Source organism: Trachinotus anak, unplaced genomic scaffold (genome assembly GCF_046630095.1).
Source record: "Trachinotus anak isolate AG129_WGS33_773 ecotype Australia unplaced genomic scaffold, CSIRO_AGI_Tana_v1 ptg000001l, whole genome shotgun sequence".
Taxonomy (NCBI): Eukaryota; Metazoa; Chordata; class Actinopteri; order Carangiformes; family Carangidae; genus Trachinotus; species Trachinotus anak.
This window is the reverse complement of record NW_027273852.1, coordinates 1,478,203-1,550,291: the sequence shown is the minus strand read 5'-3', so window position 1 is coordinate 1,550,291 and position 72,089 is coordinate 1,478,203. Positions and strand designations below refer to the sequence as shown.

General features: G+C 39.2%; 1 long non-coding RNA gene across 2 annotated transcripts; it reads left to right on the top strand.

The window, feature by feature from the left end:
- Positions 1-20,123: 20,123 nt before the first annotated feature.
- On the top strand, positions 20,124-64,941 carry LOC139626709 (uncharacterized). 2 transcript variants are annotated; one of them, XR_011692407.1, is made up of 5 exons: positions 20,124-20,254; positions 37,651-37,824; positions 62,121-62,217; positions 63,608-63,709; positions 63,793-64,941. It is a non-coding gene; the product is annotated as an uncharacterized lncRNA (long non-coding RNA). The 2 variants fall into 2 exon arrangements; XR_011692395.1 differs by having other exon boundaries at positions 62,121-63,709.
- Positions 64,942-72,089: the final 7,148 nt, after the last annotated feature.

Sequence of the window (72,089 nt, the reverse complement as noted above, 5' to 3'; positions counted from 1 at the left end):
AAAACACATCAACTGTATTAGAAAAAACATGATCATACATAAATGCCATGGGATAATGGGAGAAAAGGTTTATGATTTGTAGTTTTAGTGAGCAGTTGGTATCGTTTTCACTTTGGGAGAACACATTTTATGTCATATTTCGCATTAAATGTGATCAGTTAAATGTGATCAAGAGTAGTGATCTAGGTAAAAGTCAGCCTGGACTTGCTACAGAAATCTACGTAATATGCAGGGTCCTGAAAACCTGCTGTCTGTACCTGGGAACATTACACCTTTTCAGTGCTGGGTGGCAACTCTCCTCCACAGTTCTACATCATCATTACAATAGAGTGGACGCTCTCCCTGACAGTAATTTTTACTTTAATGGGCAACCAGTGGAAAATTTCAGAGCACTTTTTAAAGAGATACCCTCAGAAAATGAATAGTGGGACAGCTTGGTTAATTATGGGATCTTATGTGTTGTGTTAACACCACATAAGAATGTGACATAAAGAGTCACACTTATGATTCCATCGTGTACTCTGTGCGCTGTGTTACACATTTGCAAACTTAATTCCTAATTATCACTACAACATAAGCTTGTCTTTTTATAATTTGTCATTTAGTATCTTTAAGTCACCCATTTGTTTTACAGGGAATTTAACTGTAACTTATGACACCCACTAAAAATCCAATAAAGTCTGAGCCAGAAGTGCAGAGGAAAATTTCTGTTTCTGTTCACCATAGTGCTAAGAAATGAAGAAACATTGACTTCTCACCAAAATATTCTCCATTTTACCCAGGGTTTACAGTGTATGTGCTTGTGTGTTCACATGTAGAAGGTTACTGTAAATACCTATGTCAATGTGTTTTCCAAAAACAACTCACATGAGCATTTTCTGATCCAAAATTTCTGTGATTTAGGTCTGGTTAAGCTCAAGCAACTATAAGTAGTATAGTATATGTATATTACGAACACGCGAGAGTGTCCTGACAAGTCTAAATGTCCTCTGTGAAGAAAGTTTAGAAAGAAGACAATATTCACTGACAATAGCGACCGCAGTTCATGTCGCACTTTGCTTGTTCAGTCAGTCACCACAGCCTGTTGACTGTATACTTTATGGATGTAGCTTTGGTGATGTCACCCATAGGTTTCTGAGGAGTGGTTTTATTGGTCAGAGTGGGCTGCGCCGCCGTCGTTATCTTGGCAGTGCCTGACTCTGCATAACTCCCGGCTGATCCAAAAATAGGCAAAGAGGTGGGGCGTGTGCATAGCCAAGATATTCGGTTCATGCCAGTTTGTGGCAAGCATACACTCACCCACCTGTCACTCAAAGTGGCAGACCTTCAATTATGCATAACTTTAAGTCATTATAAAATTTAAACAGTAGAGTTATGTGCAGTATCTCTATTGACCAGCTTTCGGAGCCAGCTTCAAGTGGTCATTTGAGGAACTGCAGTTTTTGTCATTTCAGTGTTGGCTTCATTTTTCATTCATTAGATCCACAGCACAACAGTACGAAGAAAAAAAATTGTGGCTAAATACTGCCAGTAATTATCTCATACAAGCAAAAGATCAGAGGTCATATGTTCCACTAGAACTGCTACCACTAGACATATAACTTGCAAGCAGACCTATATTCAACCTATATTCATAATAGAGTGTCTGTATGAGCTCTATACTTCTGTAAAGAGACATTTATTGTATTACTTTTCTTGAAAAAAATCATTACTATATCATCTAACAAATACTTTCCAGTCAAATAATCATCTCCTGCTGCCTCTGGAAAGTTTGTTCCTTTGTGGAAGATGGCAGCTGCAATCAGGTTGAATTATGATTGCAGTTATAATGGATTCCAACGGTGACCCAGAGTCCCAGAAAAAAAAAAAAAAAAAAAAAAAAGCCAAATCAAAACAAAATCTCCACAGAAACTTCTCAAGCAACATTGCCCACTTTTCTACTGCTCATCCCTTAATTTGTTCCAAAAAAAAAAAAAATCCTTGCTTTGACAGTAAATGCACTTCGAACTGTGAGGAGTGACAGGTAGGAGTAGTGTAATTTAATCTATTGTGAGAAAACTGTGAGAGTTTCATTTGCCTCAGCCATGTATGATCGTTCATCTACCATGTCCAAAATTTGAAACATCAGATTGAAAATCAATTATATTGAACATTTGAAAGATACAGTGTGTTCTTTAAACATTTAAGATATAATAATGTTATATTTGTATTTCTATGCCTCAAAACCAATAGAGGGCCATCAAATGGAATTATACATTACAAGGCTACACTTTGTTTGTACCCTTGTACTAGATAATCCAGCAATGGCTGATGCTGAGGATCTGAGTGATGATAACATATTATCTCTCCACACCAGCTGAGTTGAATGAGGTTTCTCCGGCTGAGTCAATGGATAAAGATAGAGACAGAGGAGACATGAAAAAAAAAGACATGGCACATGTCCCTTTTTTATGGTAGACTGTCCTCACCAGGAAAACAACAGCATCAACTGTTCGTTCAAGTACTTAAAATGGGTTTGTCTTTACATTTTCTTCATTGTCCTCTTCCAGTATTGAGGCATTGTTGTACCGCAGAAACACCCACAGGGAGTTGTTTTCTGTGGCCACATGTGACGAGAACAATATCTAAATAAAAGTTAACCATGCTCTCTAAGCCAAAAAAGACACTTTTTTATGTTGTTTATTTTCCATTTGGAGGTGATGTGAGTATTTATGGCGGTTGAATAAACTAAACCACATTTCTAAGAGTAAAGTCAGTCAGATTTGTCAATAACACAGCTGGAGTTTAAGGTTTGTTTGTTTATCCCTCAAAAAGCATGATGTCTTCTCTTGAATAATAAAATAACAAAAAATTGTTCATGGAAACCCACTTTAAACAAAAATCATTTATTCATTTTAGTCTCGTCATCATATAGTGATGCATGAGGTTCAGTGATGTATATTTTTTGTCCGTCCATTCCATTCTCGTGGACACGATATCTCAGTAACGCCTTCAGGGAACTTCTTCAGACACAAACATTCACTTGGACTGGTGGGTGATTGGAATTTGATGGTCAAAGCTGAAAGGTCAAGGTCACTCTTACCCCACAAAACACATTTCTGGTCATAACTCAAACATTTAAAGGATAAAATGATGTAGAAATTTTATATCCAAAGGGTCAAAGGTCAACTTCACTGTGATGTCATAATGTTCTGCAAAAACATGTCTGGCCACTGTTCAATGCTGTAACTCAGGAAGGGGAGATTGTGGCCATATTTCCTGCAACTTGTCCAGTTGACAGAGGCATACAACTACGAGCAGTGCAATTTGCTAAATACAACTGGCATATAGAGTAATGTACATCACAAAGCAACATATAATCATCAAGAGAAAATACATATTATAGTGTATCTGTCTGCCAATGTCTTTCAGCCTGTATGCTATTTTATCACGTGGAATAATAAGCATTTTCGAGTCCAGAAAAACATCAGCAGTCTTTTGTAATGAAAAGAAACTGATTTCTTAAAATGCACTGACATCTTCACAATGGCATTATGCACTGTGTCCAAGGTTTCCACTACTGGCAACTCAGTCATAACCAAATGAAGCAACAATGTAGGAGGTTTCAGCCGTGTGTGATCACTTACAATGGCTGTCTCTACCTGCGAGGCTTCCCTCTGCCAGTAGGAGGTTGCTCCCTTTTTTGAGATAAGGACACCCTTGCACCTGTTGTTTAAGCCTTGTTGCTACAGCTGTAGTATACAGTTCCTTGTTTGTGAACTAGCAAATCCCCTCTGATGCCCCTTGGTGTAGAGATTTTAACATTATGTTATTGCCAGACCTCACTGTGCTCTGTTGTGGGTTTAATGCGAGTGCCTTCATAAGAAACGCAATATCCTTTCTGAGCCCCTGCAGATAATCAACCCCATGTATTCCAAGATCGCATTTTCACTGTATAACAGTAGAGTCCATCATTAGTTATAAAGAAACTATGGGAGCGAGGAATTTATTATGATTAAAAGAAAGTCAGTGGGAGTGCAGATCAGTGTGATGTTCGGAGGCGTTCCCCAGCCTCCGTAAAGTGTTAAAAAGACCATTATGCTATTGGTGTGGACAGTCGTTTAGCTCCTTCATTTATTTGATGGAACAAAGGCAGCAGTCACTGAAATTTATGTTCTTAATGCCAGGTCCGACATGAGGGCAGCTCTGCACAGTGGAGAACACACAAGTCTCTAACACATTCATTCCTAACCTGCTAAACAAAGAAGCTGTCAAAGCTGAGAGATGAAGGGAAGTTTTTTGTGGAAGATAATTCACACCCACTTGAGACAAGACATTTCTTGGCAAAATCATTTACTATTACCAGACTAGTATGTACAGTGATGGTAGGTTTGTAGACGCACTATGTGTTATCAATAAAAAAGTAAAATCATGAGTCACAGTTGAGTTAAACATCACCTTTTTCCAGTGTTACTGATTGATTTACATCTTAGGTTTAAACTCATTTTCTACTCTGTGGATTGGTTATGGAATAAAATTTGATCAGTTAATATTAAAAGATTTTATACTAAAAGACAAAACATTTACTAGATAGGTCACATTAAAAGAAGAATACGAATACAAGTATCTTAGAAATGTGGACAATAAAGAACAAAAATATGAAGACCATTCACATATAACTGCACATAGATCAGAGCTTGCACTGTAAATTAGACCTGATGAGAACTTAAGTGTAACAGAGCCTGTGTGTCACATTACACTCACAAAGCATTTGTTAAAAGTGTCTCAAAAGGTCACGGTCTTAGCAGAGACTTTGCTAAGGGGATTTCTTTATGACCATCATGCCGCTCTGTAAGGCAACAATCTGTTAACATCTGCTTCAGCAACCAAACCTCGTCTCATGTCCAGTAATCCTAAGGTCAGCTGTGTGTGCCCTGTCACCGGTTGATCGCCTCTGGCAAATTAGTTATATGCTAACAATCATCTGCGAGTACACCTCCCCCTCATGTCACGTCCGGGAGATATCGAACACCTAATAAAACACACACTCTGAGGCTCAAATGTCACTGTCCTAAGCAGAGCCTTGTCAATACCGCCCTGACCTTTCTCTGTGTTTACCCTTGTAGGATATCAGGCTTGATGGTTAAGCAGAATGGAAGGCATACAGAGGAGTCATGCTGTGCAAGAAGGTGGAGGGGAGGTGGGGAGCTTTCCTCTGCAGGCATGTTCAGCATTGAAAGCTAGCATGGTCTTGGGGGCTGGATATAAAACCCGAAACAGAGTGTCACTCTCAGACTCCGATCATTCAAATGGGGGCTGTGAGAATCATCAGTGTGGAGCCAGAATAAAATATCAATCAATCAACCATCAATTTTATCTGTCCTCTCTATTTCCACCTACACTGTATAAAGTGAGATTGAGAGTTAATTAATATTTAGTAAATAGATAAAAGTAACCTTTATATGATTTCAACAAATTTGCACCAAATAACATCAATCATCATCTGCCTCACCTTTAAGGGACTGCCATTTTCCCAGAGGTAATTGAGTTAACAAACGATTTATTACTAAGTTGTAGAAGGTGGACATTGTTTTAAGTTAGTTCAAGTTAAAAAGTATGTCAACTTTATCAGCTGTAATTCAAATTAAGCTACATAGTGAGTCGAAGTCTGTATTGTCTTTGATTAAACTTAAATCATGGCCTGAAAAGTTGGTTGGCTCAAAGCCACACAATTTTATGTGACATTCCCAAGTTTAAAGGAGCTATTTGTAAGTTTTCTCAGCTGCCACATGTGGTTTCTTGCCCGAAGCTCATGCTGGTGATTTTCATTCACAAGACGAGACACAACCTCGCTTCTTCTTCAGGGCAGATTGGAGGCTAGACTGAGTTGCCATCAGAAGCTGATGAGATCGGCCAGGGCTAGCTAGTTAGCGTGCTAACTTCAATACAGCGAAGGATGTGATAGAGGTAAGAGGGAAGGAGCCAGAGGGAAGGAGATGGCCAAACCCTGACAAAGGGATCTTCTTTTTATGTAGTGTAGGACGAACCTGTAAAATCCTGTCCTCCTTCATTTCTTCTCAACCAAGTACTAAACATATCTGCCTACTGCAAGCAGAAAAATCTGTGTTTTTAACAAGCTCCAAGATTATAGCAAATCTTTTTATTACTGAAGCAACTAATCAAACCCACTGCTTATGCCTCAATATAATAATCACATTGATGAATGTTTTAAAAAGTTTTCTATTTATTTTTTTTATTAATTTATCTATTTTGGTTTAATAATTGGGTGCCACCTTACCTTTGGAACTACGACTGTGCTCTCACAGTTTGCTGGCTTGTGAATTAGCAGATCTTCCACCCAACCACTGCAACACTGTTAATGAGCTGCTGGGGATTTTTAGGGGGTCTGTAATCCAGTTTTGTGCCACCAAGTCTGTGTCATTTATTGCTAGTAGTTTGTACAAATACCGTTCCTTGGGATTGAGATATAGCTTATCCCGGAGGAGTCTCTTTTCTTTCTCCATCCTCTCCCTTCTCCATCAGATTTGAAACAACTTGTTAGCCACACAACACGATGGGTATGCAGTAACCTCAAGAGCAGGCACAAGTTAAATAAGCATGTTCCTCAAAAGACGGCACCCCTGTCCCAACATGCCACACAGCATGACGTACCTTCACATTCTCTAGAACAAATACAATGCTAATGTTATTGGGTCAGATTTTTCTCTTATATAAAAAAAAACACTGGTTAAAACAGCATTAAGAGCTTCTACAGTACAAATGATAAAAAATGCCTGCTCAGTCTGGAGAAAAGGGAAACCATAGCATTCTCCCCTTCTCCTCCCAGTTAAGTTGATTGTCTGTCCCCAGCCATAGTGTCTCTGTCCTCCGTCAACATTCAGCAAAGACGAAATATTTTTACAAAGCCCAGCAGCCAACAGAGTTGTTAAATATCGCCAGGAGCAGCAGCACGTCTATGAGCGACGAGGGAAACATATTACGTGCCTTCGAATTAGAGTCTTGGTGCAACACTGTGCTCAACAAGATCAGAGAGGCTTTCAAAGGCAAAGTTCCAACAGATGTAAGGTAAGCTGCTCCATCTTTCCTATTATCTCTCAAACAGTGTTCATTAATGTGCCCTGGAAAGCTCCAAACAACAACAACAGCAGCTCAAGTGGTACTTAAAAATGCGTATCTGGGTCATTGTGGAGTAAAGTAAAAAGAAATAAATAAAAGTGTGTGTGTGTGTGTGTGTACATATACATGACTTCTGACCAGTGTACATGTGAAAGCAAGGAAATGGATGGCAACATGGGTCACAAGGTCTATAACTGAGGCCTTCAAAATGACTCATGGGAAGCACTGTTATTGCAAATGAGGTGGAATCCACAAGGAGCAGTCGTGTCTAAGAGTTTCACTGAACAAGAATACGCATATATTAGACAAAGAGCCCTGAACACAGTCAAGCAGTTAATATTTGCAGTCACGTCCTTATCGTCCCTTATCCTTGTGCTGGTACTTCTCAGAAATTGTCAGACCATAAGATTACATGACATGTGGACATTCTCTTACAAAAGCACATTTTTGCCTCTGTATTCTTTATCAGTCATAAGATTAAGCACTTTCTGAGTTCAGAACATCTTCAGATATGAGATCAGTCAAGTTGAAATTGTCCATTACAGGTAATAAATATATGTATCAAGAAGTATTATCACATAAGGAGCTGATTTGTCATTATGTCTATCGGGCTTGTTATGTATAGTGCCTTTTAGCCCATGCAACAGCAGGTGGATATTGAAGTGGCCTGCCTCTGTGCTTCTTCATTGGGTAAGTTATTTCATTAACAAGTCAAACTTCTGTTGCTAAATATTCCTAAGACCATCAAAATGAAAATAGCAGATAGGATTTGGCCTTTAACAAGTAGCAAATACACAAAATGTCCATATATCTGCTAAACCTTCATTAGGTGCAATTATGTGCCAAAAACAAAAGTTGAGATGCAAGTGTTTCTCATCATGTGATGTTTCTCACTTCTTTTTGGGGCATCTTGCATATTGTGCTGATGCAGTCTGTTGAGTACATTTTGCTTCATTTTCTTTTTCCAGCTATTGCTGTTTGCCTGGTTCATGGTGGATCTAAACCAAATTTCCTGTCCAGAATCCTGTCTGACAGCACAGCAGGAGGGCCAGATATGTGCAAACCTGTTTGAAGGATTTTTCGCCTCATGGAAAATTAAAAAAAAATATTAGTTTGACTGTAATGTGTCCTTTTTCGGTTTAAAACACTTTTTTTTTTTTTTTTTATGTTATTGTGATAATAAATTCAGGAACATGGTGAGTTTGAATAATTTCACTTGATTATTTTGCTGCCTTCGTCATGCAGCATAATATTGTTCCCTAAACAGTCTTTGGATGCATATTCATGTTGTTGTTTTTTTTTTTTTTAATTATTCTGATTATTTTAAAATCAAATATCCTGTGAAAAGCCTGTGAAATTTTGAGTGTTTTTAATTTCTCTATCATAGCTGATGGCATCACTAGTGATTATTTGAAAATGATTGCCTGGTGGTGCAGCCACAGCCAAGCATTTGAAAGACCTTATTCACTTAATGCTTTCATAACTTCTTGACTGATTTAGATTTTTGTGCGAACATAGTAGTTAGATGACTAACACAGCAGAATTACTATTGAGTAAATCCCTGGCACCAACATACAGTCGGCACCTACAACTTTTTTATGGAGTGAAAGAGAGAGATCAAAAATTCCTTCCCCTGGAAAGTTATCAGCATCTTCATCCTTGCAACTGCAACAGAACCATTGACCAACTGCCCTGATGATGACAGAGAGCAGCCTATGGAGGCTGCGCTAATATTTCAGGGGGGTCAACAAAGTCTGTGCACCACTTGAAAGGTTTGTTGTAATGTAATATATTATATAGATGAAATTAAATAAGTGTTTTTATCTCCAGTAGGACATATTCTATGATGATGAAAGCAGAGGCTGTATATATATCTCGTTCCTTTCAAGGTGAAATTTAAGCTTTTTGAGATTGTATTGTCCATCACATTACCTTATCCCTTCTGTAAGGGGTCTAACCTTTTGTGGGGAATCATTTTCTAAAATCACTTTGGTGGCATTTCACTATATTTCTCCTCATAGTTACAAGCACTACATGTGTTTTAGGAGTCTGTTCCCTCAGTTCTGTGCAATTGGACATTTTCAAATCTTTTTAAAAAGCCTCGCTATCACCTTGGTGCAATTTATTTGAGGTTGTTGAAGATGTAACATGCAATGGCTGGGAAACACATGGGATATAGGAATAGCTGTATTGTCTGTGTATATCCAGGCAGCAATATATTCAAACTCAATCTAAAGACAATCCCCTTGTTCTCAGTCTCGTGTAGAAAAGGTTTTGTAACAACTTAGCGACAATTATTCCACAGAGCCTTGTGGCTCCATGGAAATGTGATTCCATGCCCCCTTTTCCCCTGACTGTGCTGAGGGGCCGTATCTCAGGTGATGTCAGACAAGTGATGTCGCACCATCAGCAGCTTGTGAATTGCAACACTGCCTAAACATTACTATCACTGCATATCTTCAACATGGCCCTCGGCACAGTCCTGTGAAGGTGGGATACAACATTGTGACAGTGAAAATGCTTGTGTTTTTCCACTCGGCACCTGAACTGAGAAGTTATTCAAATAAGAACCACAAAATGTTTTCAGCCACATAAGAATAGGGTCTTTACACTGTTTTTAACTTTGTTTGGAAACCTATTCATTGAAGCACAATTACCTATTACACAGGTACCGAAGATATAGAAGTATCCATAATCATTTTGTCCTGTGCTCTGTTTTCAACCTGCTCAACTTTTTGGAAGGACTACTTACAGGATGCTTCAGGTAAACATGGAGAAATGCATTTACTGTTGCATTATTCTTACTGTGAAAAATTACAATTACAGTTACGAGCAGTGTCATAACTTGTGAATGGGTGAAGACCACTTCACAAAGGTGAAATCCAGTCTTTATTAATGATATACTTGGAGGCTAACTGAGAATTTAAAGGAAGGACAAAAGAATCTCTCTGAGACATCTTAGCATTTGCCAAAGTCTCAAACAATGTGCCCCCAGTCATATTCTCACCCTCTCCCTCCACTGAGTTTCTACATGGTTTACAATAGCTAATACCTGCATTAACTGCCTCCAACTCTCCATCTACAGCTCCAACAGTGGCTTTAAGACTAACATGGACTTTGTTACTCAAAACACCAGGGATTTCACATGGAGTAGCTGGAATGAACAGAAAATGTTGATTGTAGGCTACTTGATACAGACTTTCAAAAAACACACATGATCAGCTCTTGCCATTATTCTCATTAGAACCATGCAGAATATTATCATTCTATATTCATACCTCAAAGGAGTGGCTGAGAGGGTTTATACTCCTCCACAGTCTTAGTCTGATTAAGAAAAACTTTTATTTGTGACTACAAGTTGGGATTGCATTTGATACAGGGAATGCAAAAAAAACCCCCAAAAAACATTGCTACATGAGACACTTAGCCTCAACTATGCCCACCTGAACTTCAACCACTCATGACTAAGAGTCTTTGAGCCTTTAGTCCCTCCCCGGATTGCCCAGCTCTTGGCAACAAGGGAAGCAAGTTTCCCTGATCAGGTGTATTACTGGCAGTTAAGTGACTTTCTTTGCTCGAGTGGTTTGCACTCTCTAGCAATGTGTCCAACTCCCTTATATTTGAAACAGACAGGCTTTCCATCTTTTGTGAACTTTGGTCTGGGATTCCCACCTTTGTATGACTTTCCTCAAACAGTGACACTTTCCCTTTTAATCTTTTAATCTTGCATTTAAATTAGCTATTATCTGTTCTATAAACGTTTTTATATTGTTTTTGTACTGTTTTATTTTTTTATTATGCTTTTTACCTCTGTTATCATGCTTTTTTATTTTCTGTTAAGCACATTGAATGACATCTTTGCATGATAATGTGTTACACAAATAAATTTGCTTTGCCTACCACATTCTTAACTGCCTACCACATTAACTGTCCTTACCTTGTTGAGAAACCACCTTTTCATCTAGTGTTTCATCTAGGATTTCATCTAGTGCAACAGAGGACCTCTTTGTGCACCACACACCCACAGTATTACATATGTTCCTTATCTATGCAATTGGGACTGTTTCCCAAAGAACCAGACAAAAGCTTCCTGAATCATCAGAAAGTGTGGCTTTCAACATTTTGCGAAACTCCCCTCTGAGAGCGAAATTGCATTAAATAAAATCACAAAATAAAAATTAAACTAATTAAACTTCCTTATTTTGTCTTTATGGATTACTAATTGAATGTTACAATGGCTTTCATTTTCATTTTTCATTTACGTTGTATCTCACTTGCATATTTCTGTTCATTGTATACACTGTCACATTTTATTTGTTTCCTACTTCAAAATGTACATTTAAAGACAGCCGTGAAATATTATGATGCGTAAGCAGGGTGTCACCAAATCCAAATCAGTCCAACATAAAGGGTAGCATGGTAGCAGTTTAAATACTGAATCCACATATAGTCAGAAGACACACAGCAACACAAAAAAGGTAGCAAGTTATAGTTCCTGTTGCCTCTTTGGTGGTGCTAACAAGAGTTGTCTATAAATCCGAGTAATCACAAAGGAAAACGGATAAACTGCAGGGAACAAGTATAGAAGATGTTGCTGAGGCGGTTGACAAGAAATATCCTTGCGTCAAGGAACCCAGCTCTCCCTCAGGTTACAACGGCTGGCAGCAAAGCATCAAATGCAAGATGGCAAATTTTCACACCAAACACTGAGCCCACAGTGTTTCTGAGGTGATCTGCAATGCACTGAAACACATGAGCCCTGTGCACCAGAGGTGTGCAAAGAGCGTTAAAAGGCCTCACCTGGAAGGAGAGGATAAAGGGAGTCAGGAACAGGAGAGGATTCAGTTGCTTACTGCAGTACAGAACAGGACGACAGCGAATTGATAAAAGAAAAATAAGCGGCAAAACATTTGTACACAGAAGAAACAGAATCATCAACCTATCACCGAGCCGAGCAGACATCAAAGCCAGACGGCTCGCTCTATTCGAGGCGTCTCACCTGAGTTATAAGTGCGTGCTAATTAGAAATGTTCTTCATCTGTCGTGATGCACTGCACTAGTGGTTTTGTATATTTAGCTCTGAGAAACAACATGTGTGTTGCATTACTGTCAGCTATTTCCTACATAATATTTTCAGCTCGACTTCCAGAATTATTTTGTTTTCTGTTGCATTATATGGTTGCACGTTTTCCGATGGGAATCATTTTTAATAATCCTTGAAAGTGCATGTGAGGAACTTGAATTGAAGATAATCATATGCTAGTAAAAACATATTATCAACATACTGCAGTCAAATGATTTAACCCAGAGGGGCAACAAAGGAGGTCAGAAAACAATATTAAAATGAGGATCAGAATTAGGTCGTTTCTTGCTTTTAAAAATGTAAGAACAATACTGTATGTAATATTTGAAGCTTTGAAGCTGGTTTCATTATTTATCTGCATAGGAAGTAATTCTAAGTTTTACTATTGCTACATAGTCAATGTTAGCATTAGCAGCTGTTTACTTAGCAGCCTTGAAGAAATGTTGCAAGTTTGGCATCAAACTTCATTCCTTTACTCTTCAACAGCTAATTGTTGTTCAGGTGGTTGTTGAGAAAAATCCAACCATACTCATTTGAAGGGAGTGGCCTTGTGTTTTTAACTTAATATTAGCACAGGCAGCTGTTCTTGGTCCTTGTGATTCCACTGTGTACACCAAGTATGCAGATTTAACATGTTTTAACTGAGGAATTTGACTTTGCATAAATGAATAATGAGATTTTTCAAGTGAATCCCGCTTACATTTTTTAATTCTAATTTTAATTTTGATCTCTTCCTTTCAGTCGATTGAAAAACATATTGGCCATGAGGATTTCAATTGGCCAGTTGGCGCAAGTAATAAATAATAAAAAATTTCAATTCAGTCTGAAAATGTAATTTAAATGCGCAAACGGGACTAAACCTTGACCCACATCCAAAGTCGTCATCTGTGCCTGTAATGCCCACAAAGTTTTAGTAAATTTCCACTGGACCTTTACATCTTTTCAAATGAAAATGACACTACTTCATAAGTGGTCCGATATAGCTGCACTTGTCAGGTAAAAAACAATTGTGGACAGTTTAAGCCAGTGGTGTAGCACAGATTAAACATCATTAAAATATTTAAACCTTTATCAACATGAATGATAAATAGACTGCCCGTATACATTGTATCTTTGTTGTACACATATGCTATTCAATATCATTCGTTGACTCTGAGGAAGCCCCAGGCAAAGCTGTATCATGCCTAAATTGGAGGTTTATAGGGTTGTTGCAATTGCAAAATGTGCCAATATGATGGGCCCCTTTTCCTCTTGAGGAAACATTTGCCCGGTTTGTTTCTCCTGATGGCGCGCTTCTGTCTGTATTTATTATTGTATTTTGGCATTTTGCACACAAAAAAAAGTTGGATAAACATGTTTAGACAAAGTTGGACAAATCAATATTTACCTGCTGTTCTTTTTATCTGGATGGTGATGTGTTGACTCAACATCAGTAAACTGTCCCACCAAGCAGGCATGATATTGTGTGGAATAGAAACAGAAAAGTTACGGCAACAAAGGGACTGAATGGATTTCACTGAACGGATGTCCTGTGATACCAATTAAAACTTGAATTTAAATGATTAATTTAGGTACATATAAATAATAATAGCAGTGTAAATGTGTTGAATGAAGCAAAAATGTGCTAAAATGTGAATTGACGTTATTTAAAAATCTATTTTCTTTATGAAACTGATTTAATAAAAATACGTGGCACTTAGTTGCCACATTTTTTTTAAAGTAACAATTAGTCAAATTGTTTACGGTATAGTGCAACCTAATATGTGACGTCTAGGCCTTGTCATTATCTCTGTAGAAGAAATTTTGCTAAAACAAGTCTTAGTAGAAAACCCATTTCCAGAGAATCCAATTATCTGAAATAAAAATGACTGGCAGCATCCACACATTTCCATGCTGCAGAAATGAAATACAAAATGCAATAAGCTGAACTGAGTAAAAGCTTATCTTTTTCTTTTTGAGAGATGAAGGAGGTCTAACTCTGCTTTTTTTTCTCTGTCTTTTTTCATGGTGTGCTTGGCAAGAGGCTCCTGTCAGTCAGAATAACTTTATTAAAGCACAACAAAAAAAAGACAAGGAACTTGCCCAGGTAGCACAGATCACATTGACAACTAGCTTCAGTATATCCTGACACATTCAGGAGGGTTGCATCAAGTCATAATTTTATTTTATTTTTATAATTGGTTATGTACTGTGCCTTCACAGTGCATGACATTTACACAGCTGTGTTCATTTAATAAAGTCTCAGAATAAAGCTGCATTCAAGGTGAAATAACTGTCTCATTAATGCTCAGTGTGGTTGTGTACCAGTCTCTGGGCAGAAAGTAGTCTGTTTTCAGTTCACAGAGCCCTGGATTCTCAGAATGGCAAATGCTATTTATTTTATTAAGCTACATTAAAAGGTCATGAGAAATGACTGTAACTTTGCAAGAACTAATTACAAACACAAAACGTTTGGCATGTGTAGCTCTCTTACTAGAATTCCTTTAAAAACCGATGAGCACTGAATACCAGACTTTTGTATACAACACATATATATAAGACATAATATATCCTTTGTTAAGGACATTGCTGGCAATTACAGTTACTTAAGAATTATTTCTGAATTTAAGTATATTCCTTTGATTCGTTTTTTTTAATTATTATTATTTCCTTTCTGCCTGTCTATTTGTACACCACCAATAAAAGGACTGGGGCTTATCATTTGGCACTCCTGCATCTCCCTCCCTTACTTCAGTCAGCAAGTCATCTTCCCTGAAAAATAATGTTTGACAGAATAATTTAAACTCAAGGTTCAATCTCTAGTGTTTTCTTGAGCTTTCAACCACATCGACTATTTTGAAAAAGTCACTGGACTTGGTTAAAAGACCAAGACTTCTAACCTTGACAGTTGGTAGGAGATGCGTCGGGAACAAACATCAGTAATAAGCTCAAATGCATTTTTCCTCCAAACATTCAAGCACTTCTCATGTGTGAAAAGCCTTGTGACACTGTGGCTTTTTACATGCTTGCTTGTCAGAGACAGGGGTAATCATTTGCTTAGTAACAAGACTTATTTGATATTTTGATAAATGAATTCCACAATTAATTTTTAACAATATACTCGATTGAAATTCCTTTTATTTTTAAAAACACTTTATTAATCAAACTGATTCTGATGCTTTTTCATTATGTAACCCAACTCTGTGCTATTAATAAACTGTCCCAGACACTTTCCTGTTATGTGTCTATGTGTCTGCTTTCTGTTACCAGCATTATTGAACCGTCACAAAGCCCTTTGAAAGCCTCCAGACAGTGGGAGTCACTGACTTACCTGAGAACATAAAAGCATTGCTTTTCAACCATAGCATTTAAGTTGAAGTTGCAGTTCATCCATTTGAGTCCCTGCTGTTTCACAATGCAGGCTTCCATTACCAATACTTTGATTGGAAGCAATAAGTGAGACATCAAGATGAAGTGTTTCCAAAGGTTCATCGTTGTTTAAGAGAACAAAAACTATTGTCCTCACCCACTCCTCTGTCTTTGTCTTTCCTGGTGGTGTCATTAAGATAGTGGAGATTATAGCATTGTGGGATTAATGGACGCCGTCCACTGTAGAACAAAGCTGGTCCAGGCACACAGGATCCCAGGTAATGAAGAAGCAGCATGAGTTATGACTTCATGTGGAGCCGGGCTGATAAATTTGGAGTGCAGGAGTGGTCGCTGCTGACTTATCACCTCTGAGGAGCAGACTACGTGCTGCTTTAGTACAGTTACATCTCTCTTACCCAAGGGTCTATCAACAGTGCTTGTAATTTTGCATTTAAAGGAATTCTTCAAATGGCAATTATGCTTGTCACACTCTGAGTATTAGATAAGATGTTGTGTGTAAAATATGCAGCTACAACCAGGAAATGGTTAGCTAGCTTAAGGTGCAGGGTAAGCTAGCCTGGCTATTAAAAAAAAATCTTTCCAGCAGCACTTCTAAAGCTCACTAATAACATGTTGAATTTTGTTTCTTTAAACTGTATGAAAACCAAAATGTATAAACCTATTCCTTCACATAGTCTTTATGCTAAGCTAAACTAACTGCTTCCTTGCCGTAGCCACAAATTTAGCACACAAAAATGAAAGGTGTCAACATTGCAACAGGTTATTAGCAAAAAAAAAATAAATAAATAATAATAATAATAATAATAATAATACAATGGAATAAGGATGTTTCCAACAATGTCAAATTAAAATGTGTTCAAATAAAGTGGCATAGATTGCATTTTAGATAATTCATTTCTCTAATTCAGATTGACCTTAATTGCATTTTGCCACCAGGCTACAGAGATCAACACAAAATGTTAATATAATTAATATATATTGTATTAATATATATACACATACAGCTAGATTTATACTGGTACATAGTAACCACATGCTTTGGTTCCCAGTCTATTTTATTCTCAGTTTTGCACTCTTACCCTCCAGCACTCTCTACTGCTGTCTGTGGGCTTTTATCTGTGCGAGTGTATCTGTGTTGGCCCTGTGATGGATGGTGACCTGTTCACACTATCTCCCTGCCGTCCATCTAGTGTATGCTGGGAAAAAGGATGAACTGTAAAGAGAAAATGTATTATTTTGATCTGTCACTTCTCTGAATACCAACGCTGCCGCTCTGGATACTATTTTTTCTTCAGACCACCAAGGATAGCAAAAGTTGTCTTTGTATTACTGTAACCCAGGATGATATGAACCAAAGCTAAACCTAGAAAACTTCACTGACAACTATTGGGGTGTTTCTTAGTTGGATTTAATTACACCTCATTTTCATGTCTGATTCCTTGCAGGTAGAATGTTTTTGGATTACGGATTATGAGGATTACCGCTTGTACTTTGGTGACACCTCCACCCCCTTCTGATAATTTCCATGTCTCATAAGTGATTCATAATTCCAGGGAGGGGGGAGTTCAAATTCTCAGTACTAAATAAAGTCATTCCTCTACCTCTGTTAGTCATTAGTCTGCCTATGTTTTTCATAGCCGTAATAAGATTTAAGGACAATCCAAAAATGACATTACAGTGCTAAATGTGTATCTTAACAGTGCAATTACCAGTGCGTTTCATTCATAACATTATGAGAAATTGGTCGGTATAGGTGTTTTGAACCAACAAAAACGGATTTGTCTATGACAGTAATTCAAAGCCTTTACATATTCCACTCAGGAACACCCACCAGGTAGTCGCTTTAGCAAGAGAGGGCACTGCTATGTCACATAATGTGACACAAATGAATTAATGAACTGCTTAATTAGAATGCACATACTGCTCATTTTGTGGGGGTGTATTCACTGTCTAGCACTGAGACACCTGACAGACTATTTTTACTGATAACAGGCCCAGAGGAGATGGAGCGTGACTGGCTGAGACACTGTAATGTGGTGCGTCATGCCAAAGGTTGTGCCCTCTCTGTCCTTGCCAGCATCAGATGCGTAGACCGAAGGAGCCTTCTCATGTAACGTGTGGAGTGGCACATTACACGGGCCATTGGCTCCGTCTGAGCAGCCCCACAATATGCTGTCCTGTATTTCGCCTTGGTGTCAACAGGCATTCTGATTATTTATTTTCTGCAGGTTTATTTTGGGAAGCTGCATAAATGTGTGTCACATTGATAGAGACTCCCTGTGCCCAACCGGACCCATAACGTCAACAGCAGGATCAGTGCTGTTAAATTGTGGCTGTATCAGTGTCAGTCTGTGCACTTTGTCAAGTGCCAAAGTGTCATTTTGATATTAAAGTTAGTGAGGCTCATTGGTAGAGAAAGCTGTCAGGTCATTTTACTTCATTAGTTTGCAATGCCTTGTAAAAATATTCTGTTACAAGTGGAGGTCCTGCATCAAAAGTGATGAAAGTACATCAATATTTTTAATAATAGTAAATGTACTTAAAGTATCAAAAGTAAAAAAAAAAAACTCACTTCAGCAATATGACCCATATGGTTGTTTTAATGATATATAGTTGCCATGCAGAAGAAGATATTTCGGGCACCACTGGTAACACAAGTAAAAGTCCCATTCATTCTTCTCATAGACAATATTATGTAACAGCTGTAGTGCCTCTAAAGCTCGGGAACTCTGTCCAGGTGATGAACTGTGCATGAAAGTTGAAGGTACGACCTGTACATAAAGTTTTCTGAGGATGTGCATTTAGAGGAGAAACATCCAGTAGCATCAAATTCTGTCACATTAGCAGCTAATAGCAGGAGGGAGCTAACAGGATTATGGTGTTGAGAAAAGTGAAAACACTAGTTTGGAGCCCAAATGAATCTGATTTTTACATTCTGGTCAGTTTTGATAGAATTCACCGGTTATGGTGCCACATTTTTTACACATCTGGCAAAGTGTTTTGAATTCGCAGCTCTTACTGGTGTCTCCTCCACAACAACGGCACTTGAGACACATGGGTATTATTGCATTTGTCAAAATGATGGACAATGGACAATAAACAATGGATTTTTCAGAAACAAACCTGAATTAATTTTAATCATGATATAAACATATAGGGTTGTTACATTATCCAGGGAGTCCCATATTTGTGTAAGTAACATTTCACTTTAAGAAAAAAAAAAAAACTGAATAGGAATACTGAATGAGAAAAAACACTTCCAAAGCCAGCTGCTCAGCAACTCCTATATTATTATACTGTTATTGCAGATGCAATCATGCATTGGGGTTTTACTGTTGTAGTTTGACAGTTTTGTGTGTTTTTGATGTTCACAAGTGATGAGTTTGTTCATCAGTACACAGATTAGTATTAGTTACATTGCATCTTAACAGCAGTTGAGTACTGATCAACACATAACGTCAGCAGATTGTAAACAACAGTCCTAACTCCTCAGCTGCACTTTTTTTTCTTGGCCACGCACAGGACCCTGTTCACATTGTCACATTGTTTTCACATTGTTAGTTGGTACATCGTCATTATAAAAATATTGAAGATAGATTTAAGGTTAATCACATTAATATTTGAATCACCTTCATCAAGATCTACGGACATAGCCAAGAAGCAAGTAGTCCCTTAAATTCTCTGCTACATCTATATCCAAAGTGAGACTCAGAACTTAAATAGATTAAAATAAGATGATAACGTATGAGTTCAATTTTACTTGTCTGACTTAGCAGCAGTTTGTCATTATTACCATAAGTGGAAAACTGTCACAGTCCATTCAGTTGCTCATTCATTCTCCGCCTGCCTTTGCTATGATTCACTGTCTTGTCATTTCAGACCCTGCCACTCCCACCTGCCCTGCAGTAACCCCATCCCTTCCTGCCTCTCCAGTCACCTGAGCCCCCCTCACCTATTGGCTCACCTGTGCCCCAGTCCCTCATTAGCTCCCTAGTTTATAATTTGGTCCATTTCCACATGTATTCAGCCAAATCTTTCCAGGATTTTTGTACCTACCTCTTTGTGCCTGCCTGCTGTTTGACCTCCTGCATGTTTTTTGGACTTACCCCCTGTTTTGTCTATTTGCTTTGTGTTTCCTCTCACCACTGAGTTCACTCCTCGCCTAACTTACCTGCTCTTACCTTTAAATAAACGTGAACTGTTCCATGATCTGAGTCGTAACATGAAACTACAGTCATCACTTACTGTTAAAGTCACTTTTGAATGAGATGATAAGACTAATGAAGCAGCCTCAGTAATGTGACTATCATCACTAAATGAGAACCTCTATAAATTGATAAAGTTTTCTACAGATGAACTTTGAAGTTTAAGTTTCGTACTGTAAATAACTGAGTGACACAGTGTCACAACCTGTGACCTCCTTATTTCCTGTTCTATTTTGAAGGTGTCTGTTATTGGATTTTACTTCCTGCCCCTGTGTTTCCCACCTTTTGTGATTGCCTGCCCCGCCCCAATTAGTTGCACCTGTGTCTCGTTACCAGCTCCCCTTACGGGTATTTAGTCTCTGTGTTCCTCTCAATGTAGTTTTGTCCCAATTAAGGGGGCTGCATCTTTCAGAGGCTGCGTTCGAAGACTGACTGTATCCCAGCTGTCCCATTTCGAAGGCTCCTTCAAATGTACTTTCAGGTAAGAGGAGCTGCGCTTTGCGAGGCAGCAGTAAGTACAGGCACAGCTGGTGATGCTTAGCCAAACTCCTGTAGGCCAGACCGTTTGTTTTTGGTGCAGCCTTTGTGGCGTATGACAGCTGTGAAGGACCACGCCTTTGTAGACGGTGTCCTCCAAAGGGACACAGCATCTTTGTCAGACCTTCTGTGGAAGTTCTCGTGTTGCTCAAGTGGAGAATCATGTTTTTTGTTCCTGCCTGATTCCTGTTCATGTTTCCTACTTTTTTTTTTTTTTTTACCAGTGTATCTTGTCTGATGGTAAGTTTTGGACTTTCTTTGTGATCGTAAAACTAGCTTCACTGCCTTTGAGTTTGTCTGCATTTGGTTCCTGAAAATATTGAACTGTTGACCTTCCTGATGAAAGGAAAATATATTCTCACCTAATTTCTCATCCATGTGATTATATAATTTCCTTAAAGAATATTTCCTTAGTCTAGTTGAAATCCCAGTGTTATTTGAATGCTATTTTGTGGCACTCACTGGCTGTACAATTTTAGCAGTATTTTATTTTTGGAAAACCATGTCAGCCTCTAAATTAATATCCTAATGTGAAACATAGATTTGAACAACTTTTAACATCTGAAAAAGGAAGAACTGGAGGCAGGGATTGTGTTACAGACTATGAGAGGGACAGAGACACAACCTCTCTCAAAACGTCTATAAATAATGTAGGAGAGAATCATTTCTGACTTGAAATGTGTTATGGAGGAAGCAGCTGTGGATACCTAGGTGTATAATATTGATGGAATTCCAGTATTCACCAAACAGTCCCCCAATCTAGCTCTAAGTGGTTATTTAAACTTCAGGAGATGAGACTAAAATTGGATTTGACATTTCTCATGTCCATATATTAGCATTTCACCACCAGCCCAAACTCTGTTGTGAAAGGTCCGTTCTCTCTTCATTCTCTTTGACTAAGCCATCTGCAAATTGCAACTTGTTAAATGAATTAAATGCTGATTAGACCGTCCCACAGATGCAGACACATGATTTGCATACTGCGTGTATATGATAGACTCTTTGAAATGCTCTCTACTTCATTACCCTGTCACATTCTGCTAGGCCAACTTCCCTCATCTTTGCTTCTAAAATTATACATTTCACAAGCATGTGCAAGGGATTAGTTGTTTTTTTTTTGTTTTTTTGGTGTGTATTTATTTTTGCTGGATGGGGGGGGGGGGAAACTTGTTTCCACTTATTTTAAAGTATTTGAGGTGCCCCTAAATGCAAATTAAGGATGACAGATGTGTAGCTTATAATTACTTTCTATTGAATTCTTACCATGATGAACACTTTCCTACAATGGATGTGCTTAGTCGTAGCTCTGACAACTAAACTGATGGTGACAGATGGCTGTCAGTAGTTAGTTACAGGGGCCTTATAGTGTTCACCAGGTCACAGGTTCAATCCCCTTAACTGCAAGCAAGGAAATATTCACATGAGGCATTTTCTTTGTCAAGAATAGATGCACCGTGTCCTACATATGATGCATAAATGGGTCGGAACAGGAATTTGTATTCTAAACTAATTGGATTATTAAATGAACTGATAATGAACGCTAATTATAAAATCCATGTTTGTTTACATTTATTTATGCAACCAAACCAATTTATTTGAAATTGTATCATAGCCCACTCTTTTTTTTTTTTCTGTCTTGTTAGATGGTGATGAATGGACTGCTGTGAATGATGCACAGCAGTCACTAAAAACCTTCACTCAAGAATGAGGACAATTTATTTATTTATTTTTTTTGCTTTCATGGTAGTGCTAAAGGAGCCAGCAAATTGCTCACACTTGGTCCTATTCAGTCCTCAAAATGAGCAGTTAGTCAGCATGTTTTGCGCATGTATGAACACGTATGAGCTCAGACTCTCTGGAGCGAACCAAACTTGGATGACTTCTGACAAGTCCATTGTTGTGGTTCACAACGTGCATTGTGAACACAAAGTGCTTCAGGTTTGCTGTGCCTTTTGCAATTGTATGTTCATACGCTCACTGGGACGCTTGAAAAAACATAGTCTCACAGTAACTGTAACAATATGTAGAACTATAGTTTACTGTGTAATATATTACATAATGTATTACACTACATTTATGATTTTAAATTAGTAATACAATATTACTGAGTACCACAAGAATATGGATAAGTCTGGTATAACAGCAGCCATCTTGTTCCAAGTGAAAGCTACCCATAATCCAAAGCAGTAAGAGGACTGAGGCCCCATCAGAGCTGAAGTGGACCATAAAGGGAACTAAATCCTCTTTCAAAGTAACTTGCAATGTGAAAATAAGGAGTCCCTTTTCTGAGTTTGGTTTGTTTTAAAAGGTTTTAAAAATGCCCTGAAAATTAACTTAGAATTAGCTGTGCCTGCTTTGAATGTGATCCATCAATTTTCTGGTTGTATCAAAAATAGAATTTTTTTACCTTTTCCACTTGGTTGAAATTAGAATTAACTAAAAATTAGTGTAATTTATTGTTGTGATAAATAATGTCTCTTTCCATGGAGAAAAATCTACCAGATCCAGAAGAGTTCAGCCTCACTAATAATGGTGCAGACAAAAAGCAGTGATCATTCTCCAGATAATACAGCCCTGTCTCTGAGTCGCAGCGGTGCTATCAAGTAATAAATCCAGCATGATCATTTCAAACTGTTCACTTCTTTTTTGCCAACTATAAATCCAGCCTCAGAGACTTGAGTTTCAGTTCTCTGGTTCTCAACAGACCACACTGTCTTACAGAAACTCTGCAAATTCTGTATATAATCATTTGCTTCCCCATCTGTGTCGTGGTGAGAAATGTTATCACTGGCTGGATTATGTTCAGAAGGCATTTGTTATATTTTTTATATTTTTGAATGATGGAGTGGGTTGTTTGGGTTGGATGGTGGGCGTACAGCACACAGGGCTCACATATTGACATCCATCCTTACATTCATTGTTTCTCACCAAATGCATTGTGTGTGTGTGTTCTTGAGGCCTGATAAACATGTTCAGTACTTTTCTTCTCCGTTGCCTTTGTTGGCACACTGTGGTAGCTTTTGGCACATGGCAGCAGGGACCCGCTCTTACAAATGTTGCTACATAGCTGTAAAAGCAGTCCACTATTGCCTCTGTTACCAACCAGAATTGAACAGCCACAACACCCATGGGATCATTGTCAGATAAACATTAAGAGGTGATTTTGTTTTTGGACAGTTCAGTTTTCAAGCTGTACCTCTCACCTTGTGAGTATGAAGCCACACACAGTATTCATTCACCGCAGCCTTAAGCTTGTTAAAGGTTAGGGCCAAGTGCACCTCTGGGAATGAGAGGGCCAGTGTCATATCTCATCAGACCCCAAAGCTTAAACTGTCTGGGTAGTTCATTTGGAGAGAGGAGTTTTCATTGTACATTCATCGTCTTTATACTGTCAGATCCTTGTGCCCTTCACGCCTGAGAAGAGAAAATGTACATGTTAAGTCACAGTGATCATGTAGTCGAGTGAAACCGACTCCTCTGAGAGTTCCCTTTCCCTCTATTTTAAATGATGTTAATGCAAATCAAGTGGAAGGTGAGGCCTAAGTGCAGAAAAGTGAGATGAATATCAATTGCTACAGTTTAACATAAAACCCCATTTTGTTTTTTTTTTTTTTCTCTTCACCCACTTTACTGATGGTCATCTACATCCTGTGAACTAGTTCTAGTTCAAACTGATCTGTTTAACCCACAGCACAATATTAAAACGAATCTGTGAATTATGACTAGTTATAAAATTGACTTTAAAGATGATGGGAACATAAATTGTCTGGCATCCTCTCGTGTCGTCTGGATAACTAGTGGTTATTGTTGATTTCTTGTTAGATCTGTTTATTTCTTGTTTTCTGCAGACAGAAGTAGGTTTCATATGACATTTGTTGACACTGTTGCAGGGTTTTAGTGTATTTTGTATTGTGCATTCATGCTGGTTGATATTAGTTTTCATGATTGTTAGTGTTCTGCTGGTCTTTTCCGTTCTGGTTCTGGTTGGGCTCGCTTTCAACAAGGTGTTAGCACTGTCCACTGCCTGGACCAATCTTGGCTCTCTCCCATTATTCACACTTGATGAAAGCTTAGCCACTTGGCATGTGTGTCTGCTGGCTTGGTGTAAGTGGGTCCTTTCCCTCTAACAAGCTAGGCCACAGTGCAGTGCATTTCATCCACTATTCAACTAAGACCACTGGAGAACACTGCCTGGCTAAGCATGTGACCCACAGTAAACCATGTTGCTGGCCACAGTTACTGTAGAACCAGAGCCAACACATCACCCTGAGCTTGTTGCTTGAGCTTAATTGATTGAGTGCAGAGGATGACGCTTCACTGTGAACATATGAACTGTGCAAATGTGCAATGCAGGACTACTCAAGGTGAGGGTCTGTGTATGTCTGTAAATGAAAGTGACCATATGTTGTGATGGTTGTGTGGCTTTGTCCAACCCTTTCTCCTAGAAACTACATTTATATATTACAATGTTTTGTTTTTTGTTTTTTTTTTTTTTTTTTTTTTTTTTTTCCTCAATTATATTGTGCTGACAAACATAATCGCTGACAGGATTGTGTTTAGGGGTTTTTTTTTTTTTTTTTTTTTTTTTTTTTTTTTTTTTTTTTTTTGTAGTTAAGGAGTGGATGACTTTCACACCAGAGCCAAGAGCTTGTATCCAGACTCCGCTCCATGGTTAGATTATTAGTGATAAAAGGACTTTAGTTTTAACGTTAGTGAAACGTTATTACATGTTAATAAACACATTGTGTTAGAAGTTGCTGTGAGTGTAGAAACACAACCATATAACTCTACTGTCATCACAAGTGGATGTAGTGCTGCAAGATCAGAAATCTTGAAAGAAACAGCTCCATTGTCAATGAAGATTTTAATGATACATTCAGTATTGACTTATTTGCAATGTGCGAAATACACAAGTTATTAATCATACTGTTAATAGAAAACATCATCTCGTCACAATAAGATTTCCTACGAAACATAGTTGCTGCTGTAAATCAGTTGTGTATAAAAGTCGTTACTAGGAGACAGGATTGAATAGTCAGGAGTGCTTTCATCATTTGTAAAATATCTTCGTATTAGTCTCACTGAGGTTGTATACCGATACTGTATGAATGGATAGATGGGACAGAAACTGGTTCACACTAGCAGCATAGATTTGCTGTTGGTAGTATTGATGTCGACCCATTTAGCTGTGATTTTGAAGTGTCTTGCACCTAGATAAAATCCAGATGCTTTTTAAATAGACTTCCCTTTATGCTTCGCCACGTTTGCTTCATTGTCGGCCAGATCACAAATCTGATTTCAATCCAAATTGGCTTTTCTGGGCTACATGAAAAACAGGGTCAGTTTTACTCCAGTCTAGAGGATTTACACAAACACACAAGTGAAATTAAAGTTTTCTCTTCTTCATGGGCTCTTATTCAATCCTCTGCCCCAGTCACATAGATTATTCAGTGGTTTAACTGATCAGGGATCTGCTGACAGCTAATTTCTGTGTCGCTTCAACTACTTCTTTCATAGACAACAGACCCTGCAGAGATTACTTCCACAGCCTGCCTACTGACACATTTAGACTTCTTAAAGTGTGTGTTTTGTTCTTGGAGTGATTAATGCATTTACGACGTTTCAACAGAAGTGTAAAGGTCTCCCTCTGATTAGGTAAACCACTTTCAAAGGAAATGGGGGTTGTGGTTTCATTTTTAAACAAACCATGTGTGAAATGGAGAACGCTTTCCAGTCCAATCCATGAAATTGATGTCTGTGTTTAGTGGCTCTTGCAACCTCATGAGCGCTGGTGTACAGTTAACAAGTGAAGTCACTAATTCCACATTATAGTGGATACCAGTGGGAATGTACTGTGCTAAGACTGATCGTTTTATTGTATCGCATTTCTGAGAGCTGGCAGGTTATTTCAAGTATGTGATTGTGTGGTTTTTATTCTCAAAGTTTGGTTTATTTTCTTTTGTGGTGGCTTCACTGAATATCTGAATATAAGAGGATCTACATATTATCAAAGTCAGTATGTATACATAGATAATCACAAAAGGGAAAGGTGCTCAAATCCAACCTATAGAGAGTCACCGCCCTCACCAAACAAACCACATCACTGTGACTTTGGAATCGATAGAGCCTGATAATGAAGACAAAGCCAATTAGTAAAGGGAGCAGCGATAAATGACAGACAACCAAAAACAGAGACTATCTTCAGTCCAATTAGCTGTCACATATTCCAACATGCCCACACGATCAATAGATATAGACAATGAAAACATAGTCAAACAGGACATTGCTGGTCGGGATAATTGAGGTCAGTGAGCCATCGCACATCTCACTGACTTTGGGAGGAATAAAAACAAGCAAGACATGCCCCTCCCATCAGGAAAATGGGAAGGACAAATCGCAGAGGGAAGTGTTTGCAACCAACATATGCCAAAACTGCTCAGGTTGGTGGAATAAACACTTGGTATAGAAATGGTTATGTGCCAAGTATTTACAACCACTTTTTTCCTTTTTAGTAGCTGTCATTGTTAGAAGTGGACTTCCTGTTTAGGATTCAGCCTGGATCTTCATCCATGAGAGATTAATAGGAAATTGTGCATGTGTCATCACGTTACTATAATGGTATCTCATTGATAGGAGGCTGCATTTTGTATTTAAATGACTACTAATGCAAACTGAACATTTCCTATTCGAAAACATTTGCATTTGTTTTTAATGTCTGCTGCTGCTTCACATTCAAAGCATTCAGCTGGCGAACCACAGGGCTTTTAAGCATTCAGAGACTGTGGTGTATGTGGAACTGAAGTTAGTGCTGACTGGTATTGATCATGAAAAATGTAATGACAAAGCAACAGTTGTTTTGGAGCTTTTTGTCAGCAAATCATTTTAACAACTTTTTAATGTTTCTGCTGTGGAAAACTACAATTAAGGACAATTATGTAATGAATCCACTTCATCCAGTTTCTTTGGCTCCAGTATAAAGTTAACGTAAATTACATAACCAGCTAATAGGAAACTCCCTTTACAAGTTTCACAAACCATCAGTCATGTCAGTGTGATGTTTTTTGTGTAATTTGCTTGGATGGACAGACACTGACTGGTAACGAGCAAAGTCCTTTGATGACTTGAATAACGAACACTTGCCTCTTAGTCCGATGAGCTCTGGTAGAAATCAATGCATTTTCAGGATCAATAGATAATTATACAGTACCTGATCTTGAATAGCTACTTGGTGAAAGGGTAGTGGTTTAAGTGACATCAGAAATCTGAAAACACACTGAAGTAACAGCAATTAAGCATAAACGAAGAAGCTTGTGATGAAATACAAAATATTTACAGAGATTTATTTAATCAGGATGCGGCTGAATGCATGAATGTATTTTTGTATTTTTATTTATTTATTTATTTTTTTACCCCTGCAACATTTGAAGCACTTCCTGTCTTACTTTAAATGTGCTTCTACACATTTTGTTTGTCAACTGAAGCTGTTAAGGCCTCTGCACAGCTTATGTGACTTGAAAAAGTCCATCCATCTCCCTGTCTTGTCTGAAGACAAACATTCTTCTGAAAACAAAGACAAAATCTTTCCACCACTTTAGCACTTGTCGTCACCGGTTCATTTGGTCCTGTACTTAATTCTATTTTAAATATGAATTGAAGTTTTGTTACAAGTACAACATTTCTCTGGGGTTGTAAAGGAAAAATAAGAGGAGAAAGCCAGAGAGAGAGAGATGTCCCCTGCTCTGCCTCCTAAGTGCCTCCAGACAGAACTGTCCTGGCAAGCTGTAGGTTGGACACAGAGAGATACATTTTCAGCCTGAGAGCCTGAGGGCTCTTCCGGGACCAAAGTGTCAGTAAAACAGAGAGGCTCAGTATCGCAACACTTTCAAAATGGCTCAGGGTGACAGAGCATTGACATCACTCACAATGAAAACAAAACCTCTCTGACCTTTGTGTGTGTGTGTGTGTGCACGCGCATTTGTGGTATTATTCTGACAGAGCATATAGATGAGTCACATGAACAGAAATGTGTGAAGAGTAGAAAAACATTTGCCATTTTCCATTCAAGACTTATGGATTGGTCAAAAGTTAACAATGTCTGTGTAGTGTTTTTTGCATTTCCAATGCATCTAATGAACAAATTGGTGAAAAAGACCAAGAGATTTGAAAAAAGCACAACAATGAGTGTAATGAATGGATACAAAGGGGATGGGCAGAGATGGATGGTGGTCTCTTTATCTTTATGTCGTTCTGTCTGACTGGTAGAAAAGCTAACAAAGTCTTGTATGTAGGAGGTGGCAGCTCAAGAGGTTTGTGTCGGTGACTCTCACCACTGCTAACTTCAGACCGACATTAATGCCAGAGCAGGGTCTTTCACTGCACCAGAGACAAACCTGGTTCTGCTCAAAATGCAGGCAAGGTTCCTAAGTTTTAAAACAGTTTCCGGGCCATTGGAGAAGTTCCTGTGGTGGAAACAAGCTAATTGTGGAACGTGGTTAACGAGCTGTAAAAATAACTCCCAGGAGTTGGTGCAGAGTGGAACAGGTTAAAGCAGTTATTAGTGAATGTTGCTGTGCACTGCCAGGTGGCCAGAAACATGCCTTCAAATGAATCCTTGTGTCTGCTGGATGTGTGGGCAACACATTTGCCACAACATTTCAAGATTAATATATCTGTGTTGTGTTTTTCAGCTTGCCTTGCTGGGGAAGAAAAAAAAAAAAAAAAAAAAAAAAAATCAATGAACATACCTTTTTAAAACAAGAAACATTGATTGTTGTAAAACTGATTTTGCAAACTCTCTAATTTAGCAGTGTACCATCTATGACAGAGAAACACAAGCCATTAAAATCTGCCATATGTGAGGTATCCTCTCTTGTGGTCTAGCTGCCTGTTTGACGTGGAGAACAGCTTTCACACACACATGTATGGGCACGTTTGCTCCAGTGATGCAATACATGTCCAGCGCCTGCTCCTCATTAGCCAGCTTGCAGGTCAATTGTGTGTGTGTGTGTGTGTGTGTGTGTGTGTGTGTGTGTGTGTGTGTGTTCTCCCTTCAGGGCATGGCTGAAGAGTGGGCGAAAGGATGTCATTTGAACCCGTCACTTGTCCAGCAGCAGGCGCAGGCAGCAGATAAGGCTGATGTTTTAGATGTAAATCGCTGCCATCTGCTGCGCTGGAGGAACGTTTATCCTGAGATGGGAGCTATTATATTTAGCCAGGATTATTTGGGACTTTGCAGAGAAAGTTTGAAGAGTGCGTGTGTGTGTGTTCTGGCACTGGAAAGCCATCCTTATTTTTAGAAATCAGCATTTGGCAGGTATGGCTTAGCATCCCGGCAACTGGCGAACATATGCATAGCTTTCGTGTTTTGTTGAGTGGGAGGTTTGGAAGTGTAATTATGTGATGTCTCAATTTTTTTCTCCACTTTAAATTTTTTTTATTGACATCGTATTCTGAAGGCATTGCTAATACACAGCCGGTGTGGCTCGAACTGTTTAATAGAGGATAAATTGATTCAAAGTTATTAATATGTGATTGATTATCACTAGCATGTATTCCTAAATGCATCTCGTGCTCAAGGGACCTGCACGGTTTAGCTAGTTCTGTCAAGTGGGATGAAAAGGTGTTGCAGAATGATAATGCTCCGACACATTTTAGTACACAAATAAACTTGTAAACAAAATGGCCTGGATTCTCGCAAGTATACACACACGCATGCAAATGCACGTAGACCTTTTGAAAACGAGCTAAAACACCAAGATGGGGGTGTTTTCAGAACACGTTGTTACGCATTGAATCCCAAATCTGTTTGCTTGGTGTTTGTGTTTACTGATCGCACTCCCTCCAGCAGCCAATTCTTTATCTCCAGTGCAAAGTGTTGCCAAAAAGCTTCAGGCATAAATCTTCCAGAGGAATGAATAGCCCACTGTTGGTATGGTGTGACTGTCCAACCGTCTCTCTCTCTCTCTCTCTCTCTCTCTCTCTCTCTCTCTCTCTCTCTCTCTCTCTCTCTCTCTCTCTCTCTCTCTCTCTCTCTCTCTCTCTCTCTCTCTCTCTCTCTCTCTCTCTCTCTCTCTCTCTCTAGGGGCTAGATGATGTGCTTAGTGGAAGTTAATTAAATAAATGTCTGAACAGTCTTTGACATGGGATGCTAATTTTTTATTTTTTTTTTTTCTTCCCACCCAAGATTTAAATGCACCTAATGTTGATGTTTATAAAGAGGTGTGTGTGACTAATGCTACAATTATGGGTCTCTGAAAATACATGTAAATATGTCTGCGGGTCCAGATGGCATTATGGGTAATTTTAGTTATGCAGAACCTCGCATTGCAGCAGATATGCACACCTTGAAAATCTCTGCATCAAGCAGCCTGATTGGTTGACTAGTTGCCTCCATGATCCTTTGGCACAAACATGAAAAACTGTATTGAATCAATATCATATGTCAGCCATTGAGTGTATCTCTTTTCATATTGCACAACAAAAACATACACATGCTCACACATATGTCTGGACCCGACTTATTTTTCCAGTCACTGGGAAAACACCCCCCACCTCCAAGCGGAATTGCAACCTCATTAAAAGAACATGATGCAATTTGGATCAAATGTTGATAAGAAGCCACATTAGCTCGCCCATAAGGGACCCATCTATAGTGATACCATGTGCATTGTGCCAGCCACGTTGTGTACTCCCCGCCTGTGTAACCACATCAATTGAGGGGCAATTCAGCCTTTCCTGCAGGACGATTTAATCCTTATTTTTCAGGAGGACTAGAGTGCTTCCTCCTGCAAAATCTAATAAGCTGTGTACTGCTCCGAGAACTACCACACCACAGCAACGAGCTTAGATATAAGATCAAGTAATGATCAAAGGCCAAACTAGCTAAAGCTTCCAGGGAAAAGAGAGGAGAGTGCACTGGAGCTTAACCTGTGGCTGTCTGCATCACTATCCATGTTTTCTAACACTGGCGCCATCATTTGTCTTCAGTGCTGTTAAAATATGTTTAATTAGCTGGAGACTGAATCAGAAAAGCAACAGATATTCACAGATGATGATGTTAGAAGGTAAAAATGTTACTGCCCCACACTTGTGTCTTCATCTGCTCTCTGAGGCTTTTCACACTGGGCTGTAGCTCTGATTATGTCACACATCTCCAGGGAAAATATTTAAATCAGTTGAAAACAATTAAACTGCCACATACTGAATCTTCAGTGTTGCGGCGTAGAGGCGGAGCCCTTGCCAAAAGCCTATATTTTTATCCCCCCCCCTTTCTGTCTCCCCTTCTCTTCTAGTCTTTAATCTCTCTTTCTCTCTCCCTCCCTCTCCCCATTTCACCTGCCTGCTCCCTCTTTCCTCCCTCTCACCGCCGATCTTTCGCTTCCTCTTCTCGCCTCTCTCATTATCGCTCTCTTGTGTCTTGGCCTGGACTTGTTCTCACTGTTTTAGTATCGATTAGAGGCTCCCTCTAGGGTGTGGGCCTGCCTGCATCTGATCTGACGGAACTGAGATTTGTTCACATTTCTCCCTGCACCCCTGACGGGATTTTCTAGCACCTGATGTTGAGATTTCCTTTATGAGAGCTCACAACCATCTGCTTACTTTCAATTAGCTGCAGAACACATGCCATTTCCTTCAAATGATTAAGCTCCGGCTTGTGTGTGTGTGTGTGGGGGGTGGGGGTGGGGCTGCTGTAAAGTGTGTGAAAATGTGTTACGTTTCCTCTGGCTATGAAAGAGCTTGAAGTGGAATTTCTGTGACTATTATCCTCCACCTGTGTGCATAGTTCAACACCTGCATAACAACCATTCAAATGCACTCATGTGTGTTGTTACCATATCATCCACACAGGCACTGTGGCAAGACTTTGCTTTAATTTTGCCTCTTACCTTTTGTCTTTTACAACTCGTGTACAAATGAGTATCTCAAATAGAGCAACTTTTCTATTTGGTTCCATGTTAACGTGCGTTCATACGCAGATTAAAACACAGCATCTCAACCGCAGCTCCTCTCCACACAGTCTCCAGGAGAAAAATTAAAGGCTGGCTGAGAGAAAATGCTCAACAGCGGGAGCAGGATGTGCAGCATTAAAAATGTAAAGCATTTGTGGGATGATTGCATTTGCTCACAACAAGGAAAGATGATGACACATGTTTCGCATTAAAGAGAGGCCATTGCAAAGCTATTTTGGAGAGATGCACTCTCATTGGGCAATGCTCTTTAAAAACAGCAGCAGCCCTTTTTAAATTAAAAGGTATGAGTTGTTGGGGAACAGGGTTATGGAGAGAAAGTAGAGGAATTTGAAGTAGAATTACTTTAACAATATCAAAGTTATTATCAGACAGATCAATACTTTTCTTTGTTACTTGTGCAAGTTCTTTCATACACAAGATGAGCGATTTATTCAACTTTCTATGTCGGCTCTTGTGCTGTTGTTTCTATACTAAGCATAATAGAGCATGGAAACGGCTGCCTTATACACTATTCTCCAGGGCAGCCATGTCCTGCTGCTTTTCTCTTGTGCTTGACAGGACTAAGACACTTGAAACTACAAGTAATGTTTCATGTGTTTTGATATATGTGAAGTAAGTCACACTGGTATGTTCAAGAAAATAAATAAAAAAATAAACTAGCTTGTTAGAGTCAAGATATATCCATGGAGAGGAGTAATACCGCTTATCACAGCAATAAAGGGAGGTGAGTGAGACAAACCTGAGGCTAGTGATAATAAATGGTCTGAATAGTCATACAGTAGTTCAGTAACAATCGGTTCAAATGTTAACTTTTTTTTTTTTTTTTAAAGCTGAACTTTCCATTGTTGAATCTTCCATGAACCAGCTCAAAATTCAAGGCAAAACAAGGGAGACCACAAAAATAAGGTTTAAAGTCAAATAAAAGTTACTATAACTAAGAACAAGCAAAACCCAAATTTAAGGTAGGACATGTATATCAGTGAGATCAGTGGTGAGGTGAGTGAGAGGCAGTGTGAAATATGTAGTCAATAAAGTGACAAAATCAAGCTAACCCCAAACCCTCTATTCTGCTTCGTTCATAATTTCTCCATCCGGCATCTCTCTCCTTGGAATCAGCTGACTTCAGGTCTTTGGCAACCTGCAGATCTTGACACAATCTCAACCGGCCAATCACGTTGTCCCCCCCGCGGTCAGCTGTCATTTCAGTGTGATTTGCTGCGACCCTCCTCTACGCCATTCACCTCCTGATAGCCAGTGCAGGCCGAGCTCATCGTCACTCATCACATCCACATCTCCAGCTCCTCTTCTTCCCATCAACAGGATCACGTCCAGCATCCGGTTACCGGTTACCTTCGCACAGCCTCACCCCCTTTTCACATATGACATCACGATGGGGTCTAATCACCAAAGACTTTTTTTTTTTTTTTTTTTTTTTTTTTTTTTTTGGTTAAATAAAAGCTCATGCTTTTTAAGAACATTACTGTGCTTACAAAGGTCAAAACTCCAGCAACACTTGCTTTACACATAACAGCTCTATTGTAAGACCGACTAGTTTCAGCTTTAGCCCTTCATCAGCGTCATCACAGAAAGTATAAGTCTCCAAATTATAACTCAAACAGCAAATGATTGCCAATGACACCCAACCCATCCAGATGACTGGAATTTTGGGAATAGTTCATACTTTCTGTGGTCAATTCTTTTTTTTTTTTTTTTTTTTTTTTTTTTTTCTTTTCCTCCATGGCTTTAGGTGACAGGCTGTAGAAAAGTGCACTGTGGACTCTGGACTCTCTTTAAAAATGTAGCTTTAGATCTGAAACACTGAGGATGAAAATACAGACAACTGCTTGACATTTCCCTCTAGAATCCAAAGCTTTGATTTAGAATAGACACTAACTTTTTGCAGCAATCCAATTGCCCTCAATATTTCAATCAATGCAAAAGCACAAACGCTGCAGAAAAAGGCCGAATTTTCGCAATCACCAACTTAGCGCTCTATTTGCCACAAATAATAAATTTTCTGTCCGAGTGACGGGTAACAGTTATTTGACATTTAATTAGACAGCAGCCAAGTGTTGCAAGGAAGTAGGACATATTGTCCATCAAAGTGAAAGGGGGCTTGGAGTCTCGGAGAGGGAGAGAGGATAAATTGGAGCAAGCTTAGCCACAAAGACGAGCTGTCAGTCACTGGCCTCATTTGTGGTCCACAGCTCACACCTGCCACCCCTCGTGATCCACCACCTCTCTCTCTCCCTCCCCCTCTCTCTGTCACATGTTTCAGCTACTGTATACAGGCGCGCGTGCACACACACACACATGCTGGCATACATACATCTGTAGACAGTCGGCTTACACAGACACACGCTCAAAGAAAAAATGTGCTCATGTCCAGGCACACAGATGCAGAAGCTCCTCTCTGAACACCAGCTGATTGGCCGTGCTGCACTTTGTTGAACTCCCATGATACTAGAAGTCAGCTGCCGGGCATCTCCTCTCCTGCAACCCCCCCTTCAGCTCATCCTCTATCCACTCCCCTCCATCTCCCTTTCTTCTCTGTTTTCTGCCTGTCAGTGAAACAGATGTGCACTCAGAACCAGACAAGCACCGATGCGCTCATCATTTGAAGTTACTGGAGATATCCTAATTCACCAAAGACGCTGAGACAATGAGGCATGTATGTGTTCATGTGTTATCTGTCATTTACCAACCAACCGTCACAGAGACAGTTAATAGCCTCTTGTGACGTCCATACCTGATCGGAGGCTTTAACACACCAGTTGCAATCGTACAAAGCCATTAGTGTTCACATCGAAGCTGCAGACCAATAAGAAAGGGGGACATTTACATTTCTTCCCACCAAAATAACCTGTTTTGCCAAGCAGGCTGTGGCATTCAGTTTTCCCCCTTGTGCTGCTTAAGGCAGGAAGAACCCGTGGAATGCATGATTTGTTATTCTGTTTTGCAGTGATTCACTGCATCCATTGACATTCATGCATAATTGACATGAATGTGAAATCAGTACCTGGGAGGGAAGTGAAGCAGTCTGCTATTGTTGGTTGGGTTTTTTTTTTTTTTTTTGTTTTTGTGTGGAGGGACTGAGAAAGGCCTTTAAAGCAAACCGTGCAAAGCCCCAGGGCTGGGCCTGCAGGGGTTTCAGTGGTGCTGGGATTTCATGGAAGTTTCCATGACAAACAACAGCAGGATCCATCACCTTGAAATGATTGCTGCAGTGAATATACTGTGCCAGTACTGTGCATTTATAGAGGTAACCCTTTTTTTACTTCACCTGTTTTCGAGTGTGTTGTATTGTTTAAAAAAAAAAAAAAAAGACATTAACTGTATTGTGTGAGCTGAATACGTGGTGTGTTTTGCCCTAGAGGTGATAACATCACGCTGTGCCATATCCACATAATCGCTTATTGATTCCCCTGTTGTCAGCAGAGCCATAAATTTCCCCCCCATCATGGAGTGTTCTTCTGGCAGCGGCCACTGTGGACTCCATCCATGCAAAGTGCCACTGTGGTGATGTGGACAGGACCCACAGTTTAACTTTATGTACATCTGCTTTGCATCTGCCTTATGTAAACCCCTGCAGCCTCTCACAGTCAATAGATCAGCAGTTTTATTTTTGTTTCGATTTCCATGAAAGCGTACATAGTGCAGCTGTAGTTATTTAAATTTTGCCAAAACACGAAGATGCAAACAGTGTGTTTGAACAAACTGCTGCATATTTACCAGTAAACAGTTTCCAACAGACAGGTTCTGGGTTCAGTTGCAATGAGGCAGTGAAGTTGTCGTCTACCTTTATTTCCTTTCTGAAGTTTGCTGCTCTGATTCTCAGGTTTATTGTCGACGTTCAAACTGAGGCTGCCTCGCAGTTACTTCGGTGCTACTTTGGCTCTTATTTGCTTTGACCACAGATGCAGCTGGAAAATGTATAGTATATGCTTTTTTTTTTTTTTTTTTTGGCCAAGTTGCAGGACAGTAAAGTCAAAGTAAACAGTTAAAGAACCTAAAATTTATTGTCGATAAATGTTTTTATTTAAAATCAGGCTATAAATTCAGTCTGCTAGTCTTCTCCTGAGACCAGGTTTTATGAACGTGCACTGGCAACGTGCCAACAAAACCTTGTACACACACACACACACACACACACACACACACACACACACACACACACACACACACACACACACACACACACACGCACAGTGTGAGTGTAGATATTTAGTTTTATATGAGGCGATACTGTGATAATATTTGCTATTTCTGTTGGCTCATGACTCGGATTGGATTGGACCTGGATTTTTGAGCTGGACAATGTATCAAATTAATTTGATTAGTTTAAATTTTTACTTTTGCACAGTTTGTAAAATGTCTACATCAAACCCAATCCTATAAGCTATTGATCCCCATAAACTTTCCTTCATTCCACGCTGTGTAGCCTTCCTTTGTAGCATAACTACACTGTCAGAGGTGGGGAAAAAAATCTGCTGTCCTAGTTCTGTGCAAAAATAACAGTCTCAAGTTCAGCTCAAGCTCCTATGAGGCAAGCAGGGGCCAGATGTACAGAACTCTTTATAGATTCATGACCTAAACTATGTGTATGCACAAAATCTGTAATATTCTTCCGTATTCTTTTCATCAGAATTATAAAGGCGTGTGTACGTATGATTCTGTTTTATAAATCTCACTAATAGAGCTTCATTTCACTCCCATAATTAGCCATGAATGGATGAAGACACTCCCTCAATCAGTCTGCAAACAAAAACACTGTCTGTGCCACAAGTTGTCAGGCATGGCACGGAAAAGACTGACAAAAAAGAAGCACAGTTTTGCTGATTATGAAACGGGAGGCAAACAGGAGCTCATCAGTAAACTCCAGCACAGTAACTCCAAATGTAAAGTCCTGTTTTACTCTTAACTTCATTTGTCGGGACTAGAGCCATCTTAATTAGGCACCAGACAGGTCCAAAAATGGGATTAGTAAATATTAAAATAGTCCAGAAACAGTTTACAGAAAGCTTCACAATAAATAATGAGAACAGAATATTAAACAATGCTAAAGGAGACATTGGGCACACAGATGCAATTATTTGTGTTTATGAATTATCAAATTGTTTTGCTGTTTTATGTTAAATTCTGTTTCTCCTTATTTTGCATTTTCACTTCACTGTATCTAACTTGGTTTGCTCTAAAAGACCATGTGTGCGAATGGTGAGAAATGTGTGAGATGTGAACACTCGCACGTTCTGTGTTTATAAATACCAGTTCATGTGCGGTAAATGGCGTACGTGTGGCTATTGTGTGTACACATCATTTATGCATCTGGCCCCAGTTCTTCTAAATCAAAGTTCCCTCCTTGTATTTCCAGGGCCTGTGTTTCCCTGCCGAGCCACATTGGAAGGATACAACCTCATGACTCAAACTCAGGCCGACATCAGCTTCGGCTGAACATGAGAAAGTCATTTCATATTGAAACCGGTCTGTGAAGGAATCGCGTCACGGCCAGTGAGAAGAGGACTGATGATCATGACCAATGACTCGTGTGAGTATTAGAATAAACCACCACGACCTGGGTTCACCTGCAGGGCAGTGGAGGCTCAGTTAACAGTCCAACAGTACAGCTACACTGAGCACATCATGACTCCTACAGCAGGTACAGACAGACACACTGACAGCCCTTGAAGCTACAGGTGTAAGAGTGGAAAAAGAACAAAATCAATATCATCAAGTCAAACTTTTGTGTGAAGCATTTTAAGATTTCAGCACTTAGAGCAAATTTTCAACTATAGGAGCCATAATTGTGTAACAGCTTTAAATCTGTACATTAGACCCCTGGCTCTTATCTATAGGTATTACAGACACCACAAAAGCCAATTTAAACCTTTTCTGTCCTCAATTTGTAAGGAACTCTGACATTCAGCAGTTAACACGTCTACAGTGTCTGTCAGCGTTCCTCACATAAGGGCTGTGGAAAGCCAGAGAGGATTATGAGGTGGGTAGAGGAGGGAACAATATGTACTGAACATATGCAGAGTCGTAAAGACAACCTGGGAACAGGATTGCACGCAGGACCCTCGCAGCGACAAGGATGAGGAAAGTACATGTCGCCAGTGGATGTCACTTATCTTGATAAATTTAGTGACTGTAAATTATTTGGCTGACACAATCCTGGAGACTGATCCACTCCTACTGACAAACACCTAAAATGATGATGACAAACAGATGGGCGTATGGGCTCATGGGCAGTGACTACGTTAGCGAGTTGTATTAATAATAGCTGGTGGGTAGGCAGGTTCAGAAGACGGGCTATGTTCTAGAAATGGCACACTTGGTGCTTTTTTTATTAATTATTTTATTTAACTTTAATTCAAGCAGGTGAGTCTCATTGAGATTATTCTTTTTTCGAGGGAGTCCTCTATACAGTGTAATATGACCTTTGTCAAGAGTGAAGTTGCCATATATATCTAACATAAGTACTATCACATATGTACGTCCTCTGGGTATTTCATATGTTATAAACTTATATCTTATATCATCCAAAGTAAAATTTGTACATGTAAATATATTAAAAATATATATATGAATTTAATGTGGCGCAACACGTTTCAAACATTTGTTAACAATAGCCTATTTATTTTAGTTTATTAAATCAATTAATTTTTTTCTTATAAATGTCTTATAACATATTGACAGGCTTCGAACACACATTTGTGTGGGTCAATGTGTGTATACACACACACACACACTTTTGATTAAAATTACAGTAAATTGCTTGGGAATGGTGATAAGATTGATAAAATTTGAAGTCTGAATATATTTTGATTACCACCAAATACACAAGGCTTTTATTTTTGTTGTTTTATTATAATCACATTCATAATGTTTTTTTTTATGGTAAATACAGTAACATGTGTTCATTATGTGAATTCTCTGCTACAACAGTCACACAGATGCAAATATTAGAAGATATATCTATTAGAAGATATAAGAAGATTGTTCACTAACACTGAGCGATCTACCATGTGATGGATCTGTTTCTTTTGTTATCAATCTGATTTATTGATACACAAAGCAAGACTTCATATGTGTAGTATTGATCCTTTTGGGATTGATTCGCGCACAGCAACTGACTAGTGTGAGAAAAGAGTTAACAAACCAAATGGTCAGTGACTGTGAATCTTTGAACTGAACTGAACAGAATGATTCAAACCAGCAAAGGGTGCATCATCTGCAATAGAATATGGTATAAATAAAACAACTTAGTTATCACAGCAGTGAAGCAAGTCACAAAGTATGCACCTGAAAGAGCCAACATTTCATTTGTCTTTGGCCTATATGTGAAATGGTTTTATAGATTCCCAGCTAAACTTCAAAACAACAAATCTCCAACCATAGACCACACAAAAACATCCATTCAACCATAGTGTTGAATGTTTTCTTTTAACACACTGCAATTATGTCAAAATCCAATACTTTTGATATCCAGTGCTCTTTTGTGCTGTATAGCCATCAGGCTTAGGAGGGAAAACAGAAGTCAGCTGTGGTTCTGCTGAATATCAGAAAGTGGAGAACCTGGGAGGTTGTTGTGGGAGCTATCTTTCACTCTGGGTTGCCTGAGTGCCGCCCACGCACACGCTGGGAGCAGTTTGTTTGAGCTGGAGGAGAGGGACCTCCAAATCGATACGCACCAGTGTTGAGCCGGGAACTCGATACAGCCGATGTGGAGATTCACGCACATACAAACTTTATGTATGATCACTAGCATACACAGATATGCAGACCGGCGCAAACATGCACGCAGATGTAGCTCTTCGTGTCACTTACTGGTGTTATTTGACATGATTCCTCCATCTTTTCACTCTCAAATCAATGTTGAAGTATAATGTCAGTTATTTTTAAAATAATTGCAGCCTTACTTTCCTATTTTTGTCATCATGTCAGTCATTTCTGGACACAAACATCCAAAACCCCAAAGGAGCTAAAATGTCTTTTTCAGCATCATAACTTCCTCTGATATGTCACGGAAACAGCAGAAGCCTGACAGCCAGCACTGAAAACAAAGATGCCATGTGACCAGTGTCGACCTCTACCCTCGATTTTAATTGAAATGTTAAGTTATGTGCTATTTAAATGTCTGTGTGAGAGGGTGGTGTGTGGTTGAGGGCATCCTGTAATCAAGCTTTAATGTGGTGATTCAAGTTCATCCCGAAGGTCATTTCATCAGAAAGAAACTGGACGACATTTGGATGATAATTGCGATACGACTCCGACTCTAACAGAATCTGTATTCTAGGGTTGGGCTACATGATGACCTTTGATGTATATACCTGGTTTTCAGGGGTGGAAAGAGTCCGGAAAAATTAAAGTAATTGTGTAAAAATCTATTCAGATACTCAATCACAGTTGAAGGATCCACCGTCAGTATTTCAGCATCCAGCGTCAGACAGACCCACTATGCGCCTGTAGGTCGGGCAGCATGACAGGTGTGTTTGATTTGGGACACCTGCCGTGGTCGCTGGACGATGCATCCAATCAGCAGCTTCTTCTCTGCTGCAGCTGCTGATTTGATTCTTTATATTTATCATGTTCTCACACAATAAATCATAACTTCATCACCTGACTTTAGTTTTTACTCAATTTTGACTTTAAACATAGTGAAGTCAAATACTTGAGTTTTTGCATTTTGATGGTATCATTCCAGACCATTGATCCAGACCTTATCTGAAATTCACATCTGGAACTATAATTGTATCAGGTGTATACAATGATGCAAAAAAAAAAAAAAAAAAAGTCTTCGTTTTGGAGACTACCTTCCAAAGAAACTGTCCTCCCCCAGAAAAAACACAAATAAGCAAGGATGCACATCAGTGAATGTTCCAAAATTTCTTCTTTGTACCACAGAACTCTATTATAACGTTAACTACACAGTCTGTTACTTGTTATGGCTAGAGGCAGCTACAAAATCTATTGGGCTGTGCTTTGAGCCCATAGATTGTAACTTCTCACTAGCTAGACCAACATTCCCATAATAACTCACAGCAGTCATTCAGCACTATACCTGTAGGACAGTGATCCATAACAGTAGCCCTGGAGTAGCCATCAGTCGAGTTGTGTCAACCCTCGACAGTGTGCGGCCCCATCATGACGCCTTGTTCAGGCATATTTCATTCCTACAGAATAAGAGTCAGACTGAATGCAAGTTTTGACTGTCAAAAAGTAAATGCTTAAAAGTGATCGCTCTAAAGTTTTGTCACCATGGAGAGAAAAGTAAGGGCGTGTAAGGCCCCTGGACAGGTAGATCACTGTGCTAAATAGAAACCTCTCTATCTCTTTGTCTCTGTCACTGACTCTCCTGCTCAATCAGCTGTCGTGAGGGAAAGTGTTGAAGAGAGTGACACACTCATACATCTGTGAGCAAAGTGGCAGAGACTCCTTCACAAACTCAGACTAAAGAACAATGATTTGTGTGAAAAGTTGAGAAATAAGTTGCAAACATATTTTTTTTTTGTTTCTTTCCCAGTTACTTTTTTTTCATGCAGTAAATCATTAAAATCATTAGCATTGTTGTTTTTACAGCACAATATAAAGGTTTAAATCACATGGGGACAGTTTCACTGCACCATCAATCTCAATATAGAGTTTAGCGTTGCTCATCCAGCCTAACTTTCTACTAACATGCCAGCATTAACACTAATTTAAATTAAATCACACAAAGGCTAAATGCATGTGTGTTGGTACTGTGCTTCCGTACAAACTGGGTATAGAGATGTATGTGCATTTTGATATGAATAAAACATGGAGCATGCACGGGAAATGCTATCCTCTCCCCATGTAAATGCGCCGCACTTGTACTAATTAGGACTCACTAACCCAGCAACAGGAAGACTTTCCAACGTGCATTTAGAGTCCTGTTCACTGCTCTACTAACTTATGTAATGATTTCCCATCAGCCATGAAAACACTTCCTCCAGCACATAATGGGCAAGATATTCATCCCTTATCTTTCAACATAAAGCTTCCGATACGTAATACATTTGATTTTCAGTTTGTGTAAACAACTGAAGTATTAAGAAACGTGATGCAACCAGTGACTTCAGTTTGTTAGATAGATGTCCAGAGGAAAGCAGATAACTAGTGTCATGGTTTTGTACTAAATGCTGCATTAATTTAGCAATAAATTGTATCTAACAATTGTCAATGATGATTGCATGAATATGTTGAACTCAAAAAATGTGACAGAAAGAAAACCTGAACACTAGTTTTAATTAAATCCCACAAAAACCTTGTGTGAACACTGTTGAGCATATGAGAGAAGGACATGGAACCACGACCAGCTTATTAAAGCTTGTAAAAATGCAGTCATGCAAGAGTACAGCGTTATCTTATAAAGTCTGGACTTTCAGAAACTTCTTCAAATTCTCACCTGGATCAATAAAGACCGATAACCGAATCACCTCGTCTTAATGAGGCATACTGTACAAATGGCCTATAAGTGATTACTGCACAGTGGCAGTGATTAAAAGTAGAACTTTATCAGTGCTACCTTATGTGGACTGGAGCACTGTAATGACAGACATCCACTCTTGCTAATTAGTTAGCTGACTCCACTGAACTCTGCTTTTCCTTGGATCTACTGTCAGGATGATTAGGGTGGAAAATGACCTATTGGGTAATAGAAAAACTCCAGCGTTTGGCTTTTACATCACCAAACTGCTAGGCTAATGATAGTAAATTTTTATTATTCCACTAACACTGGTGAGCATTAACTCCTGTATGTGCCTCTCATGTAGAGTATCCTCATTACATTCAAGTCACAGCTTATATTTTTCCAATATTGATCATCAACTTCCAGCAAAACTAATGACTTTTATATAGTAAAATAAATCTGGCCAATGCTTGAGCCACGTTTGTTTTCCTTCTGGCCCAGTGAGCACCCCGGTTCCACGGCCGGCATCTGGCCCATATACAGCATGGTTGTCAGATGCTACTTCCACATCTGGACCAATTCTGGCACACACAGTCAATACTGGAGGATAACAGGGCCAGACTCAGGCCAAGGACCAAGGCATATGTTGGGCCAGAAGTTTCATTTTGCTATTGCTAATTTGAAAACATTAGCAGGCTAACATGTTAAACTAAGATTGTGATCATGGTAAATAATATACCTGCTAAACACAAGCATGTTAGCATCGTCACTGTTAGCCTCAGTATGCATGCTAGCATGGCTTTGGACTATTGTTCCAGTTAGTTGATCAAAGATCCTGAGTCATTTACCTTTCAGAAAAAAGGATGCTAGCTCTGTGAATATAATAGGTAGCACTAAGCAGGGTAACTGGTTCGCTAGGAAAACTATTTTCTGGACTGAGCAGTTTGATACTTTCAACAATATGGGACATTTAAAAGAAGTGGAGGTGCTGTTATATAACAGCTGCCTGTGTCCGTGACAATGTGACTCCTTTGTACGTGCCAGATTTGAATGACTTACACGGGAGGGAGTCTGAAGGTTGGAAGTGTGATTTAACTGTGAAATTACATTTCCATCTAAAATTTACATCACAGCAATTTATGTTGACACTAGCTACGCTTTAGGTTTTATCATCTATCAGGAATTGGGGCAGGGATCTGTCTTATAAAATATGTAATGATGATGAAGTAAATTCCAATCCCAACTTGAAAACACAATTCCACACGACATCATTCAGATCCAAATGTGGCACATTAAAGCTCTAATGTCCCAATTAAAATACAGACTTTCTGCCTCATTTACCAAACTGTCAAAACCAACATAAATGAAAAGACATTGTGTCTTGTCAAACAGCAAAGTAAAATAACTGATTGGCCTATTTTGGTAGAAAACGTAGCTTCTGTTTGTTGATGCACCTGAGACTCAGCGCTCAAAGACACCGGGCTAACAGATGTTGTGTATCGGGGGAGCGTCCATCCCCCACTTGCATGTATCCATCCTTCTTCCACTCCTCCCAGGATGTGAGGTCCCCCTGGCATTTTTCTTTTCTCAGCACCGAAATTCACAAACAACGTCCTTGTAACTTCTTTCTCCCTTAACTCCTTTCCACCATCTGTTTTAGAATAGGTCATGGGCTGAGTGGAAGGTACGAACATTGAGAAAGAAAGCAGGGGGAATGAAAGACATGCTTGATGGGCTCTGCTCTACACGGGCGTTAGGGATACATTTAACAAGAGCTGGTGTCCCGTGTTGGTTGACAACAACAGAAGTAGAACAACTAGAACTGACAGCTTGCCACTGCCAGTTTTTATTTGCTAACAAGCACATCAACTTTCCATTAATGTCCTTGTAGGAGAGACGGCATGAGGTCTGCAAAGAGGGGATTCAAGACAGACTCTCATAAAAATTACATCAGATAAGGTGATGCAGCCCATTGAACCGGAGCTGTATTGGGAGCAATTTTAAGTTTCCATTAATAGTCAGAGACAGGCAAATGTGTGGAGGAAATATCCTGAGTTTTCTATTTAAATCAGTATTCAGGAGTGTGGCGACTCCCCATTACCTTCTAAAAAGAGTCCAAATAGGTGGATGAATATCTGAACTCACCATGCCATTTTTTCTCCTCCCTTCTCCCTCTACAAACCCAGTTATTCTGTCTTAACTTCTCTGACTCTGATATTCACTTTCTCTCACTTAAGGCTTTTTATCCTTTCTCACTGACATTCCACTCTTTATCCCACATCTTGCTCTATCTTTTTCTCCCTAAGGGCTTATCTCTACCCCACCAGCACTGCCTTACACCCACACACACATTCAGTCACACACACACACACCCCACCCCTGTCCTTCATTTTAGTCTCAGGCATCTGTCTCTCAGCTCAAGCAATATAGCCAGCTAGCTAGCTGTCAGGGCCCAGGAGCTGTCTACATTATGATTATGCTATCAAATTGCCCTGCCGATGCAGTTATCTCCCATTCGGACCAAGAGGAATCCAGTTTCATATTGTCCATTAATGTTTAATGAGACAGGAGTTTAGAGGTGGGTGTGGGGAGCCAGTGACCCTGAGGGCTCGATCCAATTCAGCTTTGAGCAATAGGCAGAGAGCGAGTATGGCGTTAGGTTAGCACATACTGCACATAAACAACATTCATGTATTCAACAGTGTAGAGGCAGAATCAAATCAAAATCCAAGTCCTAAACCCAGGTTATGTCTTTGATGTGTTACAGCCAAAAACATGAGTTGGGCAGGTTAATCATTACACTGCATCTACACTTGAGACCAGAGAACTTGGTTAGGTCTAGAGGATCAACAAATGGACACCAGGCATATTGGTGAAAACAACCGAAGCCTCGGAAATATTGGAAAAGTAACACCAAAAGGTATGAACCCTGAACTCTATGCCTCACACAGGGCACCATAAGAATATGTATTGTACAAAGGCCATAATTTTATAATTATAAATCCTTTTTAATAGGGGGCACCACTCCTCACTGAGGAGAACTTTGATAAATGACTATTGATTGATATGATAAATAGCAGAAGCTGTGACTTCTTGATTCAATAGATCTTCAATAGGACAACTGAATCTAAATAAAGATATGTATTAACTATACCACTAACTACAGGGTAAATACGAATATGACGAATCAAATATCAACGCTCAGAATCCCATTGTTACAAAATGTAGATTCTGGTTGTTTTCTCCAATGTGTCTGGTGTTAAATTGTTGAACCTCTGGAGCTGACCATTTCACCCATGGTCTGGTTGTATATCTGTCTGACATTTTTTGTTTGTGAAAGAAAGATACTTTGTCTCTGTTCCCTATCAATTTGATTGTTAGATAGTGGGAAGAGTAAGAAGGTGTCGATTTTGGGTCCATAACTCTACATGTCCTTACTATGAACTTCTTTAATGGCTTGTGACTAATACCAGACCAGGTCTGTCCACTACGTGTTTGACTTCATCATAATGTAAAATCTACAGGCAGAGCAGGGTAGAACAGGCAGGAACAGCAGAGAAAACTAATTTGCTTCTACATTGGAATGAATTGCTGCCATCTTGGAGTGCAGTGCCTATAAAACATACATACTTTTTTCTATGAATATCCCTCTCTTCTTCTGTAAAACATTTAAATATTTTATCTTAAACTGAAGAGTGTGTATGTGAATGTATGCAATTTGGTCCTAGTAGCCCATCACATTATATCACATTTGACATTAGCATGTGGCCATGGTAGCTATCAGAGCAATATCAAAAGGTCAGAGGTGTGTCATTGGATGTCAGTTGTCTAAAAGTGCCTTCAGTTTTCTCTTGGTATGTCCATGCATTTCCATGCCATGGTCATTACAGAGATCTTTGGCCATAATCCTGTAGCTGTCTGGCTGCCTGCCAATCGCCCAGTCATTAGCTGAACTTTGGTTGATGGAAGAAAGTGCTTTACCAAGAAGAAAAAAGATGGAATTGAGAGAGTGAGAGCGAGATAACTGTGACAGATGTGCAATTCTTTCTAGTTCTCATTTTCAGAAGTATTGATTATTGTTCAGAGCATGCAAAGCTTTTAGTGTTAGCAGAGAGTGAATGTGGTGAAAGTTGATCAGACAAGCACAAGTAGTTGAGGCAGAAGCCGGACTGCTCGTACCGATATGCACATTTCCTCTGCAAGTGGACATGATTCCAGTCTTTAATAATAATTTGTGCAGGTTAATAGTGGGAATACTGTTTACAAGGGCATACATCCACTTCCCTCTATTTAACTGCAATACAGCTTTTTTTTCTCTACATAAAGTTGTCTACTTTTCAGTAGCAAAACAGCGATACACATATAACAGTTACATTAATATTGCTGATAGTTAATAATGCACAATAACAAAAAAAGTCCTTCCTTTAGTGATTAGGACAATATAAGAATGCTTTTTTTCCTTTAACTTGTGTTTAACTTGGCCTATTGCTATGCGGTAATTAGATCCCATTTGACATGTAAATTAAATCATGTTAATACAGATGTAAAATGTGGGACTCGTGACAGTTATGTGTATATTTCAAGCAATTTTAGATGATGGTCACAGCCATGTAAAAGTAATTTTCCCTAGTTGTATCTCATTTTGGTCTGTTTTTAGCTTCATTGTGTGTGCAGTTGTTTGTGTCTCTGTAGTCATTTTGTGTCATTTTGTGCTGTCTTTCTGGCTGTTGTTTTGTGTCTCATCATAGCTGTTTTGTGCCTCTCTGTGGTCATTTTGTCTCTTTGCGTCTCTTTTTGTTGCTTTACGTCTTTTTGTATTCGTTCCATTGACTCGCCAACAATTCTAACACATGCTCAGGCCCAGAGGCCCCTGACCTCATGGGTGCCTGCTTCTGTGCCTTGCATGCCTGTTCAGTAATCCATCCATGATCTCAGGGGATACCCTCTTGCCAGCACTGCTTGCTGCTGCATGCTGACAGAGGTCCACTCAAGACAAGACAAGCTTGTGGGAAAAAGACATAACATTTGCGCCACACACCCTGCTGCTGTCGCCTTCATGCAGTAACTTTGTGTTTGGCTGTTTGCCGTACCTGCTGCTGGCTCACATGTCACTTTGGCAGTTTGGAACCACGGCAACTCTTCTCAGTGGGTTTATTTACCACAGAGAAGCTTAACATATTGTGCATTCGTGTGTAGAGTAAGTAGATATCTTGTAAGTAGATAGCTCAGTGTTGTTTGTGCTGAATGTATTAGAGCTAAAAATAATTGTATGTCGCAGCAGAGCTACATAATTGTTAATTGGTCATTGCCTGGCACATGCATTGTACTGCTGCTGACCTCCACAGTTGTAAAATATGAACACACATGCTTAGAAATGTGGGCCTTAATCGGTCTTTGGCATATTGTTCCCTAACTTTGCTGCCATTGTTTTGTGGGTTTATAGGCTCGCTGCATACAATGCAGAGGGTGAGAGTGTTTTGATTTAGCAAAGTAAATGGCTGTTGTCTTGCTGCTGTATTTTTTTTCTCCTGTAATACTGGCTTTATGCTTTAACGTGCATGCCTTATCACAGACAGCATGAGTCACACTCTCTCGTCTCTCTGCATCCTGGCTACAAGCAAAGCATTAAAAGCAGTTCATCACTAGGTTTTCATGAAGATAAGCTATTTTTTGTCATAATTGGATGAAAACAGCTGAACTCCTGCTGCTACTCTATAGCCATATTCACTGCTACCTTTCTGAGAGGTGAAAGGGCTTTCTTTGCTTTTATGAACAACATGAATTCCATCTAGTGGTACAATATTTCCCTTTTATCAAAATACTCTTAGTTGTTGTCATGTTTCCTTGAATGTCAACATGTATTTACTGAGCTGCATTTCAGATTAGAATTGCCCTGCTAGCTTTCAGGGGAAATTGTAACACCCACAAAAGGTTTGGTACTTGTCACTCAGTGAAGACTCTTTTCCTTGTATCAAGGTAATATCACAGCACCTCAGATGAAAAACGGTTCCTTCAAAGAATAAATTGTTTTCTACTAAATCTAACTCTTACACTTTCATGATGTAAGTGTCTCAAACAGACATAGAAATTTGCTTTAGTGCAGGAGGATGATTGAAGATGGCAACAGCTAATCAGCTCTTGGCTGTTCGATTCATGATTTTCTGTAAGTGTTGCATTGTCATATTATGTTTTGGTATTGTTTTTGCTGTTGTTGATTGACTTTGCTGAGATGTATGTTTACAGTCGCCTCTTCCCTAAACTATTCAAACCAAACTGTTCCCAATCTGCTCCTGCTGAAATAGTTAACTGTAGGATATGAAGATTGTACAGAAGCTATCAAGGTTGCATGTGTGGGTGTACAGCTAATACAACTTCAGCATGTTCAAAAGTAAGAAACAGAAGTTTGACATGACACATTTCAGATAGAAAAAAAAAAATTGGAGAAAAGGATAAATTGTCAAACTGATGAAATATCTCTGAGTATGAGCTCAGATCTGCCTCCCTGATAAGAATCTCTTGTTTTATTTGAAATGAAAAACCACAAATGACTTTCCATCAACACTCTCTGGGCAATGATTGGTTTCAGAGAACATTGTCTTTCTTTTTCTTTCTTTTTTTTTTTCCAAGGGCATCATCATTTAAACCAGAATATATTAGACGTTAGCCATATTATAATGCTAACCAGCTAGCCCCTGCCCATCTCATCGGTTTCTGACAGCGACTCACTGTAGCCTCCAGTCTGCCCTGAAGATATAGCGCTGCTCAGAGGGCGTATTATAACTTCTTCTCTTGTAAGCGTAATGACGGCCAAGGCCCTTGTTAGGCAACAATCATCGCCACCTGCTCCTGGCAAGGAACCACATTCAGCAGCAGAGAAAACTTACAAATAGCCCCTTTAAATACTAGGCATACAATCAGCACCATTCAAACCATTGGACCAGTAATGTCTTGACTTTTACCAAGGTGCATTTCATACAGAATCTTCAATGAGGGAATCTTCACTTGGCATTTCCAGTTCCCCAGTATTGTCATATTCTTAAAGATCAATAACCCAAACTTATACATGAGTTTGATTAGATAATGACTTTGGGTGTGTCAGATATTACCAGAAATCTGAGAAGCTGAACTCTGGATAAGAAAATTCCCTTGTCCAGTAGCGTGGGTGCTATGCTAAAATAAATCAGTTATTGAGGGTTATGCAATGTTAAGGTTTGCCACTGACATTATGCCTAGCAGGCTCTCGGAAATAAAAGTACAGTCAAAATAAATAAAACAAAATAAAATGAAAAATCCGCAAAATGTCATTTGTAATTGAAAACACATGGAAATACAAAACTAATTTCCTACCCAGAAATCCTTCTAGCCCTGCTGACTGTGAAAGACCCAGACACATAGTGTAGACTAAGAGACTAAAGGCAGCATTGTACTTTTTCCCTTTGACAGAGTTATATAAAACCTAGTAAAATTAGAAACTGAGGTGTTAATAGTGAAAATTTCGCTGGCTGGACTACTGGAGTATTTTTCCAGGGAAGGAATTAACTCAGAGGAACATTTCATACATTTTGAACTCAAGTTTCTTCCTCTTGCCCAAAAGGCAGATTCGATATAACTCTGTGTCAACAGTTGGTGATATTTACTCTGGCAGTTACTCATGATTTGCACTGAGTGTTCCTGTTTGACTGATGCTTAATATTGCAAAAGTGAGGCACAGGCTTCCATACTTTTTTATGCATTTTATGAGCCCTGGAAAAAAGATCCTTAAACCTTAAAGATAAGGATTCGTTTTAGAGGGACTTTGTTATTATTCGTTTTTATCCAGAGCTGCACAAATTTAATGATAACTTTTTATGGCTGCTTGCAGTTTGAAGGATGGCCTGAGTCTGAAAATCAAGCTCCAATCCACATACAGTATAATGTAACTATACCTAAAACTAAAAAAATAAAATAAAATCATAAAGCCTGCTAACATTATATGCATTTCTTTAAGATTTGGCTCTTGGCCCCGTTATATTTACATATCATGACCAACTGTGCTCAGGAACGTGTTGAGTTCCTGTTCTGTGACATACAATCTCATGGAACATCAATAGCTGTCTGAGACGAAACCTCCATTACTGGTTTTGTGTTGCATGTACCGAAGGCCCATTGCCCGGAAATGTCGGGAGGTTGTTTCTCTGATCTGCGTCTCCACACATATGCCGCTGTGGCAGTATCGGACAGCTCCTGCGGCTAATGGCGTTGACGCTCAGCAGCTGAAAACCAATCCATCAAACAGAAAAAGTGGTGAGGGAAAGAAAAGAGGGAGGGAGGGGAAGGGGAAGGGGTGCATCGGGAGGTGGTGAAAAAAACAATGGCGGGGCTGTACTTCATGGTTTTAAAAGGCTATTCATCACAATGGTCCCTCTGTCAGGCTCCCTGCTTGTATATCCATAGGGGAACCAAACCCATGCCAAACTCATTTATGGGTGTGGACGTGGAGAAATGGCCCATCATGAAGTCTCACAGACAGACTGCAGGCAATCAGAGACGCATGGATGTGTTCAGTTAAGACTTGGCATTTGATCAATGTGCTGAAGAGGGATATTTTAATACAACTAAGCTGGCTGAATTTAAAAACATAGTTCACTGCTCCTTTAAAAATGTGACTGAACTGAACTGAAGTTGAATAATTAGTTCAAAGTCTTCTTATGAGTTTTCAAGTTGAAAGCCAATTCAGTTAACTGAACCTGAAATAACAAGTTCTATGAACTTGGGACAGCCTATTAAGATAAATCAACAAGTGAGATCTGCTTTCCATTTACATCTACTCAGTTTAAAGTGTCAGGTCTTTATCTCACATGAACAACTTAAAGCTGCAGCTGCTCCTGTTGGAACCACATTGGACCAGATTCAGTACAAATTGTACATTGTTTTCATTGTGATGAAAAGAAACAAACTTGACTTTTCATCACATTGATAATACACTCATCATGTTTTTATACTCTTACATTAATGATATGAGCAAAGCTTCCGCAATACATTCATTCAACTTCTTATACAAAGTAAAAGACATCAGTCAGAGTAACTTGTTTGTATGTTTGTAAGTTCAGAAGAGGTTTAAATGTGAAATTTGAGGTTATATTAACTGTTTAGTCTTTTTATTAATTAACAAAACTTAAGTATTGATATTAAGTTAATGACAAAATATTAGCTGACTCTACCAAATTCCTGTATTGTGGTTTATAATAACAACATGAAGGTGTCTTACAAAATTACAAAAATGAGAGAAAATTATTAAGACATTGCATGAATGCTTGTCTAAATTAAATGCCATCTGCTCTCTCTCTACCCTGACAATAATTTAGGTCACAATTTGAAAAATGCAGCAAAGCTGTTCATATGTGACTTGATTTTGAAGATTCCACCTGCAAGTACATGAACCACACACAGGCTCATTCACGCTTCTCCTACTGTGTCCCAGGCTTCAGTGGCACGTCTGCATAACACCCCCTGTGACTCAGAGTTAAATGACTTGTGCAACTTCTGCTAGTCAAAGGGACATTTCCACAACCACTGAAAAGTAAAATAAGACATTTTTTGTCACATGTCCAAGCAGTGAATGTACAACGTTACTGTGTCAAGCTGTGGTCGCATCATCAAGTCACTTCACAGCAGTACAACTGCCGGTTTGATAAAAGTCCAGTCTCCTCATTAACAACCCTGTTTCCAAAAAAGTAGGGACACTGTGTAAAATGTAAATAAAAGGGGGTTGGTATTTGTCCCACAGTGTGGGGCTGTGAATCAGTTTTATTAAGTATCATGTGACACCCTCTGGCCCATACACAAACATTGGAGAAGGGGTGGCAAAATTAGCCTGAGCCACACAAACGCTGTATCTTTGTATATTCACTATTTGATCTAGTGCATCCGGAAACATTTAGAAACTCAGCAAAGCTGGGAAAAGTGAAGTTAAGGTGATATATTTTTGCCAACCAAAGCCCCTCTCCCTCTGGCTTTTTCTAGGGCAGGATGGGTGATTTTAACGTTAACATGGTATGTGGTAATTTTTGATACCCCCACCCCAGTAAACCCCCAGTAAAGCTGCAATTACAGTCTGCTTTGTGGCAAACTCGCAGGTCCTCATGTAATTTAAATCACGTCTGGAACAACATCTTTGTGTTTAAATGTGGATCTCATTGCTTCTTCTGCATGAGGAGCTGCTTGTGCTTGTCCTTTTTTTTTTTACAGTGTGAAATATGTCTTTTGTGTTGAACTGGAGCGAGACAAAATGTGACACATAGGCCCATTTTGGAGCCAATATAACAACACAAAAAATTAAAGCCATCAGGAGAGCAAGACCCAATAAATGAACTGTTATAATGTCAGCTGCAGGCAGACAGGCCCATTTCCTTATTTGTTCGCATTTTAGCAAATTGACACAATTAAAATGTATGCTGGATTAGCCTATTTGTAATGTATATATTAATGCACAGACGGCTATCACTGAATCACTTTTCTACTGAGGAAATTTTAAAAAACCTAATGATTCTGAGGCAAGTTCAGAGGCACCTTTTTTCTATGATTTCTAGGCAGATTTATGGACGTTTATTCACACTGGACATCAGAGATAATGATGTCCTCAGGCAGTGTAAGTCACAGTGAATTATATCAGTGAGTGTTTCATGTCTGTGTGTTCATATTTGAGGGAGTTGTGACTCCAAAAACTAAAATTTTTGACTCAAATTCACCTCACATAGTATCTTTGCCTCACGTCTCTCTCTCTCTCTCTCTCTTCCTCCCTCCCTCTCTCTCTCTCTGTGTCGTTCTATTTCTCTTTGTGCCTCCCGTTCAACTCCCCCCTGGGGAGGCTTTCTCTTTTGGCTTTATCCTGATGAATGTCAACGTCTACTGCACATCATAGCCAGTCATTTACCAATGGTTAAAATGCCATTTGGAACTTTGAGTTAAATTACTGATGTTTTTATTCAGTATTAATCAGTATGTAAAACATATTCTTTCTGTTAACATATTTGATAGACCAAAAAGCTTTTTTGAAATCGACTGCCGTTAAACAGATCATTTTGAAACTTTCTCCCCAGTCTAAAAGCTTGTGTGGTGTAACAAATCGCTGTGGCAGTACAATGCTTAATGAAAACTTAAAAGCAGGGAGGAAATGTAATTTTCATGCACTTGGATTAGTTGGTGCCTCCTTCATTAACTGTTTTCACTTCACTCCTGCTCTGTTTGCCAGCAGGTGTCTATACAAACAGCCACAGTGAAAATGAATGGAAGTGTAATGGGTGTACAGCATTAAATGTTGAGTTTGGGGCGCTGCATGTCCAGGGAAATCAATTTATAGGGATCTTCAAATGAAACTGATTTGGAAATTAATTGAACTCCCGGTGGCTGAACACCTTGAGTGTGTTGGTTCTTTGCATGGTCTGATCAAGTACAGCCAGCTGCAGGGAATGAATGAGTTGTGCCATTATTTATAATGTGTGTCAGACCCTTTTCATGAATGGTGGCTCATTAGAGCCCTCTACTTTACATCCTTGCTCCCTGTTTACAAAAGTCATGACTCAGAATCGTCACTGCATGGTCACAGCTACTAAATAAAGTAATAACTGGAAAATTAAGAGGTGGGGTATCCCTTTTAGGCAGTACATTTTAATTCACCACACACCAAATGTTTAACTGTTAACGCCAGCTAAAATAGATTCTGGAAGATAGAGAGGCACGCCCCTGCTCTCATAGCATTTGGCAGCTTGTTCCACCACAGGGGAACCACAAACGAGAACAGTCTGGACTGTGACTGCCTCGTGTGGAGGGCCAGACGACATTTCTTGGAGGACAGTAGCCGAGAAGGAGCGTACGACTTGTTCTGTGGGCAAGCGATAACAAGTTGAGTTTCATTTGGGTGGCCATGGGAAGCCAGTGGAGGTCAATAACCAGCAGTGTAACATGTGCCCTATTAGGCTGATCAAAAACCAGATGGACCACCTGTAAGGGAGACCCACCAGAAGGACATTTTAGTAGTGATGGTGAGAGATAGCCTAGCCTTGTACCAATAGTTAGGTGGCATTCAGACTATGGTAAGGACTATGTTTTATCGTTGATGTTATGATGAAGAGATTGATTGGCTGGGATGATATGTCCGAGAGAAAAGCCGAGATCTAGACCGGGTTCTGTGGTGTTGTCTGACAGAAATGACAGGTATAGTTGGATATGATCTGCATAGCAGTGACAAGAGAAGTCATGCAAGTGGATAATCAGAGCCAAGAGGGTGGTGTATATTGTGCCCCAGCACCAAGCCTTCAGGCACTCCTGGGGAGAGGCGATGGGCTATGGACATCTGCCCTTGCCATGATACATTGAAAGCCCAGTTAGGTAGGATTCAAACCAAAAATGTGCTTTCCCCGAGATGCTCATATCAGAGTACGGATGAAGGGATATGGTGGTTCACCGTGTCAGAGGCTGCTGAGAGGTCCAGCAAGATAAGAAGCAAGTACTGAGCTGCAGCTCTGGCTACCCTTAGGGCTTCTGTTACAGACAACAGAGCCATTTCATTGGAGTGGCCACTCAAAAAGCCCAACTGATTTGGATCAATAATTCCATCAGGGGAATTCAAGAGACCTGAAAATGTAAGAAGACTGGTCGATAGGTCTCAGGGGTGAGCAAAACCTTTTTGAGCAGGGGTGTCACCTGAACCTGTTTGAATACAGTTTGAAATGTTCCCGAAGCCATTGGAGCACTCATCACATGTGAGTTTGCCGGCACAATGGTGGGAGACATAGTTTGGGGGAGGTTGGTAGGAATATTGTCTAGCAGACATGTACAGTAGTAGGACAACTACAATCAGGACTACTGATGGACAATAATTCCTGTGTGCCTGTGGTACTGCTGATCTCATCATTGTAAAAATCCGTTTTGGTAGTATTGATGCAGGGTTAGAGGGAAGATGGGAGCGACTGATAACCCTTGAGATCAGCAGGGTCACTGGATTTAGACTATTTTCTCTCAGCACCTTCGAGATCAGTTCATAGCTTATCAGTCAGCCTTGGCTGGGGCAGGTTAGAGCAAACAGGTTTGGTGGATAGAGGACAAAAAGTATCCAGACATAAGGTCAGTATAAAGCAGAGAGACTCTGTGACAGTTGAGAAACCAGTTGCAAACCCATTGTAGGTCAAATAAGTATATCTTGGACAGGACGTCTGCAGAGCTCGGATTGTCAAAGTGGATGTTCATATCACCCAGGATCAGCAGTGGACCACCATGCTCAGGAATGAAAGACAAAAGTGTATCTAGCTCATTCTCAAAATCACACATTTGTCCTGATGGGCAGTAAATGACATCCACCGAAACCTTTAATGAAGCAGTCATCACAACAGCATTGTACTTGGAAGTGTTAGTTTGGAGGCAAAAGTTGAATGAATTTCCATTGGAAACTAGGAGGCCAGTCCCACCTCCTTGCCTGGACAGACGGGAGGAATGGGACAATGTGTAGTTAGTGGAGAGGGCAGCTGTGGTAGCAGTGTTTTCTTTGTTTGATCCACATCTCAATGAGAGCCAGTAGCTCAAGGGATAGCTGGTTAGCATAGATAGGAATGTAATCAGCTTTGTTAACTGCAGACTGGCAGTCCCACAACCCAACAGAGAAGGAGGCACATGTGGATGAAAATTCTTTCAATGGTTGGAGATTCGCCAGATTTCTTAGCTTTTTGGCATGATGATATTTTCTCCACTTACCAGAGACAACAGGAATGGTGGAATGGTGGAAGCACATGGCTTATAGTGCCAAATACAGACAGAGTTTAAGTGCATTGGTAACATTGTGTCTTTTTTGCAAATACACAGTGCAGTTAACCAGTACTTGGTGTACGCTTCTACTGATACAACTTGTAAGTGGAACTCGGAGCGAGGCATATAACCGTAATTCCTACCGTGCCACACCAGTCCAGTTGTTGGCAATAATGTCTCTATAAGGTGGTTTTAGGACTGACAATAATCAACGGACATAAAGTAGTTGAAGTCTGAATTCAGTGTAACGATTATTGTTCATGCTGAAACACTAAACTGTAGTGGCCCTGAGAGCTCAATGCACTGCACCTTAAGAAAACACATGTAAATAGACAAAACACAAACAAATTCAGAAAATATTTTCATCACTTTGACAACATGTTCACTGCATATACTCACAACACAACTAAAGCATTTCCAGGGGACATTCAAAAGTTATGAATCTGGATGGGATGCAGTTGTTGTTCACTGATTTGTGACCTTTGAAGTTAAAAGCATTGAACAAGTGCGCATGGGCACATGTATTATAATGCATCCATGCCAGTGCATCTGAGGCGGGTTCATCACTTTTTAAAAGTTATTTATTCCAATAGTGACAGGAAAGTTAGGGAGAGAGAGAGGATGACGTGCAGCAAAGAACCACGGTTCGGACTCGAACCAGTAGTCGCTGTGATTAGCACTACGAGCCACAGGAACCCCGCCCCCCCATCATTTTTTTATTGTCCTCTGGAAATACTTCCGTTGTGAGTATTTGCAGCGTGTTTGTGTATTTGGTTGTGTTATAGATATTTTCAGCACCTGTGTTGTCAAACTGATGAAGACGTTTTCTGAATTTGCTTGTTTTTTGTCTATTTGCATGTGAGCAACAATAAGAAGCCTCATAACACCTGGCATAAAAAAAATATTCTTGGGAGCTCTTGTTCTGAAACATTTTCAAATAATGTCCTCAAGAAGCCAACTAATAACACTATGTTTGAACAATGAAGTTGTTCATGTTTCTTGTAGCTTACAATAAGTTATAACTTGGACTAGAGAGATGTACTTTTTAAGGTATTATCCCCCTTTTTCAGAGCAGACTCTTTGACATGTAATAAAATAGAATGCACCAGTGTAACTAATAACATTGATATTAGCTGCATCCCATTTAGATGTGCCAGAGCCAGAGCTCTGCTGTTGTGCCTGCTGGCTCACTGTCATGGCTTGCTGGAACATCCAAATGGAGGAGAGCCATCATTATTGTTATTAGTTCCACCTGCACATTTCCTGCTGTGACAAGTCAAACTGCAGTGAAAAAGGCCCATGTACAGTTTATGTCTCTTTAGAGTTAGGGAAACATTAACTACAATGCTGTATGATATTTAAATATTATATTACTTACTCTAAGTTTTCTGTTTGTGCTCCTTATAAGAAGTATAGTATAGACAACAGTCTGGGAATGTTTCACACTGACATGAGTTGGAGAGACATTTTATTACATTCAGGTTTATTACAGTATTACATCAGTGGTTGTTGCTGTGCCTCTGAGCAGCCAGGATGAAGCCAACAAACAGTATTCACACCTCAGTGGGATCATGCCAAGGGAACAAGGGGTCTGACAAGTTCATCTGTTTATCAGATGAACCTGTCATTTGTTTTGTCACAGGTGTGCAGTCAGCTGGTCCTGACATGTCAGTTTGTGCCACCCCTTATGTAATCATCCCATGGGCTTGATTTTATGATGAGGATAAGGTGAGTATAGCCTTGAAAGTGCTGCCAGAAACTGTATATCAGCATCAGTGATACCATGATAAAAAAGAATGATTACCAATATCTCCAGAAGGCTGGCAAGATCTGAAATCAAATTTATAATGGAAATCTGACATATCTATATTACATAGAAGCACAGTACTGTATACTGTCACAGCTTCATGTGAGATTGCTTTTAGAAGATAAATGCAAAAAATAGCAAGAGAAGACAAATGCATGCATTTTGTACATGATGTCTCTACATCACTGGCATTATACTGTGCATGCTGAGGTATTTTATATGCATTTGAAAAAGCCTAAAGAGGCTCTTTCTCAGTCTAATCTTAAGAACACAATAAGATCTTTTGTGTACAACATTGCTTTTATTACATCATACAATGTGCTGAGATAGATTTGAAGTGCAAATTCTCCCCAAAACAACTCAAATTACAAAGAACGGCGCTTTCTAGGCTTTTAAGTAGAAAAATGCCATCATTGTCTCATCATTACATGGTAACGTCTTTAATTTTTCGAACTGTGGTCAAATGAACTCATTATCCCAGCACCACTCAGGTCAAAGTAACACATTCATTTAATCCCCCTACCCCCACCCCCCCGGAGCACTTAAAAGGTCAAAATATAAATGAGATCAGCGCTATGTGAAAGCACCCATCCAAGGTGTCTCACAGTGTCTCTCACCTTTCCCACCATTACATCAGCTTTGTGAGACCCTCGCTGGTGACTGGAGCGAGTACGCAGCGAGCGAGACTTAACAACGAGCCCAGCAACATGAATGACAATTAAGTCTTTCTCTCAGCTTCCCGCCCGCCGCCGTCTAAAAGAGGTTGGCTGCAGCACTGACGAGGACTCTGCTCATCTCTTCTCTCCTCCAGTGGAAGTGACATGCTGTGCTGTTGCCATGGTTACAACCTCTGTACCTCAACCAATTTTTGCTATCACAGTTAGTACACATAAGTAATGTTAAGTCACAAACATTTCTTTGATACCTATCATTCTGAGAATATTAAGTTAACCTTGTACAAGCCATTAATATTCTACTATAAGTGCTTGTTCCTGACTATCAGATGATTGTGTTAGTTTTTATCCAGCAGAGGCTTATGGCACCAGTCTGCTTATCTTTGCACAGTTTTCACCAGTGTGTGTGTATTTTGAAAGCTGGTTATTTTACCATCACGATTTTCCGGCTTCCTAATTTTAAAAGGCTAAAATTTCATTCAAATCATTAATTACACTTACTGTGAAACAACAAATCATTTCCCCAGATCTCTTTCCATATTGACTTTTGCATACCAGCTGTCAAGTCTACTGAAAACAGTCATCTGGAATCTGAGTCTGTCAGGACCAAACTTTCTTTCTGGCTTTAAGCTTTTTCAAGAGTGGACAGGCTGAAGCTTAGCCCTGTACCTGGACAGTTGTGTCATTACTGCTCTCACACAAAAACTAGACTGTAACCTCTTTATCAAAGGCAAATAATTAACACACACAGTGTCTTCCTATTAAGTTTACTTCACATTCATACAATATCACAAGTTCATACATGGGATCCTTCGAGTAAAATCACAAAAAGGTGGAGGTTTACCACCAAAGGTACTCTGATAGTGACTTCTAACAGAGAGAAGTTATCACTTATTTTGTTCCTGCCCCAGTTTCCCAAGTTCTCCCACTGACCTGGAGTCCTATAATTTTTACTTTTTCAACAGAGGCCAAACGTGTTCATAGAAATTACCCGAGCACAGGGTAAATTGATTCAGGCGTTGATTCAGTGACTGTTCTCATGTGAGTATATGTGATGACATTTGATTTATTCTATAATAAGCTGCATGATCTAAAGGCTTCCTTTGATGCTCACACTCTAACAAACGGGCCCCTTTAACACAGTCAAAATCTAATTTGTTTCATGTGTGATTAGATCTGATTAGCTGTGATATTTACTTTCAGGGTTACCAAAAATTATCTGTCATATTATCACAAGACTTTTTACCCTCTGCTCTTTGTATTATGATGCATACAGACCCAATCAAAGCATTTATTTTACTGGTTATTGATGAAACTTCACATTTTGAAACAATTCATTGAAGACTACTATAAGATTTTTAAAAAGTAGTTTTTTTTGCATTATCTTTCAAGGCACAGAAACTGTTCATTGGCTGAGTAGCTGAAACACCAATTTCCTCCTCCAGCATTTATCTGATACCCACTCTTCCTCGCCAGCTTCGACTACCATATGTGCAGCTGTTACTACCTTTCAACTGAGGGAAGAATCTGACAGTTACCAATGTTTAAGCTACTTTCAAGCTTTTTATTAATAGCCTGAACATGAAGCTGATAATATCATTTTTTTACTGTTCTAGAAAATTTTCTGAGGAAAAAAAAGACAAAAGTCACAGACATATTAAGCAAATATACGAAATAGATAACAAAAAATCCCACTGAGATGGGATTAACATTGCAGGGAGATGTGGGGAATGAATTTTGAATTTAACTCATCATTCTGGACAGCATTTTAACCATCAGAAAATTACCAGATATGGTCTGTAATAGATATGGATATTCAACAGGTGAAAGTAAAAAGACAAAGTCAAAAGCTTAGAGTGAGGCTTAATTACTGCATGATGTGAATTTGAGTCAGACAGTGTACTCCTTCATAACTCAGTCACATCTTAACAGAGACATGAAACACTTGACTCATTCAGTGTGACTTGCACATCATTATGATGTCATTCTCCCCGATGTCCATCGCAAGTAAATGTCAAATGCCAGTACCTATCAGTATCTGACATTACAGCAGCACGTCTGATGAGTTTCATGCTCTCTTGATAGTCTTTATTTTTTCTGCTGTGATACTGATTCATAAAAAGGCTCCTATGTTGGTGTTAGCATGCTTCCAGCTGTCAGAGCAGAAAAAACGTTTTTGACTTTACTCCATTTTAACACACAAATCAAATTTCATACTGACATCACATGCAAAAGAAGTAAATAAGTAAATACAAGAATATCATACCATAAATTCTCATGGCATTGTCTCATGAACAAGAGGAACAAATAAAGGCTGGTCACTAAAACTAGCCAGGTAAAAAACTTTGAGGATATGTCGTATTAGCTGTATAATAAGTGCTCACATGGTAAAGTCACTACTTCCATTACAGCAGAGAACAACAACCCAACCATGTCATACTGCAGTTGAATCTGCAGTTGTTGTTTTTGACATGAATACACACTTTCATTCACTAAAGTACTCCATGCTCTTCTACTTACTACTTCATAAAGCATTGTTAAGCCATCAAATCATCAATAATATGCAACACTCCCTGCAGATGTTTCAAATTAAAATCCTAAGTGGGATATAAGGGATCATGTTGTTTGAGCTGCTGAAAGACTTTTAATGTGAAACACCTGCACAGGATGTATTAAGTTTAAATGATGGCGGCCTAACCATAATTGAAAGTGGTAAAAAGAGGCAATTGGAAATAAATAGGGAGTTCATTTATGAATAAAAAGTAATGATCTTTCTAACCACTCCAGCTTTTAGAGATATGTGTAGTTTAAGATGAAAACCTTCCCTGAAAACAGACATTTCTGAATTCACCTTTTTTTTAGTTTCACTTTGATTTTAATTCGCAGGGAGGAAAAAAATTTTTGTCAAATTAGATTTATTTTCTTTCCCCCTCGAGCATCGGGAGTGGTACAGATTGCATTTCAGAGACTGAACATACTGTGTCCTAAATACAGTAATCGCAGTTTATCCAAGGCAGTAATCATTCATTATGATGTGTGCAGCAGCAGCCAGATGCATCTGAATGAGGAACTCAATGATCTTTGTGATTATTCTGTTGTTGCAGACTTCTGACGTGACATTTTTGGAATGACTTATCATTATCTGTGTCTTTCAGGTCTTACTTCATTTGACCTTACAGCAGACAGTGAGGGTGAGTCAGGCATTCTCCTTCTCAGCAGCCAGGGAGGCAAGACAGGAATCAGCCACTGAAGGTACTGAAGCTGTAAAATGAGGGTGGTTTGGATAATTGTTTACCATGTGTATGAGCAGCTTTTGGCAGAGGATTTGGAAGCGCAGTTGTAGATTGCATGCTACATAAACAGATAAAGAGCAGTGTATGCAGTATGTTTTGATGTGCGGGTTAGTGAAAGTAGTTCTTAGCAGCATAAAAGCAAATGTTTTCACTCTAAACATTTTTGGAATTCCTAATACACTGTTTGCATTTTACATTTGGCATCAGCTGCTTCATTCATGCTTTACCATCTCTGGCTAATTCATTGTCCACTTGGCTACCAGCTGACCACAGACATCTAATTATATTCATGCAATTGTACAGCATCAGTGAAGCCATTAAACCTGACTGAATTATAATAATGATAATAATAATAATTTATTCATATAGCACCTTTCATACAGGAAATGCAGCTCAAAGAAACATGAAACAGACATAAAGTGAACATACAACGTGTTGAAAACAAAAATGGTTCAGCAGAGATGTACAGTTGTGTGTCATCAGCGTAACTGTGGATACATACATAGTGATGTAATGTAATGATGTCAGTGGCAGCATGTTCAGTGAGAATAAGGGTAACATCTTTCTTACAGGGTTTACTGAGATTGTCAGTGTCTTCATCAGCAGTAATACCGGCTCCAATTGAACTTATTTTGTTATTGAAGAGCAAAGAATAGTTTGTCACATTTTGATGCAGACAACAGCAGCTTTCTGTGTAATAACAATAATAATAATACTTTATTGCAGGGCTTACTGCTTTGTTTCAGGCAAGTGTGGCTCAAATGATCTCAGAATATCAGAGAACCTTGCGTCAGCCTTGCCATCTAGGAATCGGTTTTGAACTAAAAATACCCTTCTAGTCTTTGCTGTTGTTAATTTGGCATCAAAAATCACAGTGATGATCAGAAATAGGTCATATGACCATGGAAGCCTTACCAGTGTTTAAGCTGTTTGTCTTGACTGGCACCATTTACACGTTGGGTGAGTTCAAGGCTGGTCAGTAAATTTGAAAACTCAATAGGTCTGAGAATCCCTGTAGAAAGAGTGATGGATTTCTTGGTGGTCGATATACTGTAAGTGCTAGGTATCATAAGCACAATTTAAGAGCAAGATATTCAAGTTATGTAAATTCACCCAAAATTCACAGAAAACTGTTTCAAGAAAATGGCTGCAGTCTCCTTTCCTGTTTTGCCTTTCTGACTGAAAGAAACTACAGTTGAGAGAACAAGCCTCCATCAGTGTCGCTACGCCAGCACTGCTGTTTAGCCAGCAATCAATTAAAAACATACAGATCATTAACCAACAAGGATTTCTTAGCCAGTAATATGACATTTAAAAAAAAAGAAATTTCAGCTGTGATTCTGTGACAGGAAGGGGGACTGGTTGTGGCTGAACACTGACAAATGAAGATTATTGAGACATGGACCAGATGGTCTGCAATGGCCGCGATGTGTTTGACCATGGCACCAGCTGTTTAAAATCACTGCTATATTCAAGGATACAGTTTGCTGTTGTGTTTCTCTCCACGGCCGTAAACCCCTCCTCAGGTGCTAAGGTTTTGTAGATTTTTGTTCATATACTGTACAATACTTAATGTGTTAATGTTCACCCTGCTTTCTGTTACTGTGCCACACACACTTCAACAAACTTTAAGTTGATCTCATGAACAAAGTAGCTGTCATTGTTTTTCATTTTTAATTATTCTTATTGTTTTATTTATTTATTCGTCTCATTGTCAATTCCTACACTTTTACGTTTATCATTGTTATTTTACTTTGTTTTCATTGATATAGCTATATATACAGTGTATCCTCTGTCATTGCTCTTTGATTTTAGTTGCGTCTCCACTCATTGTACGTCTGTACCGTGGCACCATTGAAAACAAGTGTTCTCCCTCAGTGCGTCTTCTAAGGTTTTAAATGAATGAATGTGTTTGTTGATGTGGGGATTGGTTCTCTCAGCGGAATCCACTTTGCTGCTCAGTTTCTTTGAGGGCTACCTCAAACAGTAGAGCCTTTTCAGTCACATTTAACCGTATTTTTTCTATTCACAAAAATATCTCACTCCAAAAGGAAGCAGCCATGCCATAGGAAAGGACGCAGAACTGCCAGCTGTTGAAAATACTGTGAAAGAATTTTTGCACAATTAATAAACATCACAATAAAAGCCCCAGTCTGTTGAAAGGCTCTGAGGCAGACATCAGCATAAATACTGTATGCAAGGAAAATATTCACAGATGTTTCAGTAAAGACTAAAGTTGCAGATTTGAAAAGGCAGCACCAGAATTCAACTGGTTTCTAGCATTTTCTAATTCTTTTACATCATCGCTTGTTATTTTCTAGTGTATAATTTTGTCATTATTAACAGCAAAGTAAACATTCTGAAATAAAGACTGTCCAGATATTAGGAGTCACAGAGAAGAAGCATGTATTGATTTTAAGCCACTATATTGTCAACTGTTTTTGCTTTAATCTCATTGTGTAAGTGTAATTATAATTATACAGGAGGTATGGATTGCTATGAAGTGAGGGGGAAATATAAGAAACATCTATTGATATGTTATGGATGACACACGGACCCTGAGTGCAACTCCTCCAGTTCTTGTTTTAATGTCATCATTTCACCAGTCCCCTGAGGATTCAGTGCAGCATCCTTTTGGCTGGCCAATATGTGTATATATATACTGTACATTCCTGCCACAGGCCCCCCCCCCAGAGTGCATGTTTACCTGCCGCTGCAGTGGCAGGCCCTCATAAATCACAGTTATCTCCCAATGGTGGCACACGCCGCTTTTGTCCTTCACACAATGAGGGCCCTCCTCCATGATGGCTGCAGACAGTTTGTGAGCAGTGGGGCAGCTGGAGGCTGATGCACTATACACATGTACACACACACGCTACATTACACACACACACTCTCCTGATGCACACTAATCACATTTCAACTCATCCCACTTGTCTCTGCTAATCAAACACAGGCAGCTTCAAAATTATGCTAATTTTCTTTCCTTTAATGCACCACATTTGTTGATTCTGACACAGTATGATGGCAACCTTACCTGTAAAACCCCTCCCCACTATATATACACACACCCTCCCCACCAACACACCCCTTACCCCCAGCTTGCCTTCTTTCTAAATCTCAATGCTCATCGGACACATTTGTTTGTTATTCTTTTTAAATTCACATGATATCAGCTTTTACTGTACTATATTAAGATACACACACACACACACACACACACACACACACACACACACACACACACACTACAGTGACAGACTTTGAATTGTGAAGAAGGTGAAACATTAAATATGACACATAATGCACATATAATTACCATATTTCTAATTGATTGCTTGTCCTCAATAACAATGTAATCCATTTGCATTACTGCAGGGGTAATAAAATTACAGTGTGATGAATATGTGAGACATCGCCCTAGTCAAAAAGGCCATATGCCTCAATTAACATGAAGTCTGTCAGTGTATTTCTTTCCTTTTCCTTCTCTCTCACCATACATATGTTACTTCTTTGTGTTTGTGTGTGTAAGTGCTGTGTGTGCCTTCGCCTCGTTGGTTTAATCATTTATTTTTACTATAGTGTTATCAGTAGGCTGCACACCAGGGACCCATTGACATGTAGATTCTGCACATATCTCAAATTAAAATGGCAACGCTCATCTGTGCCGAGGCCCTCCCCATCCACCACCGCATCGAAATGTAAGATTGTATATATATATGTGTGTGTGTGTGTGTGTACACCCTCTGTATACAATCAAATACAATACAATTGTAAGTAAGTAAGTAAACTTTGCATTTTTTTTATGTTGCATGTTATTTAGCATAAAATAACAATTGTATAACAACGTAAAAAAGTAAAACAAACAGCCATAAAAACCTTCATTTAACTGAAAGCCTGTTTAAAAAGTAGAGTCTTCAGCTGCTTTTTAAAAGAATCAACAGAATCTAAGCAGTGTAATGACAAAGGTAGGGCATTCCACAGATTGGGCACTACTGCTGGGAAGGATCGATAGTTATAAAATTGGTATGGGGGACCACTAGCACCCCCTTACCTGATGACCTTAAACTACACCTTGGATTATGAAGATGCAGCAGATCAGAGATGTAAGAAGGAGCTTGTCTGCTTAAGGCTCTGAAAGTAAGAATGAGAATTTTAAAATTAATTCTAAGATGAACTGGTAGCCAACAGTAATAAATCAGCTGGTGGAGCTGCCTCTGTACAGTCAGAGGGTTTGTAAATCATCGATAAACATTGGTACACTTGTAGGAATTGTTTGCATTAACTTAATTTACTCGACTTGCTGCAAGAATACAGTAAGTTAACCAATTACTTAATTACTGAAAAAAGGCCTTTTTCATATGAAATCTTACATTATTTTTTCAGTTTTTGGTTTTCCGCTTACATTTGCACAATTTCAAGTTATTCACATGGAACTGATTACATTTCAATAGTTGTACTGTACTAACAGTAGTACTGACAGTAGTCAGAGTTACACTGTAATGGTCTTCATCCACCCTGACAATGAATCTAGCTTTACAAACATTAAAAAGAAATGGAGTGTCTATTTGCACCCAGGTGAAAATAGTCAGATGGCAGCTATTGGTTATTTACACCTGTATGGAATGTCAAATGCCTGTTTTTTTCCTGAAAGAAGAAAAACATCACCATTTGGACCTCACCAATTTAACTCATTGAAGTTGTCCTGGAGATCCTAAAACCTGGGTGTGAATACCCACATTGGCTATGAACCCAGGGTGCAAATAACATTGTTGGATACAGACACCTAAATGCAAATAACATCTACCTTAAAAAAAAAACAACACAGTTTTAAACCACAATTTGCTAATCATCAGACAATCAAAGACAAAAGACTTGATTATCCCTGTCATTAACAGCTGCATTGCTTTCTTGACGTATGTGTCTCTCATTTAAATCTACTGTGTATGATCCAGTACCTACATAACCTTCGATATCCCTCATGTACATACTAATGTTGGCAGAACTAGTTTCAGGTACTATGCACTATTTAAATGGAATGAATTGCAAATTGACTTTAAACTAGAGTTTAACATTTCGCTTGGACATTTTAAAGCTTTATCATCTGATTTGATTTGATTTCTGTTTTTATTTATTTTTAAACTTTTTTTTTTTTCAATTCCTTGTTTCTTAGTCTCTTGTATTATGTAATTGTGCTGCCTTTTTTGTTTGTTCTCATGTCTCTTGTGGGAAATAGTCTTAATCTCAAAAAATATGTTGTAACTAGGCAGAGACATTAAATTATGGCACTTTTTATAACACTCACAGAGATTTGTCATATGTATTAGTCACTGGGTGGCATTCAAGCTCCCAGTATGACTCTTTTCTTGCCCACACACTTGGCTTCCAATGGCCAATAATCATGAGCAATAGAAGGCCTATGATTGCAAAATGAGACATTGACTATTTGAAATAAGATTCCCTGACTTTTCTTTAAATTGTAAAGAAATAAATCCCAGAGTGTTATTTCATGGGTCATACAAACGTAATTACATGTATTATCTGAGTGTAGTTCTCTCTCTCTCTCTCTGTGACTCACAAATTTTATTTCAATCTTGTGGCCTGAAAAGTAAAGTCAGATGTGAAAAATATAGTAAGTGGTCCTTTGAGTTGGATTATTTTGTCCCACGTACTGTTCCAATGGTCAGGAAAGTACAAAAAACTTACAGACGCACAAACAGCATCTAGTCTGAAGAGGGTAAACTGGCATTTCTACTTCTTAATATGTTTTCTCTGGTTTCCACTCAGTCACGAACGATACATCTTAGCGTCACTGGGGAGTGTTGTACTGAGTGGTGTTTCTGAGCTGATGACCTTTGGAGCATTCACATTGATTGAGTTGTCTAAATAAAGAATAAATGCCCCCAAACATTATACTGTTATATACACTTGAATTCAAATTTTACTATTGTACAATAATTTTAGATGGAATACACATTAAAGAAAGAACATAGAGTTGATAAAGTCACTACAATGACCTCCATTGACAGCAGCTTTAGCTAAAAACAACAAGCCTGTCAATCTTTGGATTTCTTGGGGCTATAGTGAGAATGATGCTTAGAAAGAGTTTGAAGGATCATGTCTTTTTGTGTAACCTTAAAACACAAGAGCAAAAGTGTCTGCTAACTGGCTCGCTGTCTAACCTTACTATTAGCAAGCTCCTTGTGAGGTGGTAACTGGTAATATTACAAAAATCCCTGTTTAGGACTGATACATTCACTGCATACATCTGGGATGCTACTATTTATATCGGAGTATAGGGTGTTACCAACTCTTTCTATTGGATCTGAGGAAGTTTACACTCCACCAACCTCAGGCAAACTCAGCTTTTGGTAGTAAGCATCCCAACAGGGATGGAGGGAATGCTACTCCTTTATTTCCATGGATCATCGACTGGTTACTGATTATTTGTCTTCAGTGAAGACTTTAATAATGTTGTCACAGTTTGGTCCAAAAAGCCTTGTTGAAGGCTCAGCAGGAGCCTTGCCCCCCCTGCAGAGCTTTGAGTGTCCTCTGACACTCTGGGCAGTCCACTGCAGAACAAATGGACCGTCCCTTCGTCCTCAATGTGCTCATTTCTGTACAGAAGAGAGCAAAAGTCCACAGCTCTCTGCCGGATCTAGCTGGCTTCAGTCAGCAGCCGTCCAGTCCCGAGTTCAGAGCGTGAATGAACATGCTCTGCCCGTTCTTCTGTTCCAGGCTGAAAAAAAAAAACTTTGAAGGCGAGTCCATCAGAGCAGGACTCTAAAAGCAAGACTAGACAAATGCCCTCTGTGCCTTAGCGCTCAGCAGCTCAGCCAGCAAGGCTTTTTTGGATTTAAGGTCTTAAAACAGCCTTGATTTCCTGTGGACTCTGCAGAACTCTGCAGAGATCCCTCATAGATTTGGTGATGTCAAGAGAGACAGTTAGAGTCAACAGTTGACAAAGCTACTTAAAACAATACTTTCCCATGTTCCCGCCAATGTTTCAAACACGTCAGCTCACTTTTCCCAGTTTTAAAAGTTGTCCAAACAAACGAATAAATAAACGTTGCTTTAAAATGTGCATCTAGTAACAGAGCAGTGTTAAAATGCCAATAAGCAGACTTGTGCTTGACTTTTGCAGTAAAAACACTGCACATTACCATGGAGTGATCTGAGAAGCCTACAGGCAGAATCCTGTATTCTTTAATAAATACTAAAATGTTGTTTAAAGGGGTAAAACTGCTTAAAAGTAAAGATTTTTTTCTACCCATGTGTACTGTCTTTCCTCCTTATGCATCTCACTTTATAGATCAGTTAAACTATCAGTTCCTGTGAGCTGCTGGATTGCACGTCTGGAGGGAGCGTGAGGTTCAGTGTGATCTCTCTCTACCTGATCGTTTTCTGTGCACTTAAAGTCTCCTCCCAGAAATAAAACCGAAAAAGCAACATTAAAGAGAAAGGGGGATAATCTGTCTTTTACTGCTTCTGATGCTTCGTGATGTTGTTCTATTTTGCCCCCCTTTCCTTTGTTGCTCATCTGGGATTTAACAGAATTCAAGAACAGCTTTATATTTGCAAAATAATTCTCAATTTAAACATTTTTCATATTTTTTTTTTGAGTCTTGTTGCAAGAATTTCTTGATCTGCAATGTATTATAATTCTTCTTGTGCTGTGTAGCGACAGACAACTGGGAGTTAGAGTGAATCTGTCTACAGCATAGTCCTCCTCCTCCATACATAACTTAGCTTCTGACACTTGCTCCTCCTGCTGCTTGCCTCTCCCCCTGGTTGTTGCTTCTTTTTGGTCTTGAGAGCCACTTGTATTAGCTCTCGGCTTTCTCTTAAGCACAGGAACCTTTCAGATATTTTCTTCTTCCATCAATTCCTCATGGATGCTACCCTTAGCAGCTTTACCTGAAGCGTCTACCAGAGTCGGTCTTCTTCTGTCTGTCTTTCAACATTTACATTTTTCTTTTCAGACATTTCACTTTATTTGGGTATTCTAGTTTTGTCAGTATTGTCTGGACTTTCTTCCATTATCTCTTCAGGATTCTGCTTCAAAGCCCCAGTGTTTACAAAAATCACACAATAAAAAAATCCTCAACTAAATTCAGTTCAGCTTCAGCCACTTTGTTCAATTTGCTAACATTAGCAACAAGAATCACCACTGATCCGTTGGTCTGGGCAGCTGATTTAATGCTGTGATGACCCACAACGTCTCCTACTGCAAACACATACACAACATCCCCTGAAGAACAGAACTGTCAAACCTTCAATGCATTCACAACATTTTTGTGAAAAAACTTAGACAGAGTATAAGACCTGAAGTAATCAAAGAAAAAGCCGCTAACCGGAGGTTAAGGCATAAAGATGAGTTTTTGGTTTGTATTTAAACACCTCAACAGAGTCAGACAGTCTAATGTTGGTTGCTCCAGAGGAAAGAGGGCACAGTAGGAAAAAACACCCCCCAGCCAGCTGACTTCTTTTCAACTGTGGGGATCGACAGGAGTCCCTGCATTCTGAGAGCGAAGTGCAGAGGATGAAATATAAGGTTTAAGGAGATCAGACAGGTATGAAGGTGGCTGCCCATTTAGGACTTAGTAAGTCATCAAAAGCACCTTAAAGTGATAGTTCGGGTTATTTGACATGAGGTTGTGTGGGGTATTTATCTATAGTCAGTGTATTACCTGCACAGTTTGGAGAAGTAGCACAGAAGCTCAGTGATGTGCTACTACTGCCAAAAAAAAACATGTTTTAGCCACTTAAAAAAATATAATCTGGCCAAGAGGTGAACTATAAAGAGACAAGAGCAGAGGGCCATGAACAGAGCCCTGGGGTACTCCATATTTCACTTAGAAAACAGTGGTGTAGTATTATTGTAGGAAACACACTGTGTTATTACAGTTAAGTCAGACTTTAAGCATGTGAGAGCCAGGCTTTCCAATCGAGCTGCACTGAAAACGAGCAAGAAAATCACAGAGGTCAAATCTGAATCCATAGTAAGAAGAGGATCATTTACCATTTCATCAAGTTCAGTTTCAGTGGCGTGACAGGTCCTAAGAGGAGGTTGTAAAGGCTAAAAAGATCACTGTCAGATACTGTATGTGGGCTGAGACACAACTCTTTCTCATACCTTTGAAAAGAATGGAAGGTTAGAGACAAGGTTGATAATTATTAAGAGACCCTGGATCAAGGTGTGGTTTCATAAGAAATGGTTTAACCGCAGCAGTTTTAGAGTCAGTGTGGATGAGGCCAAATGAAAGTGATAAAATGATACTATTTTGGATTGTAGATCCCAAAACTGGTCAGAAATCTTTGGAAAGAAGAGCACTGTTTCAACAGACTTTATTTTACTGTTCAGACCATAGAGGTCAGTGCTGCCATATTTATTTGTTCTCCCAAGGTCTAGTGTGGAATTACTCTGCTCAGCTGCCTTGATAGAGAAAATAAAATCTACACAGTAAATGTGTGGTGAGCTCACATGACAAAAAATGACTGAGTCGATGTGATAAATGTGGGATCAGTAGCAAATAGCCTGTCTGGTAAAGGGACCACCCATAACCTAAATGCATGTAATTAACTTAACCTTTGTACTTCATTAGCAGCGGCTGTATTGACTCTCCTGCTGTATGTCAAAAATTCTTCAACAAGCAACTGTGCTACAAACCATAAACCTTAAAGTGCTCACCCATTAACTCTTAAATATCAGTGGCTGCATTTGGAGTCTTTTAAACATCAGCCATTCCTGCTTTAAATACATTTCCCAAAAGAGAATTATAAATTCACTCCACATTTGTACATTTCACTATGTTAAGGAATACATTATCA